The 61,128-nt window shown below is 36.1% G+C and overlaps 3 protein-coding genes, 1 long non-coding RNA gene and 1 pseudogene across 6 annotated transcripts; 3 read left to right on the top strand and 2 right to left on the bottom strand.

Moving 5' to 3' along the window:
* The first annotated feature begins 504 nt into the window (after positions 1–504).
* Positions 505–8,014, top strand: LOC114383208 (chloride channel protein CLC-e-like). 2 transcript variants are annotated; one of them, XM_028342834.1, is made up of 7 exons: positions 505–900; positions 1,001–1,412; positions 1,491–1,691; positions 3,047–3,225; positions 5,098–5,658; positions 6,079–6,281; positions 7,668–8,014. In XM_028342834.1, exons 1-7 carry the CDS (start codon positions 550–552, stop codon positions 7,696–7,698), a joined length of 1,938 nt encoding a protein of 645 aa, XP_028198635.1. In that variant the 5' UTR covers positions 505–549; the 3' UTR covers positions 7,699–8,014. The 2 variants fall into 2 exon arrangements, with proteins under 2 accessions (XP_028198635.1, XP_028198634.1); XM_028342833.1 differs by having other exon boundaries at positions 2,759–3,225.
* A 562-nt stretch (positions 8,015–8,576) lies between these two features.
* Positions 8,577–25,196, bottom strand: LOC114384389 (protein FAR1-RELATED SEQUENCE 5-like). Its single transcript, XM_028344061.1, has 2 exons — positions 22,762–25,196; positions 8,577–9,004 (listed from the first exon to the last, which is right to left on the bottom strand). The coding sequence occupies exons 1-2, from the start codon at positions 24,919–24,921 to the stop codon at positions 8,831–8,833; spliced, it is 2,334 nt and encodes a 777-aa protein (XP_028199862.1). The 5' UTR covers positions 24,922–25,196; the 3' UTR covers positions 8,577–8,830.
* A 6,279-nt stretch (positions 25,197–31,475) lies between these two features.
* LOC114383249 (brefeldin A-inhibited guanine nucleotide-exchange protein 1-like) lies at positions 31,476–51,665 on the bottom strand. 2 transcript variants are annotated; one of them, XM_028342874.1, is made up of 11 exons: positions 50,310–51,665; positions 46,838–47,155; positions 42,727–43,060; positions 41,330–41,752; positions 40,526–40,818; positions 37,711–37,984; positions 36,908–37,407; positions 34,828–35,149; positions 33,850–34,204; positions 32,730–33,412; positions 31,476–32,499 (listed from the first exon to the last, which is right to left on the bottom strand). In XM_028342874.1, exons 1-11 carry the CDS (start codon positions 51,341–51,343, stop codon positions 31,891–31,893), a joined length of 5,145 nt encoding a protein of 1,714 aa, XP_028198675.1. In that variant the 5' UTR covers positions 51,344–51,665; the 3' UTR covers positions 31,476–31,890. The 2 variants fall into 2 exon arrangements, with proteins under 2 accessions (XP_028198675.1, XP_028198676.1); XM_028342875.1 differs by lacking the exon at positions 50,310–51,665 and having other exon boundaries at positions 42,727–43,070; positions 46,838–47,024.
* Positions 43,178–43,921, top strand: LOC114383250. The gene is made up of 3 exons (XR_003660438.1): positions 43,178–43,272; positions 43,623–43,713; positions 43,798–43,921. It is a non-coding gene; the product is annotated as an uncharacterized LOC114383250 (long non-coding RNA).
* A 6,825-nt stretch (positions 51,666–58,490) lies between the features above and the next one.
* The window catches only part of LOC114383302, a 15,067-nt pseudogene continuing 12,429 nt past the window's right edge, over positions 58,491–61,128 (top strand).

Genomic DNA, 61,128 nt, shown 5'->3' with positions numbered 1-61,128 from the left:
AAACATAAAAGACATTAAAAATTATAATATCTTATTTATAAGTCAATATATAACTAATAGTAGTATAACTCTTTAAATATGTACTATTAAAGATAAATTTACACAACAACTTGATAGCTTATAAATAAATTAATTAGTTACAAAAATTATCTTTACGTAAATATATATTTCTTGAACAGGTTATGAGATAATTTTATAAATATAAAAGGAATAAATATGTAAATGAATAATATTATTAATATAAAAAAAATTATTTATATACGCATAAGTTAAATTTGGACTTATTGGATCGAATAATTTTTTTTTTGTTTGTGAAAAAAAGAGAAATAATAGAGAAAAAACAAGTAATGGATATAATGAATAATATGATAAAAAAAGGTAAGTGTAAAATTTGGATTTTGAAAAAAAATAAGAAATTATTATTATTTAATAAGTCTTCAAATTTTTTTCCTCTATTGTTTATCCATTCCAGCTTTTAAAATTTATTTTCAATTAGAGGGGGGAAAATAAGTTAGTGTGGCGTGGGAAGAAGTTGGAATATCGTGAGAAATGGTTGGCTTAGGATGCATAGCAGGAGTAGGAGTTCACCCCAGCTGGCACCATGATCGAGTTCGAATCCTTGCTTCTAAATCTGAAGAACTAACACTAAAAAGGTGGTGGTCGTGGTCGTTGTTTCCTTCTGCTTCTGCACACGAGACTCATCTGTGTCGAATTAGGGCGAGGCGTCCGCGTTGTGTGCCTGATAATAGAGAAGCTGGGGCTGGAAAGGAAGCGGAAGAAGAACAACAACTAGAGTTAGAATGGAAGCTCCTCACCAGAAGGATTGGCGATTCCGGAATAATATCTTCATGCTTGGTCGGTCTCCTCACCGGCGTCGCTGTCGTGCTCTTCAATTATGCTGTAAGTTGTTATTAATATTATTATGCTATACATAGATTGATAGATAGATACTCTCTATTATCATAATATACTAATATTTAACTTCATGACATGTATTAAGGTTCATGAAATTCGTGATTTGTTCTGGGATGGGATTCCCAATCGAGGCGCCTCATGGCTGAGAGAAGCGCCTATTCAGACAACATGGGCACGTGTAGTACTAGTTCCGGCTTTTGGAGGCGTTATTGTGTCTCTGCTAAACCTCCTTCGTCAACGTTTTGATTCCGCTGTCCTAGAAGATCCTTTCCTCCAAACTCCATCTTCCAACCTCAAGTCTGCTTCCCGCCCTTTCTTAAAGGCCATGGCAGCTTCTGTTACTCTAGGCACCGGCAATTCCTTGGGTCCAGAGGGTCCCAGTGTCGATATTGGTACTTCCATTGCCAAAGGCCTCCGTCCTTTCTTTGACAATGGAAAGAGTTCCGGCAGAATGCTTTCCCTTCTCGCTGCTGGATCTGCTGCTGGCCTCTCTGCCGGTATCTACACTTACACGTTACTTTTATCGCTTTCCTGGGATCCAATTATTTTTTTCTCTAATTTACATTTCTTATCAGGTTTCAATGCTGCCGTTGCTGGTTGTTTTTTCGCTGTCGAGTCTGTCTTGTGGCCATCATCTGCAGATGCATCTTTACCACTTACAAATAATACTTCCATGGTGATACTTAGTGCTGTCATAGCATCTGTAGTTTCTGAGATTGGCCTTGGCTCTCAACCTGCCTTTAAAGTTCCTGAGTATGACTTCCGGTCCCCCGGTGGTAAGTCATCAACACATTTTTCTTTGAGATTATTTATGATTTCACCACTTCATTCTCTTGCTCTTGTTCATTGCTTTGCTCCTTTCTTCCCTGTCAAATTTCAGCAAAGTATATCAATACATGAAGTGTGGCCATTTATGTATATGTGTTAATATGCGTACTGAATTGGTTTAACAACGCACTTGACTAACTGACTGTGCCTATCTTACAAACATACAACTCAGAATGGCTGTACCTGGACATTTCCTTACTAACTTGGTTAAATCTAGTCAAGTATAATAATACATGGAAGCCTCTAGTAAGTTAGTCCCTTTTCTCCTACAATGAAGATTTAAGCAGCCAAATACAAGTAAATTATACCTTTAGGGTGTCATATTGGATATTGAACTACTTGGGCATAAATTCCATTGTATGGCCATTTTACTTTTATCTTTCTGCTTCAATACATAACGGTTCATCATCAACGTGGTCTCTGACTATGCTCATCTTGTCACTATGGTCATCATTATTGACAGTTCTTCTGCTAGGCAAGCCAATACTAAAGCTTTTTCACAGTTCCTCCTTTTTGACTGCTGAAAACTTTCCTTTATTACCAACATTGCTGCTGCAACTGCTGCTATTTTTGTTCTAATTGATTTGCGAATTGTCTGTACTGCTGGCATTCAAAATCTTTGACTGCTTCTAAATCTACAAGAGTCACAGGTGCACAGCATCAGTCCTCATGAATCTCCTGGTTTGACCATCAGAACTTCAGAAGTAGAGCAATAAATTAATGGCATTATCATACTTTTGCGAGATTTTAAACTTCAAAATGAAAAAAAAAACTTCTGCTGTAGTTTAATATGATTTCATTTGTAAAATACTGCTTTCAGAAATTCAGGTTTGATATTGTATATTCTCTATTGTTTTTTTAGTCTCTATGAAACAGAAACTGGTGGGTAATATATTATATTGAACTGCTGATTTTGAAATTCAAGAAAACAAAAGCTGAATTCTTTCTGAACATTTCTTGCTATTCTCAATCTGATGGGTAAGTTTTAAAGTGAGAGTATTCAACTTGATTTCAGAGCTCCCGCTGTATCTATTGCTGGGTATTTTATGTGGTCTGGTGTCATTGGCCCTATCTAGATGTACATCATATATGTTTACTATTGTTGACAATCTGCACAAGGCCACTGGCATTCCACGATCTTCATTCCCTGTATTGGGAGGCTTATCAGTTGGGTTGATAGCATTGATATATCCTGAAATCCTCTACTGGGGTTTTGAGAATGTTGACATTTTATTAGAATCTCGGCCATTTGTTAAAGGCCTTTCCACTGACCTATTGCTTCAGCTAATAGCTGTCAAGATAGTTGCAACTTCTCTATGCAGGGCTTCTGGATTAGTGGGAGGGTATTATGCCCCGTCTCTCTTTATTGGTGGTGCAACTGGGATGGCTTATGGAAAATTAATTAGTTTGGCTGTTGCTGAGTCTAATCCCACAATTAACCTCTCTGTGTTGGAAGTGGCATCACCACAAGCTTATGGCCTGGTACTATTCTTTCCATTTTGGCTATATGGTTTTTACCATTTTGTATTTTATGATTGGCATGGTCAGTTTTTCTTCTCTGAGATGGGGGATCAATTATATCTTTCCAAGATGACTATCATGGGTCTACAAAGAGCCATTTCCAAGAGGAACTCTCTTTCCTGTGTGTACCTAATCATGAGTTTTTAATATTTCAGAATTTTGATTCTAGATAGGGACCATAAGGTTTGCTAACTAGTTTGATGTTAAAGCCCTGTCTCTTCAGTTTTTTCATGTTATCTTAGGAGAATCTCTCAGACATCTGTCCTGTAATCTATTCTCCAGTTCTCCATTCTCTGTAAGTAAAATTCTTTTGTTAAATATCTGATTAAAAGAAGGATGCCATGGGCACAATAAATGTCAAATGCATAGGTTGGCATTTTAGTTTATCAATGTATTAAGTAAAATGAAAGAAGGAAGAGAAATGAAAGGTACTTCTCTTGCTTGGGAGTTTTTTTCAGTAAATAAAAGATAAGTAGTCTACCTCTAACAAATTTTCAATTCCCTGAGAGTGGAGGATAGGTCCATTCCTTGTGTTTCAATAATGCTACTTTGTAAACATCCAATCAAGTGAAAGGAAAGTAATTTTTGTATCTTTTTATTTCTTTTTTTTTCTTTTGCTGCTATTCATTGCATTTTATTTTATTTTTTACATTTCAAGGGTGTTTGGTTTATTCTCTGTTTTATTTTCACTTGATATGTTTTCACTAACAATTTCAAAGACGCTACTTTCTTTTCATTTGGTTTCCTATTTTCAAGATTTTGTGAAGGAAATGGTGTAATGGAAAACAAACCTTACAGCCTCTAGATTTCCAAACAAAGCAGTACCGTCTATTCAAACTTTACTCTGGTGAAATCATAAAACTTATTTTGTGTTCAATTAGCTGGAATGAATTTACATAATTCTTACAAATAGCATTATCCATTGCATTTCCAATTATCAATAGTCATGGTATATAATGATATGGTTTCAGTTTGTTGGTTTCAGAACTGTCATCTATTAACATTGTTGAGATCTCACATTGACTAGAGATATGACCAATATATTCCTTATAAGCTTTGGACAATCCTCCCTGTAGAAGCTGGTTTTGTGGGGTTGATTAGAAGTCTTGAGCCCAAATTCTAAAGATGATATCAGAGTCTATCCTAGATTTGTTATTGGGTTCCCTGTATTTGTGTATGCTCTAGATGTCTATTCCTAGGCATGAGGCGTTGTTGTTATTGGGCCACCTGCATTATCTATGCTCCAAATGTCTAGTCCTAGGCTTGACAAGGTGTGATGAGATCCCACATCGACTAAAGATATAATCAATGTAGTCCTTATAAGCCATGGGCAGTCTTCTCCTTACAAGTTGGTTTTGTGGGGTTTAGTTAGGTCCTATTGTCCTAATCTCAAACTCTAAAACAAAATGAAGGCAATAACTATCAATTTGAAATTCTGAAGGACCGTATAGTGTAAGAAAATGATTCCTTTTATGAGACAATGAAGATATGCTTTTGGATAATTGAAGGGATGAGAACTGCTATAGCCCAAAAATGAGCTTGACCTTGCAATTACGCTTTGCTTCTTGCTTCTCCATGTAGCAAGTTTCCACCCAAGAACATACAATATCCTGAAGTGGACCTTCTATCTATAATGGACCTTGCATAATCTACATTAGTGTATAACTCCATAGTGAGTCTCTCTCTTCTTTAACAGACCAGAGCAGCCTTCTTGGGATTCCTTTCAGATACTGAAGAATTTATTCACTGCCTACAAATGTCTCATGTTGATAATGCATAAATTTGCGAACTACGCTTAGTGCATAGATGACCATATTGAAGTTCCTTTTGCAGGTTGGAATGGCAGCGACTCTTGCAGGAGTTTGTCAAGTACCACTTACTGCAGTTTTGCTTCTGTTTGAATTGACACAGGACTATCGGATTGTTCTACCACTTCTTGGAGCAGTAGGCTTGTCGTCATGGATTTCATCTGTACAGACAAAAAGAGGAGATGATGGAGGGGCAAAAAAAATTGAGTTAGAAAACTCAAATTCTCCTTTACTTCCAGAAACATCTTCTCGTAGTTCAATTGAGTCATCTGCTGGTAATACCTTTGCTGAAGATGTGTCATATTTGAGTGATTTGTGTCAAGTGGAAAGTTCACTTTGTGTAGAGGATGATAATGTTGAAACAACATATTTTGTAAGGAGAACATTTGTTTCAGAAGCCATGAAGACGAGATATGTGGCGGTTTCAATGTGCACACCGCTTATAGAAGTAATAGATCTCATGCTTGCAGAGAAACAATCTTGTGCAGTAATTGTTGATACTGATGATACTTTAATCGGTTTTTTGACGCTTAGAGACATTCAAGAGTATGGTAAATTTGCAAAAGCAAGAAGCACAAAACATAAGGTACAAGAATCCAAGTTTAGTATTAATTGGATGTGAATCTATAAATCCTAAGATAATAGGTGATGGATATGCTATTGAAATTGTATCTTAATTATGAGCTAGCAATTTTATACCATCAATTGGAGTTGGTAGGCACTTATCATAATACATAATTGGTGATACAACACATTTAACCAAACATTGTTTGAAAACCAGCAGTCATTACACAAATGTAGGTTCTATATATTTGGAATGTAACCTGACAGGTCCGAGTTTAAAAAGTGCCTTGTAGATGACTTTCTTGAAGATAATTATATCCCCCCCCCCCCCCCCCCTTTTCTATTTATTGTGTTTCATTTGTAGATATTTGGTAGCAACTGCTGAACTAAACTACTTCGTTGTTGCTTCACAAATCTGATTATTTGGTTCTTCCTCTTACAGGAGCTTTTAGTTTCTGAATTTTGCCTTTTAAATGGAGAAATATGCAGCGTGCCATGGACAGCTACACCTGATATGGAACTTCATTATGCTCAAATGATTATGAAGGAGCGCAGATTCAATCATGTTCCTGTTGTGAGGAATATCTATGAAAGAACATATCCAGTTGGCATTATAGACCCAGAGAGTATCAGTCTAACATGCAGGTTCTATTCCTTTTTTTCCAATGACTTATTTGTATCCCTTTTTAATAAATTGTTTTGTCTTCCAGGAGCACAAATCTTTTTTCAAATATACAATGTGTATTTTAATTCATATTTATTTCTTATTTTGAAAGGATTAATTAAAACAGTACAGGAAAGATAATATGCTAATACACATGGACATATACACCTTGTTATATCAGGGTTTTGTTTAAACATGAAGTGTCAGTGGAATATGTAGAATAGTCAGATTCTTACAAAGATGTCAGTTGCCACAAGACAGGAAGATTCAACTAGATTTTTGATAGGCTCGAAAGAGCTACTACTATACTCCTATCAATCTACCATTAAAACTATAGAAAAGTTACAGAGCTAATAAAATAAAGACTCAAATATTTCTTCATTGATACTCAGCCAAATGAGGGATACAATTTATAACCTAAAATGGTTGTGAATAACAACCGTACAAGTATCCTCATCTAATTTTAGAGAATTTAAAATAAAATCGAATAATATTAAAAAGATAATATTTAAATTATTTAGTATTTAAGTCACCTATTTTGGCCTCTCTAGGTCTATTCTATCAATTTTCCTCATAGGTTTGATGATTAGGAGTGCATTTGGAATTTGTGATTTGAATTTTGAATATCTTGGGAGGTTGAAGGGTAAATTTCATTGCATTTGCTGAACTTTGCTTCATGGCATTGACATGGAATGCTAAGCAAATGTACGGCAGACAGAATAGTCCTAAAATGTGGCATGCAGACTGGAAAATCACGAATTCAGATGTGGAATGCAGAGATGCAAATTCCTTAATAAAAAAACCAGATATACTAAAATGAGTGGATCTAAAAGGAAAATCTAGGATGGCCAGGGATGAAACTTAAAGGACGGAATAGGAATAGGAATCATTCTTCATTTCAATCATTTTGGGGTTAAAAAGGTCAGTGGACAAGAGATGGCAGGTCCTTTGGGTAGCTCTATCTATGACTATTTGGAAGCATAGAAACTCTTTGGTATTCAACAACCAGATTTTCTGCTCCGAAAAAGTCATGGATGAAGCTCTATTCCACACTTGGTCTTGGTTAAATGGAATGGAGACAGACTTCCATCTTCATTTTAATCAGTGGTCTACTAGACTTAAGGAAGAAATGTCTTAGGGATCTTTGTTGTATGGGTTCTCATCTTATGAGATATTTTTTGCAGTTGGGGTAGGCAGATTATGCCTTTGTAATTATATACTATTTTCAGTGCACCTAGTACTGAAGCTTTATTAATACAAATATCAGATTTTTGCAGTGCAAAAAAAAAAAGGATATTACTTAATTCTCTTCCATTTTTGTATGTATGTTATGCCTTTACGTAATTATTTGTTTTTGTCAAGTGCAGTGCTTTGGCCACCAGACAGTCCCTCAGCTAATATTTCACACTGACTTAATCACCGTTAGGAGGCTGAAGACTCTTTCTTGGCACTATAATATCTGCCTTTAACACGTCAAGTTAAATCCTGTCACGTTGGTTTCGTGGGTGTACGTAAAAAAAGGTTCAGTGGAGTTCATGTGTATAGTTATGTTCGATGAAAGTAAATGTAGTTCCCCAAGAGAGAACCCTTGTAATTTGATATAGCACGTATTGTCTGATATTTAATTTGCAGTGATCAATTTGGTACTGCAATATAATAGTAATACCACCATGACTTTGCAATTTTCAATATAATTTCAATTTTCAATATAAAATGATTTTTTTTTCTGTGACTTTCTCACTAGACATGGCAACCACCATCTAACTGGCTATGTGATCATAAATTTAAATTTAAACTTGATTTTTGTAATTTGAATCTCAAAAATTAATCAAAGTCAGAATAAACCTTAACGTTGATAGAAATACTTACATATTTTCTACCAACAAAATTCTCGCATCAACAAAAGAAATTAAATCTAAGTCTTTGTGATATATGAATTCATTCTATACCAACTAGATCGATTTTTATTGACTAAATACACCCAAGCTTTGATGATTAATGGAAAAGAATATTCTATATTCTCTTGCAAAATATTTCTATTAATCTTCTTACTAGGTAAAAAAAAAAGTATTGAATACATTTTAATTTCCAAAACATTAAATATGTTTATTTTTCATTTAATATTTTCTTCATATGGTATTAAAAAATCATAAACAGTTGTTCAAACACTTGGACTTTAGGCAAATCAAATAGTTCAGTTTGTGAGTTAAAAACTATGTAAGCAATTCCTTAAAAAAGAAAAAACTATGTAAGCAATTATTAAACTCAGAAAAATATTAATACGATGACGTATATGTGCTAAATTATTATTTTCTTAAAGAAAACTTGGACTATAAAAGTTGACATCAATATAATAAATTTAGTACTGAACAAAAAAATAATACAGTGCAAACCAACTTTATACATCACAAGAGGGCTACAAGACAATTGTGGGGCGGCGGGTTGTCATGGGATCATTATTGATGCGCGACTGGATTGCCAAAATAGAATTTGTTTTCCTATCAGTTTCAATGTTAATTCTCCATAGTCTTTAGATGCCATCTTTCATGCTTATCTTGATGTTTTCCACCTTAACTGATAACTCTAGCTTGTGATCCTCAACAGCTTTCAAAACAGAAAGCAGGTTGGACCGATAAATTTCACACTTCCGATTTGCACACTCAAGCTCATTCATAAGTTTTCTAATATTCTTATCCAAATCATCCTGCAGGACATAAAGCAATGAAACTAAAATAAACAAAAGCATACTTAAGCATGAATGATTATATATTTAAAACCAATGATATTAAAAAATTTGTTACACAATAAATGTTTTCTTTCTTCAGAAAGAATATAATATTTGAAAGAAATGAGAACGTACATCTAGGGGAAGAATAATATATAAATCCCCCTAAATAGAAGAAAATGAAAAGACACGCAAAGCAAAACAGTAACGAAGTTTTCATATATCTTTCCACATCATTAATATTTAACCTTCCCCAACCAAATGCATGCATGCAAGAATAAAATGGATTTATGGACCTGAAAGCACTTTTGACAAATTTCACAAGGACACAAATATGCACATGCTTCTGTTCCATCAAATAGCAGAAGCTAGACAGGTAAGTTAACAAAATCTTAAGCTAAAGTGGATATCAGACAATATCCAGTCAATAGGTTGGTAATTATGATATCTAAGTAAATGCATCCTGAAGAAGGAATACTCTATCATCATAATACCACCAAACATAACCTCATAATACTAACATTCACAATGTACATCATCTACAGGCCAATGTCATTAACATTAGTTTCTTAAAACCCACAACTAAGATCATACACCATATCTTAATTAAAGATTTTAATTATGAGATGATATGTGGTGCAAGTATTTTTAAAATTAGCATTGAGGATAAAAAAAACATTACAGAGGAAAACTAGGTTCAGCACAATATGCATACTTGATTAACCCAGTCATAATTAAGACAATTCTCTTAAATAAGGGTGAAAAATGCACATCAGACAACCGAGTGCATTAATCAGACTGGCAAAATACCAATCCAAGAGGAACAAGGAAAACTGATCATTATATTCATATGTGAACTCAGAATTGCAAGGATGAAATCACCAAACAAAACATAAAGAGCTTGGTTAGACAAGAGGCCAAATAAGGAAAACACTCAAGGGATTTATCTGTTGAAGGGCCAACTTTGTTCAATCGTGATTCGTTATTAAGATATTCCTTTTCCTCTCTAAATATATTAATTATTAAACTACCAATTTGCTTTTTAAAAGATAAGTTACCAGAATTTGATCTTCAAAAGATAAGTCCATAATTGACTCAATAAGTCATAATTGATGTACTTATAGCCAAGTGATGTAAATATTCTATGGAAAGTAAATTTGTCCAAAATCATTTATTCAGGGAGAAAATAGGCAGTTTAGTGCAGAAAATCTACCATAAGTAGTTAACTTCCCTATAGGAGTTGTTGAATATTCTGGGAAACATTAGTCACATGATGGGAGGCACCTGAGTTAGGGTACCAACTTGCTGAACCTTGAGGTTAGTGCTGGTAAGCATAGCTTGAGGAGTGGGGTGCAAAAAATTATTTGAGAAATTAGGGTTTATGAAGGGAGCCTGCGGTGGTATAGCATGAAGCGCAACAGAAACATGTCCTTGAGGCATGAATAAATAGGAACCAGAAAAAGGAAATTGAGAGGGAACCCTAGGTGGAGGATACCTTGATGTAGTGGAGGATTGACTGAAGAAGGATTCAGAGACATAGTAGGCACAGTTTTCATCAAAATGATGATAGCAAACAGAAGCATCATGTCCAAATTTGCGACAAACTTGACATTGAACACTTGAATATCTGCCATGGCCTCCATGACCACCATTACGGCCACTGCAGGTCTGCAGCCACCTCTGCCAGTGGGACAAGCAACACAGCGATTACCACCATTAGAGTCAAAGAACTGAGATAAACCTTGCTCAGTCAGATTCTGCAGAGGAAGTTGTGGTGAGGCATTAGAAGTAGATCAATTTGTTCATATTTGCTACTGATAAGAGAGTAGAACTTGCTACTATATTCGCTCCAGCACCCCTTCCAGAATAATATCAATTTGTTCTTTAGAAGAAACAAAGTCTCCAATCGCCATTAGAGTACCAACTAAGGCCCGAATACGAAGCAAGAATTCAGATATGTTGCTATTCTCAAGTGTAGTGCTGCGTAGCTCAGTGCGATCGCATTAGTGTGCAAATGAAAATGTGAATCTTCTCCCAAAGTTGCCACAAAGATTTGCAACCAATAACACAGCCAAGCATTTAGCATGAAATAGACGATTGAAGCCATGATAAGAGAAGTTGGTCTTGCTGCTCCCAAGCAAGATAAGAAGCAGAGACTCAGCCAGTGTCATGATCTTCAACAGTGAGGAATTTGAGGATTGACAAGAAAAATTTGCAATCGGTGGTGGCATTTAATCACAGGATGTTGATACCAGAAGAGATAGTTTTTCGTATATAATTTCTCTGAAATAGAGTGAGAAAGTAACAGCAGCCACCAAATGACAGCAGCAGAAAGGTAGAAATAGGTTCCACATTGAATGGAAGTGTCAGAGGTGGAGGAGGATTTTGATCAGAAGCCATAGATCTAGGTTAAGAATCTAACTGTGCTCTGGATACCATATTAGAATTTATGAACAGAACTGTAATTTGTACTATTGAAATTCTGAGAATTGTTGGTTTACAACAAAGGAGAAGATAGCTATTTATAGCTGTGCAATACAAAACAGAAAACCTAACTAACTCTCAGTGTGACAGCTGTCCCCTATCTAAAAAGCAAAAGAAAAGACACTGAGTAAGTATACTGTAATATCACTAATCCAAAATGATGTATGAGGACCACGCTGAATAAAGAACATAACAGGCTCTATATGGCCTGTCATGTTCATTAATACCACCAAACAGAAGATGCCTTTATTAAAGCTCTTCCAAGATCAAACTATGACAATGTAAGTGTATATGAGTAACTAACTCTGGTTAGTTTTATAACTGTAGTCAGTTGACAGTTAGCTCTAGTTAGATTTCAGTTACAACTGAATCTCAGCAGTATAAATACTGCTCTTGTAAGAGATCTCAGTGGCTTTGTAATATTTTCTAAATGCAATATACAAATCCCTTTTCTCTTCTTTAGAGTTTCTACACAACCTAAGATCCAAACTGAGTATGGTTGGCATCTATCACCCAGCTGAAGGGGGAATGTTTAATGTTGACAGATTTGAAAATAGTAATCAGTCATAATTGAAGGTTATAAGATTAGATACCTAGCTACACGCGAGAGAGAGAGGGCGAGAGAGAGAAAGAGAACAAGAGAGACAGTCAGAGCTAGCGAGCGAGAGGGAGAGAGAGAGGAAGAGAGAGTGGGAGAGAGAGAGGAAGAGATAGACGAAAGGAGACAACGAGGGAGAGAGGCCGTAGTAGGGAAAGAGACAACCAAAGAGTGAAAGTAAACAGTCCACACTCACAAAGATGGCGCGAATATGGAACAAGGAGAGAAGATTTCGAAGCAAATACTACCTACAAATTAGAAGAAGAGCAGCGCGGGATTCAAACCAACCAACACCAGGGCTCATGGACTCAAGTGAAGGGTAGGAGAAAGGCTCAAACGAAACCCCAATCGGCACATGGAAAAGATATAGCTGGTCAACACGACAATTACCAGACAACCACACGTGGAAGGGGATCATCATCATCGTGGAGGGACATACCAGACATCACCTCTTTCTATTTCTCCCATTTTCCTGATTATGTCCGCGAAAAAGATCTCTGGAAGATTTTTCAGGAGTGGGGAAAAGTATGGGAGGTGTTTATACCTACGAAGAGGAATAAACAAGGCCATAGGTATGGTTTCGTAAGGTTCAAGGGGGTAGAAGACGGAGATCGACTGGAGAGAATACTCGATACAATTTATATATAAAGGGGATGAAGCTGTTCGTCAATAAACCAAAATTTCAGAGAGGAGGCCACAGGGTAGACAACACTCAACCGGGGACTCAAGGTAGAGCAGGAGTTAAACTCATGGAGTATGTAGTAAATGAGCAGACGAAACACCATAACATTTTACCGCCAAAGCTAAAATCATATGCGGAAGTGGTGAGACACAATCGCACGCAGGAAGGAAAGGAGCTACATGGCACGCCGGAAGGAAACGAGCTACAGGGGCTCATGACGGGGAACGTTGCAGAGTCCATTATTATCCAAACGAAAAAGGAGAAAACAAAATGGCTTGACAATGTTTGGGTGGGTCGTTTAAAAAACAAAGGAATGTTCGAAAAGGTGGAGGAGGAGATGCAGGGGATGTTTGGAATGGACGTGAAACCCGCATATTAGGGAGAAGATATGGTCATCTTCCATGAAATGGATGACGACACGGCTGACAAAATCAACCAACAGGAACTCGGTAAAGGAGGGACTCCTTTCTCTTCTATTCAGAAGTGGACGCCGGAGTTGATGCCGTCATATCGCCTAACCTGGCTTCTCATTTGGGGCGTTCCTCTGCAAGCTTGGGAAACAGAACACTTCGCAACCATAGTGGAGACATGTGGGGAACTTGTGGAGCTAGATGCGGCAACGGAGGATAAGGTGAGGATGGACATCGCGCGGGTCTTGGTACGCACGAAGGAGAAACCATCGATAGCTCTTTCGGTGAACGTTGTAGTGGACAGAAGTCGGCACTGTCTGGAGATTCGTGAGGACATGGCCTCTGGGTGGAGTCGGACGGCACGTTTCAAACCTGAGGAGGGCTTTCCGCCGTCTCCTTTCTCTACGGAAATGGATGCCTCGGATGCAGAGCCAAACAACCTGGTCCCTTGTGGAGTTCCTCCCGAACGTAGTTCCGGTGACTACTTCGGAGACTCCCCCACCCAGTGGCCCTCGCCTGGTATGGTGGAAACGGGTCGGAGATGCTGGGACCATGGTTCCCGTCGGTGGCGGAATCACGGTGACCCCAAGACTGGTGATGACGTGTCGACATGCAGATGGTACAAGTCAGCTCATGGTCCTGTGAAGCTGACACCTAGGAGAGAGGACCAACAGCATTGCAACGGCCATTTCCCTGTGGATTTACATGGTAAAGGAATGCCAGACCTTAGGCTTTCCTGCACTAGCCAAAATCAGATGCCATTTGCGGAAATTGTAGCTGCTGAAAAGGTCAAAGACGTTTCAGAGGAGGGAAGTATCCATCGGGTTTTGGAGGAATATCCTGTGGTCATGAATTCCGAGGAATATCCAGCAGTCAACCACGATTCAAAATTGCCGGGATTGACTGAAACGGACAATAGTTCCCAAGACTTGCAGGGGGAGGGGGTAAAGAAGTTATTGGGCTTGGAAAACAGTGGCCCAGGTACAAATGGTGGTAAAACAAGCTTTGTCTTCAAAGTGTATAGAAGAAAAAAGGAGTGTGGAACAGCAAAATCCACGGCCCAACTAAATCTGAACCCAGTTTTTAATAAGACTGGAGAAGGGGGTGAATCAGAGAAGTTGGGTACAATTAGTAAGACCAAACTTAACAACGAAGGAGGCATTTCTCGGGTTTTAGATACAGCCCCATTGACCCCTACTCAGGAGCGGCCTTCTCATAGCCCCATCTCACCAAGTAGCTTCAACAATGATTATTATGGAGTGGAGGATGATGCCCACTGGGAGATAGCTAGAGACTTGGGATTATCCTTTGCGGAGAACAATACAAATATGGTCCAGAAGAAGAGGGAAGTAGATAGCAGTTGTAACACATCTGCAGTAGCAGCAGAGATGGAAAGCATCACCATGAACCATGAATATTTTGTCCATTCACTCGAGAGGTTTAGGTAGTGGAGCCAAGAGGTCAGCCATTCGGAAGTTCACTCTGGCCAACAAAGTTGATATTCTCTGTATTCAAGAAACTAAAAAGGACTCTGTTGATAAAAAGCTTTGCCAATACCTGTGGGGGGATAGTCATGCCAATTGGGAATGTCTCCCCTCTAGTAATGCAGTTGGTGACCTTTTATGTATTTGGAATAATGAATCCTATGAGGTGGATAAAAGGGTTGTGGGAAATGGTTTTATTTTGTTGGAAGGTAGGTGGATAAAGGAAAATATGAAGGTTATAATCACCAATGGCTATGCCCCCTGTGATATACAAAGGAAGAGAAATCAATGGGAAGAACTTCTGCAGTTGAAATCCTCTTATCATGATGAATTGTGGTGCATCCTAGGTGACTTCAATTCGATAAGATACCATCATGAGAGAGTGAGCTCATCTCAGACAGAGGGCAACTCTTCTAGCATGGTTGAATTCAACTCTTGGATTTCAGACATGGCCTTAGAGGAGGTCAGATCTATTGGCAGAAACTTCACCTGGTACAGACCTAATGGGAGTGCTATGAGCAAGCTGGACAGGTTTTTCTTATCTGACAATTGGCTGGATCAATGGCCTGATACCACTCAGTTTGTGCTGGATAGAGATTTTTCAGATCATTGCCCTATCCTCTTGAGATCCAAAATCATTGATTGGGGGCCCAAGCCTTTCAAGATTATGGACTGGTGGATACAGGACAAGGGATTCCAGGATATGGTGGCTCTCAAGTGGAATAATTATCATCCTAATGGCTGGGGAGGATATGCACTCAAGCAAAAGGTGAAATTCATTAAAGACTGCATTCGATAGTGGAGTTATTCCAATGGAGTTATCACTGCTAAGAAGATTCTGGATCTAAAGAAAGAGCTGAATGCCTTGGAGGCTGCTATTAATGATAGAATTCTGTCTCCAGCTGAAGTGGAACTTAAGAAATCCCTTCAGGAGCAGCTGTGGTATGCAACTAATGCCTACAAATCCATGTTGAGGCAAAAGGCTAGAGTGAAATGGTTAAAAGAAGGGGATAGAAATTCTGCTTATTTTCATAAAATGATCAACCACAGAAGGAGACACAATGCTATCCAAGGACTGACCATAGATGGGATGTGGGTCCAAGAGCCTAGTAGTGTTAAAAATGAAGCTTTTAATCATTTTAAAGAAAGATTTGCTGAGCAGAATTTTAACAGGCCAACCTTGGATGGTGTCCAGCTACCTTCTCTTGCTCAAGGAGAGAAAGAAACCCTTGTGGCCAGATTCACAAAAGCAGAAATTACAGCAGCTGTGTGGGATTGTGGTGGAGACAAAAGTCCTGGCCCGGATGGCCTTAACTTCAACTTTATCAAGCACTTTTGGAAGATCTTGAAGCCTGATTTTATGCGGTTCCTAGATGAGTTTTATATCAATGGTTCTTTCCCAAAAGGAAGCAATGCCTCCTTTATAGCTCTTATCCCCAAGCGAAATGATCCCCAATCTCTCAATGATTATAGACCAATCTCTCTCATAGGTTGTGTCTATAAAGTTGTATCCAAGCATTTGGCTAATAGGTTGACCCTCGTTCTACCTCATCTCATTGATTAAAGACAAACAGCCTTCATCAAAGGAAGACATATTCTGCATGGAGTGATGACAGCTAATGAGGTCATAGCTGAAGCTAAAACAAAAAATAAACCCTGCATGTTCTTCAAGGTCGACTTTGAAAAAGCTTATGACTCGGTCTCTTGGGGTTTTCTTAATTATATGATGATGAGGATGGGTTTCTGTGAAAGGTGGAGAAAGTGGATCCATGGCTGTCTCTCTAGTGCATCAGTATCCATTTTAATCAATGGCAGTCCCACTAGGGAGTTTGTCCCCGAGAGAGGACTAAGGCAGGGGGATCCCCTTGCCCCTTTACTCTTCAATTTGGTAGCAGAAGGCCTCACAGGACTAATGAGGACAGCTATATCTAAGAATTTATTCACCAGTTATCAAGTGGGAAGCATGAAGGAGGATGTCAATATTCTGCAGTATGCAGATGACACTTTGTTTTTTGGAGCTGCAAATTCAGCCAATGTTAGAGTCTTAAAGTCTGTTTTGAGATGCTATGAGCTGGCTTCAGGTCTCAAGATCAACTACACTAAAAGTCAGTTTGGTTGCTTGGATAAATCAGAGGCATGGTGTAGAGATGCAGCTCACTTTCTTAACTGCAGTCAGATGGGCATTCCTTTCTCCTACCTGGGGATTCCAGTGGGGTCAAGTCCTAAAAGCAGGAGTGTTTGACAACCAATCATCAACAAGTTTGAGTCCAAACTGGCCTCTTGGAAGCACAAGTGTCTATCGATGGGGGGCAGAATAACTCTAATCAATTCTGTTTTGACAGCACTGCCTATCTACTTGCTGTCTTTTTACAGAATCCCCAAAAATGTAGTTCATAAGATTGTTTCTATTCAGAGAAACTTTCTTTGGGGAGGTGATAATGATACAACCAAGATACCATGGGTCAAATGGGACATAGTCTGCCTCCCTAAGAGCAGAGGGGGGTTAGGAATTAAAGATTTGAACAAGTTTAATGTAGCCTTGCTTGGTAAATGGGGCTGGAACTTGGCGAATAATCAGCATCAGCTTTGGGCAAGAATCTTATTGTCCAAATACGGAGGATGGCACTCCTTACTATATGGTAGAAACAGTGCACACATCTCTCCTTGGTGGAGGGACTTAAAATCTGTATCCCAGCAGCAACACCATAATATTTTAACCAGTAACTTGAGGTGGAAGGTGGGTAATGGGGCCAAGGTTAAGTTTTGGTTGGACAAGTGGAGGGGGGATGACTTCAACCTCAAAGGCAAGTATCCAGCTATGTATCAAATTAGTCTCCACCACGACTCTACTATCAATCTAATGGGCCAAGTTGCTGATAACAGGTGGGAATGGAGATTCCAATGGAGGAGAAATTTCTTTGACCATGAGATCGATATGATGACAACTTTCATGGAGTACATTGCTGATGTTCAGATCCATCCATCTACAATGGACTGTCTTAATTGGAGGGCTGATAATACCGGGTCTTATTCCACAAAGTCAGCATACAATCTTTTGATGGTTGATAGCACCTCTGCTGCTGAAGACACTGTTTCCAGGAGTATGTGGAAGCTGAAAATTCCTCCAAGAGCGAGTGCATTCTCTTGGAGACTCTTCAAAAACAGATTGCCAACTAAGGCTAACCTGAGAAGGAGGCAGGTGGCTCTATTATCTTATAGATGCCCTTTATGTGATGTAGAGGAGGAAACAGTTGGTCATATCATGTTTTCCTGCACATCAACTAGGAGCCTTTGGTGGGAGGTTTTGAGTTGGGTTAGTAGAGTGGGCCCTTTCCCCATTGACCCTAAAAATCATTTTATACAATTCTCTCATTGGAATAGCAAAAGATATCTAGACAAGAGATGGGAAGTGCTTTGGATAGCTCTATCCATGACTATTTGGAAGCATAGAAATTCAGTGGTTTTCAATAACCAGATTTTCAGCCCCGAAAAAGTCATGGACGAAGCTTTATTCCACACTTGGTCATGGCTAAAATGCATGGACAAAGATTTTCATACGCACTTCAACCAATGGTCTACTAACTTGAAGGAGGAGTTGTCTTAGGGGGCTATTTCAATTTTGTATTGGCTAATGTGATCATGAAACTGTTGGATGGGTTAGGCAAATATGCCTTGTATATTATTATCCTATTTCCAGTACACCTAGTACTGATTTATATATAATACTATCTGATTTTTGCTGTGCGAAAAAAATAATTGACTGATTCTATTTTTCCCCAGGTTCTCTTTTTTTTCTTTATCAGCAAAGATAAATATATTTATATATATGAGAAATAAGTACCAGAGGTACTTGAAATACATATAATTGGATGGCCATAATCAGGTTCCAAGTCAGACTAAAATAGAGTCTGGATAGGAACCAAAAAGGCTGCACCCTGCCATGAATTAAAATGCTAATACAAAAAGCCTTGTCTGATATTACTGGACCACTGATTAAAATAGAGTCTAACTACCTTCCTTAAAGGGATTATTTGTATATAAAATCCCTCCTGATTCTAATCTGTTCAGATTATTTCATTGTTAGGTTTAGCTGTTTCCAATTTAGACTCCTAAATTAGTGTACAGTCTTCATTATTACTTTGGCTTGTAATTGATATTTGAATCAAGGAAAGGAAACAGAGCTTTGTTTAAAATACCACAAATGACTATATATCAGGACTTAAATAGAGTAAATCTACAAAAGCACTCATAATAACTAAAGGTGATTGAAGGATTCTGAGTAAAAAGTAACTAGCCTTACCTTGAGGGCTAAAAAGGGTGTGCCAACAACCAACTTTCTTAAAATCTTATGCGGTTAGATGAAGGTTAAAGACTTGTTATATATCTCTAACCCCCTCACACCAATTCCTTAGGGCTTGAGACAAGGCCATTGCACAGGTTTTCTCTATCGTGACAGAATTGAACTTTATTTATAAGAATGAAAGTGGCAGGGATCAAACTTCTAACTACATGGTCATAGCAGCTCGAGTACGTTTTCAAGATTGGTTTTAGGTGAAGTCGGGAAGGTTTATATCATAATGCCTTGGATATGTGCTAAAAGAAAAAATTAAAGCACTCAAAGGCAAGCTCAGGTTGTGGAACAGAGAGCAATTTGGGGATACCTTCAAGAAGTATCAGAAGATCGAGGAAGAATTGAATAAGTTAGAAGAGGATACAGCTGACAGACAACTAAACCAGCATGAGGTGATGACCAGGAAGCGCCTTCAGGAGGATCTATGGGTAGCAAAACAATCACACGAGTCACTATTAAGACAGAAGGCGAGGTCTAGGTGGATCAAAGAAGGTGACTGCAATTCCAGATATTTCCATCTGATGATTAATGCCACTCGCAAAAATAATTGTTTGAAAGGACTGATGATTAACGGAGCATGGATTGAAGAGCCGGCAACAGTTAAGGAGGCAGTCAGGGCATTCTTCTCCCAACGGTTCCAGGAAACTATTGGGATTAGAGATTGGATGGGCTGTGCTTTCAGACTATTGAAAGTCACCAAAATGAGATGCTTGTGGGGCGCTTTCAGGAAGACGAGGTAAAAAGGGCTGTGTGGAATTGTGGGAGTGATAAAAGTCCGGGTCTAGAAGGCATTAATTTCAAATTCATCAAGCAATTCTGGCAAACTATCAAACCTGATTTCCTGAGATTCCTGGATGAATTCTATGTGAATGGAATTTTTCCTCGAGGCTCTAATGCATCTTTCATAGCCTTAATCCCTAAGGTGCTGAATGATTATAGACCTATCTCATTGATAAGGTGCACGTACAAGATAGTTGCGAAGATCCTGGCTAACAGGCTGAAGAAGGTCATGCCCCATATCATCCATGAAACACAATCCGCATTTATAGAAGGAAGACACATGTTACATAGTGTGGTGGTTGCAAATAAGGCAGTTGAAGAAGCCAAAAGATGCCAAAAGCCATGTGTTGTCTTCAAGGTTGACTATGAAAAGGCGTATGATTCTGTATCCTGGGATTTTCTTATCTATATGCTCAGAAGGATGGGTTTCTGTTTTAAATGGATTCAATGGATAAAGGGTTGTCTAAGATCAGCATCTGTATCAGTTATGGTAAACAGTAGTCCTACAGATAAGTTCATTCCTCAGAAGGGACTGAGGCAAAGGGATCCATTTTTTATTTTTTATTTTTATTTTTTGATCAACAAAGATAATTATATTCATATATATGAGAAAAGTACCAGAGGTACTTGAGATACATATAATTGGATGGCCATAATCTGGTTCCAAATCAGACTAAAATAGAGTCTGGATAGGAACCAAAAAGGCACCCTGCCATGAATTAAAATGCTAATACAAAAAGCCTTGTCTGATATTAGTAGACCACTGATTAAAGTGTACTGCAAAGCCTTTCTCCAGATTTGATAACCATGTCCACAAAAGAAAGGAAGCATCATCAATCATTTTGTTGCTGTCAAAGGATTCATTGGTGAAGATGATCTTATTTCTCTTTTGCCAAATTGTCCAAATTGGCAAAGGGATCCATTATCACCCCTTCTTTTTAATATTGTTGCTGAGGCACTTAATGAAATTATGTCGCAAGCTACGACGAAGGGGCTATTCCGGGGATTCTTAATTGGTTCAGACAAGGTGGAAGTTAGCATCCTCCAGTATGCGGATGATACAATCTTCTTTGGTGAGGCAACTATGGAGAATGTAAGAGCAATCAAGACAATCCTGAGAGTCTTCGAGATGGTATCGGGACTCAAAATTAATTTTGCTAAAAGTGATTTTGGTGCTTTTCGGGTGTCGGTACGGTGAAAAACTGAAGCAGCAGATTACCTCAACTGTAGCTTACTGTCCTTCCCGTTCGTATACCTCGACGTTCCTATCGGAGCAGATCCGAGAAGATATCAGACATGGGACCCTATTATTAGAAAGTGTGAGAGAAAATTAGAGAAATGGAAGCAAAGACACTTATCATTAGGGGGGCGAGTGACTCTCATTAAGACAGTGCTAACATCCATTCCTATCTATTTTTTCTCTTTTTTCAGGGTTCCTAAGAAGGTGGAGGACAAACTTGTGAGTTTACAGAGAAGGTTTCTATGGGGTGGAGATTATGAACAAAACAAAATAGTCTAGATTAAATGGGAGACAGTATGCCTTCCAAAAGATGATGGCGGCTTGGGAGTCAAAGATAGCAACTCATTTAATTTATCATTGTTGGGCAAATGGAAGTGGGACTTATTCCAGCAGCAGGGGGAATTGTGGGCTAGTGTACTTGAATCAAAGTATGGTGGCTGGAGGGCGTTAAATGAAGCAACTAGAGACAATACCAGATCTATATGGTGGAGGGACCTAAAGAAGGTAGCTCAACATCCGCAACATGAGGCCGTAATGAAGAACACAACATTATGGAAGGTAGGGTGTGGGGATAAATTTAGATTTAGGAAGGATAAGTGGATAGGGGAAGAGGATTCGCTATTAGCAAAATACTCTAGGATGTACAGTATCTCCGTTCAACAAGACAAAAATATACAGCATATGGGGGCTTTCAAAGACACAAGCTGGGAGTGGGATTTCAGGTGGAGGAGATCATTGTTCGATAGTGAAATAGATATGGCGGTAGCATTCCTAAAAGATGTTGAGTTTCACAGAATCCAGCCGCAGATTAGCGATCAATGGGTGTGGAAGGCAGCTCCAAGTGGTCAATATTCGGCTAAAACTGCATACCAAATGCTTAGGGAGGACATCTCACAGGAGAATCAGGATGGGGCTTTCGAGGAGCTACGGAAACTCAAGGTTCCATAAAAAATTGCTGCATTTGCATGGAGGCTACTCAAAGACAGGCTACCAACCAGAATAAATCTGCGAAAGCGACAAATAGAGGTGGCAGAATCCAGCTGTCCATTTGTAGTTTGGTGGAGGAGAGTGCAGGTCACCTATTTTTTCATTGCAGCAAGATAATCCAGCTTTGGTGGGAATCGTTGTCTTGGGTGAACTTGGTGGGAGTTTTCCCACTCCATCCTAGACAACATTTTCTCCAACACATTCATGGGGTGACACGGGGAATGAGAGCTAATAGATGGAAATGGTGGTGGCTAGCATTGACATGGACCACTTGGAAGCACAGAAATGACATCATCTTTGCAAATGGTACATTTAATGCAAACAAATTGATGGACGATGCAGTCTTCTTACTAGGGTCATGGCTAACAAATTTGGAGAAGGACTTCAACACACACTATAATCATTGGTCTACCAATCTTAGTGCAGGATTTTTAAATATACCATGATATGTGTCTTATTTCTGTATTCACACTCTATCTATGGTCAGAATTAGGTCTATCAAGAAACCAATCTGATCTGTAAAGTGTATTTTATCCAGTACCTCTGGTACTCATTAATATATATATTTTATCTTTGCTGATAAAAAAAAATATCATAATGCCTTAAGCTATTAGGTGAAGGTTCAGGATTGGTTTCATATAACGGTGGATGAAAGAGTAAAATGCACTCAAACAGATATCATAAATGAGGTTAAAAACATTTTTCAAACGGAAATCAGACCTTAGACATATGCTGGCTCAAGCTTTCTTCCTGGCACCCACTTGTGTAATTAGCATGACTTTCATCATTCAGCACGTGACTCCTTACCTTTCCATTATTGATAGGAATTTTTCCCTCATTTTGCATTCCCTGAGAAACTCTTTTTGCAGCTTCTTGTAAAGCATCCATTGCAACATCATAAGTTTCAGCAGACCGCGCACCTTCATCAACAAATTTAAAAGCCTCATGCCGGAGGGTGTTATATCTAACTATATGAGATTCCAAATAGTAAGTATATACATCACAAGCATGTTCTTCTAATATTACATTGCTTTTGGCATTTCTTGTCCAACGTTTCAGAATATAATGAGATGGGAGAGTAAGCACATTGGTAACTCTAAAGACTGCCAAAACGTGCCTACAAAGAAGGCCTGAAAACTCAAACATTTGGCAACTGCAAGTCGCTTTCATCTCCAGAACATTGAATTTAACACAATACCCTTTATGGTCCTCTCCATACTTAGCTACATGATATGTAATGACCTCCCCATCATCATCAGCTTTGGATGCCATTAATGTAAGTGTCCCAACTAACTCCTCCTGGAACCTCATGAAAATTTTTCTCGTGTAAAGCTCAGATGCTTGCTTCTCCATTGGAGATGGGGTTCTCAATACCGGCAAAGTATTCATTGTGTCATAATCAGCTCTCACTTCTTTCTCATTGCGACTTTCAAGTGCTTTCTCATAGAGCTTAAAGAACTGACTTAAATTGGTGGAAGCATTTATATACCCATCGAAGTAAGAGTTCATGCTATCACTTCGCTGAGTGATGGACATTTCTGCAAAGAATGTGTCTCGCAAATATACAGGTACCCACTGCCTACAAGAAGAATATATTGCTTGAAGCCATTCATGGTCCCTGAGATCATATTTATCTACAAGTGTTGACCAGCAAGACTCAAATTCCTCAGTCGACTCAGTCAAGTTAACACATTTGTGAAATTCTGCTTCAAAATTTGGATATTGGAGGAAAATATGAGATAACTTTTCCTGACATTTTTTAAAGATGTGCCACTTGCAGAAACGGTGGCGGGTCTCAGGGAAAACTTGTATTATGGCTGACCGAATTACAGAATCATGATCAGTTGTTATTGACACTGGGGGACGTCCAGACATGGCCATAAGCCATGTCTTGAAAAGCCACACAAATGATGCTTCAGATTCGTTAATTAGGAAAGCACAACCAAAGAGAACAGGTTGCCCATGATGGTTTACACCAGTAAAGGGAGCAAATGGTAACCGATACCTATTAGATCGGTATGTGGTGTCAAAGGTTACAGTATCACCAAAAAATGTATAATTCATCCTAGCCTTGGGATCAGCCCAGAAAACATTGGTTATGGACTGATCCTCATCTCCTTGCACAGCATAGAAGAAATTAGGGTTTTCGGCATGCATCTGTCTCAAATAATCAAGAACAAGTTGAATGTCACCTTCTAAACTTCTTAGCCTATTATTCCTCATGTAATTCCTACAGTCCACCTCTGTGAAGCCGACTTTGCTAATCCCACCATACTCTTTAATTAGTGCAGACATAATTCTACGAGGACCCATCCCAGCAGCCTGTAAAGTATCGATGAGCGTCTTGGCAGCTCCTGAAATTTGCCTGTGAGAGCGAAGGCAATGCACCTGGTCTGGTGGAACGAGTTCGTGATTATGTTCTCTAACAAAGCCAGAGACGATCCACTTGCCAGAGTCTTGCATTTTGACAGAAAGAGAGGCTTTACAACCGACTCGGGTAATTGTTCGAGGGCGCTTGATCTCTCTATCCTTTGTGCGTTTCTCATTCAAATTTCGGAAACCCTCCTTTGCGCAAACAAATTGCCTCTGTATTATAGCTCCATCGCGCCTGGAACGACGGGATGAGCTGACGCGAGTACTAAAACCAACACGACGGGCATAGGAATTGTAGAAGGCCTTGGCAGCCTCTTCAGATTCGAATTCCATGCCCTCGCAAGGTTCAAGATCTAAGAGGTCCCCCTCAGGAAGATATATTTCCCCACCTCCAGTGGCTACACCCAATTCCTCCTCATCAATTCCTCCTCCGTCGTCATCGTCATATTCTCCCTCTCCTCCTCCCAGCCCAATATCAAATTCTAGCACCTCCACCTCGTTATCCATCACTAATTTATTTATATCCCAAATACTAATACTATTTCTGCGATCAGGATTCAGGATATACACTACAACGAAACGAAAGCAAAGCCACGAGATATGGAAAAGAAAACAACTGACAGTCGTCGAGGTCGAGTGACAGTAAGAAGTCCGCGCCTGACAACCAAGAAATTATACAACTCCTCAAACCAAACTGCAGGATGAGGAAATGTTCATATTTTTCTCTCTCACCATAGACATATTGCTCTCCTCTCAAAACAAAACATAAAGATATTTAACCAATTTTTTTTTCTTATAAAAAATCATATCATTCAAATATTGACAAGTGATAATGGAATTTAAATGCTAGATCCCCTCCTCTTTGAAGTTTTTTTTATTTATACTTACGGTTGTTTGATAGGTACGTATTTTACTATTTTAATTCTTTATTCACATAATTTTAAATATTTGTTATTACCTATTATTATAATAATTGAAAAAAAAAATTAACACTTTGAAATCGAAAAAAGAATTCAATATCTGTGATCTATAAAAAAAAATTACACAAATTATAATTGTAAAATGGAAAAAGAATTTGACTAACATGAATGAAGCATCCGATCACGCTTTCCTCCTTTATGTTCATGAATGAATATATTTTGATCATTAAGATAGGATAGGACTTATTTTAAAATAATTAATTTAAAAATGTCACAATTTTTTTATTAAAATTTTAAAAGTTATAAACTTAATCACTCATGATTAGTATAAGAGTCATCAAAGTATTAACGCAAATAAAATTCATTAAATGTAAGAAATTTTAGTGATTTTTATTCTTAAACATTTTAAATCACCAACGTAAAAGAAAACATTTTAAATCGTCATAATGCACATAAATATAAGTCATTATCAATAATATATGAGTTCAAGAATTTTTAAATCATTAAAAAGACCAAATATACATGTTTATGTTAGAACAATAACATATTCACACACGAGATATGAAAAAAAAATGAAAGAATTGAAATTCTATTATTCAAAATCAATACTCAATGATGAAAGAGTCAAAGGTTATTTATACGGTATATCTATTAAAACTAGCTTATTCACTTTCTAATAACAACCCACAATTCACTTTCTAATCGCTAGCTATTTTAATCACATTCTAACACCCCCTTTGATTCAAAAGCTTAGAAACAAACTATATTCAAGGACCCTCTCAACTTCTTAAACCTTTCAATCTTCAATGACTTAGTCATTATATCCGCCAATTGCACTTCTATCCTGCAATGCTTCAATTTGACCTTGCCCTTGTTCACTTGATCCCTAAGGAAATGAAACTTGGTGTCTATGTGCTTGCTTCTACCGTGAGATACTGGATTCTTGGCCAAGGCTATAGTTGATTTATTGTCCACAAGCAAGTCAACAACATTACCAACAGACACCTTCAATTCATTAAGCAAGGAAGTTAACCATAGTGCCTGACAAGCAGTTGAACACGTTGCAATGTATTCTGCTTTGCCAGTTGATAGTGTCACTACCGTTTGCTTCTTTAAGCTCCAAGATATAGGAGATCCAGACAACAAGAAGATTTGTCCTATAGTGCTTCTCCTATCAACCAAATCGTCAGACCAATCAGAATCAGAATAGGCTTCAAGATGTAGACTCTCATCCTCCGTGATTTAATCGGAAAAAATGATTCCATATCCAAGAGTTCCCTTTAGATATCTCAAGATTGTCTTAGCAGCTAACAAATGTTGTTGTCTAGGATCACTCGTGAACCTACTCACAAGTCCAACACGGAAGGCAATTTTTGGTCTACTATGACAAATAATGAAACGCACCGTTTCACTTAGATAATAATATAATATTAAATAACAAAACCCACCCCCCCCACCCCCCCCCCCCCTCAACTAAAACTCCTAAGACCTTTCTCCCCCTTTCCCGAAACTTCTTCTTCTTGCAGCAACCACCCCTTTCAACCCTATCTCTTTTCCCCCCACATCTCATCTCTCAATCTTTCACTCATCTCATTCCATTATTCCAAAATTTTCAAGTTTTTTTTTATCCTTGTGTCTTTCCGCACACAAGGAGGTGGCTGGAGAAAACGGAAAACCCTACGCATTTCCTTGGTTTTTCTATTTGATCTCTTTAAGGTAAATGTTTATGACCCATTATGTTAGATGAGTATGTTATAGCACTGATTAGTCATGGACTGTGAGAAAAAGAGTTAGAAACTAAGTATTAGATATTATTGTGATTTTCTCAAAACCCTAGGTTTGCTAAAATTGAGGATTTTGTCTGATCCCTTGTTCTATTATTTAAATGTTTAGAGATTATTGAAATGTTTAGGTCCTAGTACTTAACGATGTTTTTAAAGTTCATCTTGGAGAAGCAAGTTTACGTCAGAATATATATATATATATATATATATATATATATATATATATATATATATATATATATATATATATATATGAGGATGAATGTTGAACTCTTTGTTTAATTTTTATTTATGATGAGTTCACGAATGACATTTCCTTTTGCTACAACGAAGAGATAATGTAACCTATGAGTTAAATTCTCATAGTATAATTATATATGTCATTTGCTATAGCGAAGAGATAATGTAGCCTATGAGTTGAATTCTCATAGTATAATGATATTTCCATTTGCTACAACGAAGAAATAATGTAGCCTATGAGTTAAATTCTCATAGTATAATTATATATATTCTATTTGTTACAACGAAGAGATAATGTAGCCTATGAGTTAAATTCTCATAGTATAATTATATATGTCGTTTGCTACAACGAAGAGATAATGTAGCCTATGGGTCAATTACTCATAGTATATTTATATGTTCTGTTCGCTGCAACGAAGAGATAATGCAGCCTACGAGCTAAATGTCGTAGTTATATAATTACCGTTCATCACAACGAAGAGATAATGTGGTCTATGTGCACATAATAGAATAAATGCTCGATTTTAAAGTAATCATTTTGGATACCAGGTTATGAGAAGTTCTGAAATGTATATTCTCTGCGTACATGGATTTCTAAAAGCAAGTGTATTTTTGTTCATTATTTATTTAAATGTCATTTTAATATCTTTTGGAATGGAAAGATTCATGTTAAATGGTACTCTCCTTCTTGTCCGTTTTGTATATTATGCTCTCACTAAGTCCTTGTGACTTACTCCTTATTTTATTTCTTTTCTCAGATACTCAGTAGTGGAGTAACCGATTTCCTGGGATTTGCTGACACACCTAGGAATTTGATTATCTTTTTGGTAGGTCCCCATTGTGTCTGATGGATATTGTTGATTGTAACTCCAGTGTATAATGCAGCTATAGGGGTCAGGGTAGTAAGAGATTTAGAGAGAATTATTGTATTTTGAAATTTAAATGATTCTCTCTTATAGACATGATGAAGATGTGCTTGTGATGTTTGGAGACACTTGATGATTAGTAATTATAATCAACTTTGTTATTAAGTGGATGGAATGAGATATATGTATATGGATTTGTCTATATATATATATATATATATATATATATATATATATATATATATATATATATATATATATATATATATATATATATATAGTGTGTGTGTGTGTGTATGTGTGTGTGTTCTGTTATAGATTGTTGTGTACAGGATAGGCTGGCCAGACTAGGAAAGCTATAGTCTGTGTGCCGGTCATGTCCCAAGGGTGGGTCGTGACAAATAAACCTCAGGCTACCAACAATCTGCTTGAACAAGGTTCCATAAACTAAAGTCTCATTCTCACTTCTTACAAGCTTCACATTTAACTCAGTTGGAGTTTCTGCAGGATTACACTCCATCTTATTGAACTTCTTTAGTACCTCTGAAATATACTTCTTCTGGTGCATAAAGATTCACTTTTCAGTATAAGCAAACTTTAATCTCAAAAAATACGATAGGATTCCCAAGTCTATCATTTCAAATTCCTTCTTTAAGCTTTGCTTGAGTGACTCAATACTAGCTGAACTACTACCAGTAATCGATAGGTTATCCACATATAAGCAAATAAGAAGAATATCAGTGGAACTTACAGCCTTAGACTCCATGATCTACTGAACATTTCTGAAAACCAACACTATGAAGGAAAGTATCAATGCTTTTGTTCCAATCCCTAGGTGCTTGTTTCAGGCCATATAAAGCCTTCCTTAACTTCAAAACCTTCTATTCATTCCCTTTACTTATGAAACCAGGACGTTGTATAGTGAACACTTTCTCATCAAGTGGTCCATTGAGAAAAGCTGATTTAACATCCAGCTGTCATAACTTCCAATTCCTCCAATTAGCCAAAGCAACAATCAGCCTCACAGTTTCCAATCTAACTACAGGAGCAAACACCTCTAAGTAATTTATCCCTTTCTCTGTATGAAACCTTTAGCTACCAGTCTAGCCTTATGCTTAGCAACTAAGCCATCTGGTTTAAGTTTAGCTTTAAAAACCCATTTGACATCAATAGGAATCTTGTTCCAAGGTAATTCTACCATTTCTCAGGTATGATTCTTCTCAATGCTCCTCAATTCTTCTTCCATAGCTAATTTCCATACTTTGCTTGTGATGGCTTCATCAATACTAATGGGTTCCACATCATCCATAAGTGATAGGTGCTGAACTAGATCACCATCATCTAAGATAGCATTATTAGGATAAACTTGATAATCAGAAAGTCTTGATGGAAGACTTTTATTTCTTGTAGGTCTGTTATTCACTACCTAAGACTCAACATTCATTGTCTCTTGAGTGGTTTCTCCTACTGAGTTGTTTTCTTCCAATCAAACTGCAATTTTGGAACTATTTCAGTTATAGTTTGTGTCTCACCCCATGAATTAGATTCATCAAAATAAACATCTCTACTGAAGAGAACTTGTTTTGTCTTGGGATTATACAACTTGTAGGAACATGTAGAGTTGTAACCTATAAAGATCATTGGTTCACTTTTGTCATCAAGCTTTTTTCTCCTTTGATCTGGAATATGTCTATAGCATAATGAACCTAAGATTTTAAAATGCTTGACATAAGGCTTGCTACCAGACCATGCTTCTTCTAGGACTATTGAGTCAAGCCTTTTGGTAGGGCATCTATTCAGGACATGAGCAGCAATCATGGCTGCTTCACCCCAAAAGCTATGAGGAAGACTTTTTTTTGCTTGAGCATGCTTCTTAACATATTTAATATGGTCCTGTTTCTTCTTTCTGCAATCTCATTGTGTTGGGGAGTGTAGGGAGCAGTTATTTCATGTATTATTCCATGCTCCTTGCAGAAGCCTTCTAGCTCACCAGACGTGAATTCTCCTCCTCCATTTGTCCTCAGAATCTTAATAACTTCCCGGACTACTTTTCTACTAGAGCCTTGAATCCCTTAAAGATGTTGAACACTTCACTCTTAGCCTTAATCAAATGTAGCCACAATTTTTCTACTAAGATCATCCACAAATGATACAAATTATCTATTTCCCCTACTAATGGAGCATCAAATGGCCCACAAACATATGAGTAGACAACATGTAGAACATCACTAGCTTTAGACATAGTGTTTGAACTGAAAGAGGTTGTGGGTTGCTTGCTAATCAAGCAGTTGTCACATATTTTCTTTGGAATCACAATTGAGGGTGACTAGATACCATATCTTTTGAACTCAATAGACTTAAATCCTTGAAATTTAAGTGGCCTAACCTTAGGTGCCATAACCATGAGTCATATGATAATGTAGCAATAGAAAAGCATTGAGATTCAATGGTGTTTAGGTTTACCTTGAAGGTCTTGTTTCTGGCCAAAGGGGCTTTCATGATCATTCTCTTTGTTGTGTCATAGATCTCCAAAAAAACATTAATCATATTCATTGGGAATCCCTTCTCCAAGAGCTGACCATACTGATTAAGTTGCTCTTCATTCCAAGAACATAAAGCACATATGAGATCCCTGCTTGTCTTCCATCTTGACTTGTGACTAACACATTCCCAACACCCTCAGCCTGAATAACTATATTGTCTGCAAACCTTACTATGCTCTTTTTCTTTGCATCAAAATTAATCGATAGTTATTTTAATCACATTCTAACAATTTACACTCAAAAGCATTTTGCCAATACATAAGAAAAAGAAAGGTAAGTTTCCTTACCTTAAGATAACAAACTTGGAAGCCTTTTGGTTCCAAGTGATACACTTCTAAATATAAATGAAAATAAAAATAAAAAATAATTTTTGATTTCTTAATCATTGCCTAAAGGTAACAGTTAAGCAAATAATAATATATTCAAATAGGTCATTCTATTTAATTTAAAAGGATTTTAAATTAGTATCCTTTTTGACTAATACTACCCTTTTACAAGTGTCAATTTTATTAAGAAAACTTTTTGTTCATTTTTATCTCATTTTAAAAGTTCAAAACTTTCCTTACTCTTTTATTAATTATATCCTTATATTTATCTATTTTTTAAAATTATCTTACCCATTTATCATGGAATTAAATAGATCAATAAAAAAATAAATTATACATAATTAATCAATAAGATAAATAAATAATATAATAAGAAATCATGTAACAATCTAAAAAAAGAATATTAATTATATATCTTAATTCCTATGTCACAACCTTAAACAACATCTGAAAAGGAACAAGACTATTGTTTCGGTTCCTTAGGAGAGAGTATCTCCTTCCACTAGGACTCAGTCTCCATTGGTGAAAAGGGACAAGTTAGGCCAAGTCGTAGACTGCCAGCGGCTGCCTAACTTAGTTTCTTCGCTATCTATCTGTGGTACTTTAGTATTCTGCTTGAAATAAATTTATCATTTACATTAATAGCACATACAATCACAAAAAACCAAGAGTAACACTACACAACAATGGTGAGTAAATCAAGATATGACCATGTAATGGCTCGTTCTTTAGCTTATAAGGAAAATGCTGATTGATATTCAGCAACGTCCAAAACCAAAGTATGCCAAAACTAAAACTCAATCCATTATAATTTGGCCAACAGATGAACGGAACATATTACTCAGGGCATGTTGAACTTCTCCAGAGGTGTGTTCACTCCTCACGAGATCTACCAGTAAGTGAAAGAACCGTGGAATATACCTCCTGAATGAATCCTTTTTCAGACCAGCCAATCCTTGCAATGCTGAGATGACTAAAGATGTCCTAGCAGCTATCTCTTCCTTCTTTGCTGAGCTCAGAGGGAGTTTTCGATGAGGCGCTGGCATGGTATCAGACTTGTGAAAAGTGGAAATGGAACCAGCACAATTTAGGTATATGTCCAATACGGTTTCACACACAGCAACTAACTCTTGATCTAGCTCTATCTCATCATGCATAAAATTATCATGGAGACGTATATTTTGTAGAAAGTTGAGGTGATTCTGGAAGGACTCATTTTCAAAATGAACCATGGGAGGGCCAGATATTTCCAGGATGGAGCAAGTTTTCTGCAACTTCCTCAGTAGGATTGACTCTCTGTTCATCGCACGAGCATGTAAAGCAATAGATGAATATAATTCAATAAGGACTTTGATGCTGGCTGCACATAAGGATTGCTGGTGCTTTTTGTACAGATCAGTTGCAACCTACAAATAGAACACAGAAAGATATCATCAAGATGAACTCATTCAGAGGTGAAATTTATATCAAGCAGTACTACATGTCTTTAAATATGTTTTCATGAAAAAACTAATAAAACAAAATCAGTGGATTACGATTTAAATTCAGTAGATGCATATAAATTGAATACTAGGAAATTTAGTGCTTATGTTTTAATTGTTAACTTATGCACATACAAAACGAGCAAGAAATAAACCTGTACAATAAGTAGTTGCATAGCAATATGGTTCTTCATTCTTGACACAACATATGTGGCCGTTTGCAGATTGTCATCATCAAATTCATCATTGTTCAAGTCATGATCAGAAGAACTTTCTAAGTCAGCAGAAGACTGTGAAATGTGAGGCACCTCAATATTATTCATGGTTCTCAAGACCTTCATGAATCCTGGCACTGTTGACATAGCTGCATCTTTCAAGCATAGAAAAATCTCTTTCCATTCTTCTGCTGAAAGCCTGTTACCAAGGTCACCTGTGAGACGCACTAATCCAGCAACTCCAGTACTAGCTGGACCCTGAACAGGACTTCTAATGAACCCTGTCAGTACTGACACCACGCCAGGTAGCTGAGACCTCACCACATCAAAGAAGGTGACAAATAAATCTATTAAACATTCTGCTGCTACTGAATAAGTCTCAGAATCCCATGTGCTTCCTTCAGTATGCACAGATACTGAAGAAGGTGGACAATGGACCTCTTGTAGATTCATCTCTCTCTTTCCAGATACTGAGTTATATACAGGGAAAATAACAGAACAGAAAATGCTATTCCAAAATGTGTGGGAGAATAGATGACCATGATCCTTCAAAATGTTAAAAAGCATCTCCAAAGAACTCTTTCTGATAGCTGATCTTGGATCAGAAGTTAGTTTTGATAACCCTGCAATGAAAATATAAAAATATTAACTTAAAGCAGAAAGAACAGACAAGAGTTATGGAATTTATGTTATCTCACTGCTGCACAAAATGTGGTTAAATCACTATTTCGTTTTCCTTTTTGACACTAACTAGGAGCTAAAGGTACCACTTATTTGCTACATCTAATAAGAGAAGTGCAAGCAATTCTGTTGACAAAATGCAGCAATCATCGCTCAAGATTTTAACGCAAAAACTTAATACAAAGCTTAACATAATGTATATAAAGGGCCAAGTCAACAGGAGTGTGAGCAATAGACATTTGAGATTTATGCAATCAATCAAACAGAATACATACATTTATTGGACAAGATTCACAAGAATAAGTTTTTTGGTTCACCGTGATGGTAGGTTGGCCACTGTACCAAATAACTTAGGGCATATCATCTAAATGCATATTACCTGATAGCAAAGGATTCCAAAAGGAGACATGATCACCGTTATCAGTATGAGCTTGTAAATCTGAAATACCATTTGCTACAACAAGTGATGGGCCATCAACACTGCTCTTATTGCAAACAAGTCCTCCATCAGCAAGTCTGACTGCACAGAAACGAAGAAACGCAATTGCATTGAGACTAACGTCACTGTTGAATCGGCTATTTGTAAATGTCAAAAGGCATCGGACACAATCAGTGAAGGTCATTGTCTCTGTCTCAGTAATATAAGGAAAAAATTGACGCACTATTTTCTCCATGGTCTCAAATGCTAATAATACAATATTCTTCCGCTCATCAGCTGCAGCAGCTGTAAAAACCTGAGAGCCAAAAACACTGCATGATAAGTAAAGATTGTTCCATTATCTCAAGTCACAAATGCTAACAAATGACATGTGCATTTTCTTCTTGCTTGGGAAGGAAGCAGGGACATTAATGAAGCCCGTATCTGAACATGGATAGTAAATGTCATTATTTTTTTTTTTATCAGCTAGTAAATGTCATTATATTAACAATTTGCTGGTACACTAAACTTGTGTATTGCATTTAGATCGTTGAAAACCCTCAATAGTTTGACTAGATATGTATCCTTGATGTCCCTTTTCTTTTCTTTTTATTTGTATTTATTTCCTTTTTAACAAGCCGTTTTAGAGGTATTAAAATTTGACCATGAATATTCATTCCTGAAAGATTGTTTAGACTTCAGACTATCTAAATTGCCAACAAATGTGTGTATGCAAGTAATCAAATGTAACTTTTTCTTGAAAAGAATAGTAAACAATCACAAATGTGCCTTCTAAATTTGTTTCGCTTTCTTCAATAAAAACAATTGGGCAACATTTGACAGTTTCAGTTTTTGTTGTTTATCAAATGGTCTGAAACCATGTCTAGGGAGAGAGGAGGGAACAGGGGGATGGGAGAATCAAGCAAACTTCAACATTACCATAAAAACACTTTTCCAGCCAGATTTCACATTACTGACACGGCTAAGGACCATCTGTGAAATACAACGAACTATTAATTCTCTAATTTCTGTGGTGTTGCTTTTCTGCATAACAATCACAAATGGTCTCAGAAATTCACTCTGGAAGTTATAATTAGCAAGCTCCTCACGCTCCAAAAATTTCATTGCAAGTTGTCGCAGTGAGTCCATTGCAAAGATTGCAACTGACAAGTTTTCTGACAATCCAACCGACACAAAGAAATCTGAGAGAACATTCCATATGCGAGACCATACTAATCTGATGCGGTTCATATTATAATGCCTGCAAATGCAACCATGTTCTAGTCTTAAGTAGATTGAATGATCATTAGAATTTTAATCATAAATGTGCATGAGAAGAGAATAACTTGGAATCACCAATTACAAGCTACAAAGAACATGACCGAGAGAAAAATCACTATCCCTTTCTTAAGGTCTACTAAAATCAACAAAGGATCCCCTTTCAGGCAAGTAACATTTCCCTCATTCTAAAAGATATAACAATTAACATAAATATGTTAGAGTTAGAGATATAAAGCCATTCTTGATCCACCATGTAACAGTTTAATCTTTTTGGATAGTTGTTCCTTGACATGATATTAGAGCTTCCAGGACCAATCAGTTAGGAGTTCAATCCTTGTAAGCTCCCACTTATAAATGAAGTTGAATTTCAGCAAAAGGAAAAAGTGGCTTGTGCATTTTTTGTGCTTTAACCTCAAATGATTCTTGGGAAATGTTGGAGGTATAAAACCATTCTCAAGATGTATTATATGTTTTTCAAAATTAAAAGATGATTTTATCTAAATTGATTCCTTACCGGTTCTACAATAGATACATTCTTAGAAAGTGGGTTATGGGCCTAACTCAACCCTACAAAACTGACTTGTAAGGTGAGGATTGCTCCCTATTTATATACTATATCTCAACACTATCTCTAGTCAATGTGGGACTTCAACTCACCCCTCTTTTCCCATGGCTACCAAACACCACAACTAAGGTGGGCTAGGGGTGACCCCAATTAAGGTGGCTTTCCAACATACATGATATCTTAACATATCTAATAAATACCCAAGATATTCTAACACTCCCCTCCAGCTGGTGTGTATATATCATATGTGCCAAGCTTGTTCCATATGTATCTGCAAAAGTCCTAAAACACCCTACCTTGCTAGTTCTTAAGAGCTTTGCCTGCCAAGTAGCTGATGGTCACAAAAAATTCCTTTCTTTTGAATGACCATTTTGTTATATAAAATATAACAGCATAAAAAGATCACAACACTCAAACACGGTTACATGGGACCAAGGAGATTGAACATACCTAAACCTTCAATCTGCCAGGTTACTTAGCATCCAAGTTACATCCATATAATTCCTTATGAGTTATGACAATAGTTGAGCTTATCTTAAAATTCTTACTTTTTCCATCTCTAACAGCCACTTTCTTAAGATAAATATCAAAAGCAATAGGTTTTATGTATCAGGGCAAGGCATTAACATTATTTCGTGCTTGGCATATTTTTTTATGCATGACCAGTCATTTCAGATGCCGCAACATTGGACTAAATGCCTAAAACATATGACAATGTCAACACCATATTCAATATGAGGAAGAGAAAATTTTGCTGGGGTCATGTATTCATTTTTTTTGAACGGCCAAAAATAATATTATATATATAAGAAGCATAGTACCAGAGGTACTACAGGAAAACAAAGGGTAACATCCCCTAAAACACAGAAAAATAACCAACAGCCACCAAAATCAACAAAACCCATCCCTACAAATGACACATTAGATGAATGACAAAGACATATAAGAGGATGTATTCATAATTTCATATACTAGGATATTTCATATTCATACCAAAACACACTATAAAAAGTACAAATAAGGAATATAAAACAAAATGGGCAATGTCTGAGTGTAAATTACATGGTTTATATTCACTGTACAAGCTCCATATGTCAAGAAAATTATTACTTAAGAAATCTGAATGAATTGCACAAAGAGAACATCTATCATAAAAAGGACAAAGAAACTTACGCAATTTCTACTATTTTAGTGAGGCCAAATACACGGGGGTCTGTTGGAGACTGTAACTCTGAAATGGAAACTTTACAAAGTGCTTTAACAAATGCTACTATTGCTTCTCCATTCAACCGTTGACTATGAGCAAACACATGGTTCAGTTCAAAGTTCCCAATCTGGTCCAGTAGATTCAAGTTTGAAATGAAATTATTTATCTGTTCTGTTGTTAATATTGCAGAAGCATTGACCCCAATACTTGTACTGTCATATGAACTACCACGAACAACAGCCACCATGGCTGGATTCTGGAGTGTTCCTTTCTTAAAAGAAGAGAAACCTAATGTTTTCAGTGCTTTCTCCTCCATTTCAAGATTAGTTGAAGTGAAGAAGGTTGCATCACTTGGGGCACCCTCACCTAACAGTTGCAAATGCTCAATTCGGGAGAGGCAAGTTAATATGTGTTCCCATGCTTCATACAGATGATCTCCATCTTCAATCGCAATTGATATTATTGCCTGCACAAAAATAAGATTTAAAAGATATTAAAATGACATATACATGAAATCAAGTGGCTCATTCACATGATAAACTCAAAAAAATGTACCAATCACATTCTATTTTCATGCGAAGGATTAAGCAAATAAAATAAAAGTGAAACCATTCATCACTGCTTTCTTGGTATAAGTACAATATGGCTAGAATGACATTAATATATGGTGTGCAATAAGCAGTTATCATTATAAATGCAAAAGGAGAATAAAGGTGTGAGTGATTTGATTTGAGTAATGTCAATGGCAGCCAAATTAAGATTCACTTACCTTGACAGCATCAACATTTTTCTGTTTCATATCTCCAGCACAGTGCAGATAAGTAAATTTGGCAACAGATGTAACAAAAGCATCCCTTTGAGTCTGCATACCCATCACTGCAGTAACATGCACAGCATGTCGAAATCCTTGTAAGCATTGAGAAGTTGCTACCCTGTCATCACTCTGATCAAGTGTTACACTGAAAGCAGCCAGCATAGGCCCCCAACAAACTTCCACCATAAACCTCAGTATAGCCACATCAGTGACAACATGATACACAGATCTGCAATAACAGGTAAATAGAATGTCTAAACTCTAAACTATGAAATGCGTTGAAAGATTAACATCCCTTATGTAATCTATAATCCAGCAGATAGCTAAGCCTTAAAGGAAAAGGAAAATGCACATATGAAAAGGATGTAAGATGCAGAGCCAGTACACAACCATAAATATATAAACAATAAACAACAACAGTTGTAGCATTTTCCCACTGGGTGGGGCTGGCTACATGAATCAAAAGGTAAAATCCTCTCATATATCATATCAATACACAAACTATTTAAATCTAAATCTTTCTTAACGGTTTTCCCAAAGACTTTTCTTAGTTTTTCTCTACCTCTAACTATTGGGACTTATATAGGTCTTCTCAACAAATGCTCAAACCACCTAAAGCAAGAATCTACCATCTTTTCTTTTCAACAATAGGTACTACCCCAATGTTCTCTAGAATGCATTCATTCACAAACTTGTCTGTATGTCATCGTAACATTCTCATCTCTACAATATTGAGCTTTTCTCCTTGTTGGATTTCATTGCCCAACATCACAAGCCTTATAGTTATGTAGTGAGATTTTCCCTTAAGCTTGAGTGGTACTTTTCTATCACAAATAACACCTAAAGTACTCCTTGATTTCATCCATCCCACTTGAATTCTATAGTTTACATTTCCCCATCATTTTGTATGATGACCAAGATACTTGAACTATAGAACCTATGACTTGTGGTATGTTATAGTCTCCAAATTTCATGTCCATACTAGAATTAGTGCGCCTCTAGCTAAACTTACATTTGATATACTTCATTTCCCTTCTACTTAATCAAAAGTCAAGCTTCCAAAGTTTGTCTCCTCCTCTATTGCTTCTCATTTATTTCTTCTCTCAACTACCCAACCAGGGCATATCATCAACAAAATGCAGGCATTATGGCATCTGCCTCATGGATATGTTCAGTAAGAAATAAGAACATCCAAGACCAAGTTAAAAAGATAGGGGTTTGAAGCTCACTCTTGGTGCAGTCGAATAGTTATAGGAAAGTCCTTTGTGAGCCTCACCTTATGTTCACACTCTAATTTGAAACCAGCTTACATATCTTTGTTTGCCCAACTACAAGCAGGACGAACTCCTTTCATTTCCTAAGCCTTCCACAATACCTCTCTTCGTACCCCACCATATGGTTTTTCCAAATTGATGAATTGTCCTTTTAATTCCTCTAATGTCTCTCCATTAATTCCTCCAATGTCTCTCCATTAATCTTTGTAGGAAGTATATTTGCTTTCATGGGTAACCTCCCTGACATAAAACAAAATTCATTTTCTATAATGACTACTTGATTACCCTCTCTTGTAGCTTCATAATATAGCTCATGAGCTTAATATTTCTATAATTAGACCAGTTTTAGAAGTCACTCTTGTTTTCATACTCATACATAGAGAATAAGGCACTTCTCTACTCATTTAGCATTATATCCAATCTCATAATCTTGTTAAACAACTCAATGAGCCATTTATGCTCCTACACCCTTTTCATACCTCATGGTATATAATTTGACCGACGTCCCCCTAAAACCCCTCCATAAACACTTCTTTCAAAACTCCTTTTTTTCCCTTCAATTGCTACCATTTTATCCTTGAAATCCTATCTTAACCATTTCTCTTTACTATCCTCTTGAGTTATATATCCATAACCAAGATCATATGCTGGGTAGACAAGTATTCTCCTAGTAAGTATGACTTTGCAATCCATGCAAAAGTTTCTATCTGATTTCCTAATTAGGAAAAAAAAATTAGAAGCATGTCGCCTTACTTTAGTATGTGATAGGATGTTCTTCCCATTACCTAAAACAAGTGTTAGCTAAAGCAAAATCTAGAAATGATTTTACCCTCCACTATACTCTAGACAATCATTCATGTGACCAACTAGATCACCTCAAAGGAAAATCTTTACTTGTTTCAAAATTCCTTTAACTAAACCTTCTGAATACTCTCAAAAATGTATTAGATAAAAAATATTAAAAAAAAAATCCATTGAAAGATATCAAGTAGCAGAGCCAGCCAAATCAAAGCCTATATACAAAACATTGTGGAAAAGAAAGAGCTTAGCAGGTCTAGTTTTGCAACCAAATACACTTCCAAAAAAATTAATGATAAAAAATTAATGCTTAAATATTTTTTTGATTCCTCAAATTGGAGCCAAGTTTCTTTTCCTTTTGGTTTCTCAAATTAAAAATGATTATTTTTGTTCCCTACTTTGAAAATAGCCCTCTTTTGGTCCTAAAGGTTATTTTTTGCAATCATTTTAGTCTCCCTAATAAGGACCAAAAGGGGCTATTTCCAAATTAGGGGAATGAAAAAAACACTTTTAAATTTGGGGAACCAAAGGAAATTAGACCCAAATTTAAGGTACCAAAAAAATTTTTTTTTTTTTATCAGCAAAGGTAATCTATATATTAATTGGAGTACCAGAGGTACTTAATAGTACATAAAGGTACCAAAATTATATTTAAGCCTAAAATAAAAATCCAAACATTGAGCAATGTCTTGGCTTACTCTGATTTTCGTGAATTAGTTTTAAATTGCTCCTGAATGTGCCGAATGAGAAGCCCATTTGCACCCACTGCTTTTTCCTCACTCTGCTTCCAGTTCACAAGATTGAGTATACCTTCTAATCCCAGCAATCTATTGAAGCTATTTGCTTGTTTATTCTGAGGTGCAGAAGAATCAGCATTCATTTTAATTTCATTTTTAACAATTTGGTCATAAAGTGCCCCAAGATATTCCTCTGGTAAATCCTTTCCATCATCTATTCCTCGGTTGTTTCGAACAAAATCAGCCTTTGTCATCTGGAAAGCCATTAACATAGAATATGCACCACAAATTCAGATCAAACCTATATTCAGCATTGTAAGATATTCTGAATTTACAATCTCAATTTTGTAAAACAATACAAGAAATATAAGCAATCAAATGATATCCAAGTCATTTACAAAATGATATTACATGTTATAGCTAATGGTGTTCACTGTGTTTCCCTGACACAAAGCTATAATTTACCATAACTACCACCACCTACATAAGAAGATAAAAGAAATGGAAAGAGAAAGTAATTGATATTTTCAAAGCTGTATTCAGAATAATACGTATAAATCACATTGCCTTTATAGGATAATTTTCTATGATTAAAATTATCAAATTCAAATTTCACCAGTAAAATATGATGTACCAACTATTAAAATTCAATTAAGCCTAATAGAAACGAAACTACAACTAGATTGGACATCAAGTAATGTCACAAAGCTGGTACTCTAACTGTTGAGCCTAAGACATCATATAAAAGATTCAGCAAGGTCAAACCTTATCTTTCACCATATTATTATGAGCATCTGTATTAAGCATTATCACAGAGTAAGCAAGAACGTAGGCAGTATCTGCACTGCTAAAAGAACTAGGGTTGCATTTACAATAGCGCTCAGCAAACTTCTCCATGATACGATCAATTTTTTGTGCCTCACCAGGCAACCTGAAGCCCTGAAGAAAAAATCGAATAGCTTCACCAAAATCCATCCCTTTGAAGTTAAAGGAATCTACATAAGCATGCATAACTTTTAGAGAAAACTCCTCCCTTTCTCCCAAATAGTCACCAATCTTGGTTTCATCAAGGCCAGCAGTGTTCTTCAGGAACAGTGCCACTTGTTCTGGAGAACAACCAATTTTTTTGTTGCTTATCAAAAATTCAATACCTTTTGGAGGTTTTCGATTAAAAAGTGATATGCCTTTCTGCATTTAACCCAGAAAAAAAAAAGCATCAGCATAGAATATGAAAATTTGCAGCTGAGGAAGACGAAATTATGTATAAATGCAATTCATGGGAGCAGAAGGAGAGATACAGAAGAGAATTGTACAGACACAATCCAGGTTTTTGGGTAGGTAAAATCAACCAATTAGAACTCAATGTTATGCTAGTATAAGAGGAGTTTAATATTAGGGAAAATTAAGATTTTGGTTCCTCTAAAATTTTAAGAGTTTGGTTTTAGTCCCTCTAATTTTTTTTGTCTATTTTTGGTCCTTCTAATTTTGAAATGCACCACTTCTGGTCCTCCAAGTGGTTTAGATGACGCTTTATAGAGAGATGAAAGGTGATGTAGATAGCACTTTTTTTTTTTTGAAAAGCCAAAGATAATATATATATATTAATCATAATGAACACAGCAGCACCAGAGGTACTGCTGGTGATTGGTACATAGGTGTAGCACACAGATAAAAACAAACCCCTTCAATACAAAACTGAGAAAATCAGTTACAACCCCCTCCCGTACAAAACTGAGGAAATCAGTTATCCAAAATATAGCACTTGGAGGACCAAAAGTGGTGCATTTCAAAATTAGAGGGACCAAACACAGACAAAAATTTAGAGGGACTTAAACCGAACTTTAAAAATTTTAGAGGGACCAAAAACATATTTTACCCTTAACATTATGACAATATAACAATTAGTACCAGTGGTCTACTAATATTACAGCAGCTTTTTCTATTAGTGATGTATAGACTTTTTGCTTAAGCAAATATGTAGTTTTTTAATCTTTCTCAGTTGGTGGTTCAGAGCATTTTTAGTCTCGAGCCTAAAACTGAGCAGTATCTTGTACCTTTTTAGGACCCCTGGTACTCAATTAATACATATAATATATTTGCTGATAAAAAAAAAATTATGACAATATAACAATTTGTAGTCCTCTGATCCAAGTAATACATACCTGAAGTTCGATTTTATATGCCCGACGTTGCTCTAACGTGGCAGCATCTGAAAATTCAGAATTTACATCAGAATGTAGCTCATGATCAGAAGCATTTCCTTCTTCTACATTTAGTATTAGATGATTCTCTGCTGCACTACTGCTTTCAGGGCTCTTTGCTAGATCTAAATCTCCTATCCTTATCTGCTGGTCCATCCATGCTCCCATAGACTTAATAATGCTGACCAAGCATTTCACAGATTCATGTCGGAAAGTAATATCCTGTGCTGGAGACAAAGCAGTGGTTGACCCTGTAGGTGGTCCCAAAGCGGTTTTCAGAAGACCATTGACAATCCTGCAAATATCTGATGGAATTATAAGAGTTTAAATACTAAAACAAGATGCAAAATCAAACAAACATAAGTAAATAAAAAATCTGTCACTAGATATGTACTGCAGACCTTGAATAAGCGTTAACTCTTGGAAGCAGACAGTGCTCCAAGTACACCATATAAGCAAACGACTCAATAAAGAAGCAAGGAAACAGTTATGACCCTAAAACCCAAGGTATGGCCTCCAACATGACGTTCTACTCCAAATAACTAAATCTTTTATCAGAACTAGTTACAAACTAACAATTCCAAAAGCTTAAGCTGTTAAGGTTTAGACAAATAAATAGTTTTATATTACACCTCTAAGACACCGCCTTGCACAAAAACCTTTTAAAGCTTTAGATCATGTTTTACTCAGTTTTTCTTATCTCATTTCTAGTATTTTGATACCATGTCCAATTTTCTGCATTATTGCACCCATGTAAAGTTTTAAAGCAAACTCTTTTGTTTCTTACCTAGTCTTGAAAACTTTCATTCTGCCACCAGCATTCTTTATCTTGGTCCAAAACCTTTTAATTCACTCAGGACTACTCAGGCAAGTGATAGCAGCTCTGGGCTTCGAGGGCCAGAATCCTCCGAAGAATTCAAGAGAAGAGGGAAACAATTGAGAGAAAAGGTAATTTCATTCATGTCTTGCCTTATTACATTCATCATATATATAGTGGTATGAAGAATAACAGAATTTGTCATCTTCTGCTAGCATAATCCTAACAGAAAGGAATCTACGGCACTAATGGCAGACAAAGCTAAGGGAATGGCCAGCTCAGCGCATCACACGAAATCCTTTAGGTATGCTGGTGCTATGTTTTTCCTTTTGGGCATGTTTACTATATGCACCTCCTTCTTGCTATCAGCAAGCTTCCAAATCTTCTTAGACGTCTCATTCCAAATTAATAGAGTTGAGAGAATATGAGAAAAGAGAAGAGAATGAGATTGAGAAATCAAATGTTATTCAACCCAAGTCACAACTGATTACAGTTATAGATTACATAGATGATCTAACAACTAACAACCTAACCGTCAACTAACCTAAGTTAGTTGATACAACAGTCACCAGCTGTTACACACTAATAACCTCTAATCACAAACTAACTACTAACCATAGTAGTTAGACTAACAGCTTACTGAAATAAAGCAAAAATACATTGAGTAATGTAATACTCTTATACCCCCCTGCAAGCTCACCAGGGATTGGAAGAAATTCTTTGAACTACTCTGAGCTTGGATCTGAATGAAACAAATGAAGCAGGAGAGAGGGCCTTGGTCAGAATATCAGCAAGTTGATGTGCTGCAGGCACATGAAAAACATCAATCTGTTTGGTGATGACCTTCTTCCCAACAAAGAACAGATCAAGCTCCATATGTTTAGTTCGAGAATGAAGAACAGGGTTGTGAGCAAGAGAGACAGTGCTGGTATTATCACAGAGAATGAGAGGAGTGGTATGAGCAACTTATAAGTCGTAGAGAAATCAAAAATAGTTTGTCCTTCCTCATTTAGTCCTCCAAAACCAAAACCAATATGAGCTCCTGAAAATTGACTTGACTCACGACCAACATATCCACTTAGATCCTTGCCTAAGAAAATCTTTTCCTCTTATGGAAGGCCTTGTACCAACCCCTCCATATCTTCCCAAGACTTTTCTTTCACGAGTACCTCCAATCCTACTTGTGGTGTATAAGCACTGATGATATTGATGATCTCTTATGCCACAACTAATTTTACGGCTAAGATTTTGTCCCCAATTCTTTTTAAATCCACCACGCTATCATTGAAATCCTTGTCTACAATAATAGCCTTCCATTTATTCCTCTAATTTTTCTCATGTATTAAAGTTTAAATCCTGTGGTATCTAGCTCCTTAGCTTCTTTTTTTTTTTTTCTCTAACCCATTTGATCTCTTGTAGGTACATATTGTGTTTTTTTTTTTTGCACAGCAAAAATCTATATTGTATTATAAATAAAACATAGGCAATGAAAAGCCAAACCCAACTATAAAAGATAAATACAATACAGCTGACAAGATAGGTCAAATCCCTCTAAGAGAGTTCATCTTTCAAGTTAGTTGACCAAATGTTAAAATGAGTTTGGAAGCCCTTCTCCAAACACTTTAACCAGGACCAAGTATGGATAAGGCTTCATCCATGACTTTGTCAGGGTTGAAAATCTGGTTATTGAAAACCAAGTTGTTTCTATGATTCCAAATAGTCAAGGACAAAGTTATCCATAAAACCTCCCATCTCTTGTCTGTGCTTTGCCTATTCCAGTGAGAGAATTGGAGAAAGTGATTCTTTGGCTCTATGGGGAGAGGACTCACTCTATTAACCCATCTCATAGCCTCCCACCAAAGAATCGTAGTTTTGGTGCAAGTGAACATAACATGGCTGGCAGTTTCCTCTTCCGATTCACATAAAGGACAGCTATAGGAAGGCATCCACCTGTCTCCTTCTCAGATTAGCCCTAGTAGGTAACCTGTTTTTGAATAATCTCCATGAGAAAGCAATTGCTCTTGGAGGAATTTTCAGATTCCAAATGATCTTCGATGCACTGTCCTCAATAGCATAACTATCAGCTTCCTGCAAGAGTTTATAAGCTGACTTTGTGGAATAAATACCACTAGGGTCAGCCTTCCATATTAGAAAATCCCTGCTGGACTGTTGGATGTGGATATTCTCAATCTCAGCCAAGAAAGCTGCTACCATGTCAATTTCATGGTCAAAAAAGTTTCTCCTCCAGTTTAGCTTCCATTCCCATCTATCCTCAACAAATTCCCAATTAAGTTGATTGTAGAAGTCTGTTGTCTACTCATTTGATACAGAGTCAGATATTTGTCTTGGAGAGTTAAATTATCCCTCAACCACTTGTCCTTCCAAAACCTGATTTTGACACCACAACCCACCCTCCACTTCAGGTTATTACTAATGCTATTGTTGTCCTGCTGCTGAAAGACAACCTTTAGATCTTTCCACCAATGAGAGAAAATACTGTTGTTTCTTCCAGAGATCAAATCCTTCCATCCACCATATTTAGACAATAAAATTCTTGCCCAAGGCTGGTTCTGATTATTAGCCAGCTCCCACCCCCATTTGCCAAGCAAAGCCTCATTAAATTTGATCAAGTCTTTAATCCCTAACCCCCCTTTATGGTATCCAATATCCAGGAAACCTAACCAAGCACCTCTAAACTAGCTTCTTCACACACACTCATCCAGGAAAATGTGAGGACTCTTACTCATTTAACACTACATTCAGGCATCAATGCAACGACTATACCTCATTTGACACTATACTCGAGTCACACAGTGTGATATTTCCAATTGACTAACTTTATGTTAGTTGTCGAGGGCCTAGCACAAGTGCACAACCCTCCTCCTTTATACTTTATTACTAACAGAACTAATTCTAATCTTCCAAATCCTTAACAAAGTATTTCAACAATCCTAATTTGGCACCAACACACCCAAAACCTCCGCAACAAAAGCCAAATCTAAATCTAAATTTCATACAATTCCAGGATAAAGTTAGTCAACCACTATCCACCACCCTAGAAGGCATCCTTTTTTTCTATCAATAAATGAAAAAAAAAATCCAATGATTTTGCATTAACAAGGTTATTCATCATTTTTTTTTGGCAAACAAGTTTATTTATCACCTTTGCTTTTTAAAATATTAGCCCATGTTTGTTCTTGAAAACTGACCACTACCAAGGTATAAAAGCAACAGAATATTACAAAAGCAAGATACCTTTCAAATATGTTTGAAGCATCCACATCACAATCATAGTTGACAAAAATGTCAATAATAATCTGAGGATCTTGAGATATTTTGTCCAATAAATTAAGGACGGTCATTTTTTGCAGAAAACTAGGCTGAAGAACATTCTCGAGAACTCGAAGGATAAGCATCGGAAAGAACATGCCAATTTCTTTTTTCAAGCCTGATCTAAATTTTGATAACAGGTTCATGAAAATGGAACACTGAAGTTGAAAAATGGCCATCGCGGACAGGGCACTGTTCTTCAATAATGACAAGCAAAGATATTGCTTGATGGCATTGAGAAACCTGCACCATGTAAAAGCAATATAGGTGTCATGATAAATTATTAACAATAAAATGGAAAATAAAGATCTTAGGGAAAGAACCTTTATACATATGTGTAAGTCAATGTCATTGAATGCAAAGAGAGAAGTAAATTCTATAAGCTACTATTTTTACACTCCACCTCAAGTTAGATCATATAAATCATATGAACCAAGCTATTAGAAAATGTAGCAAATCCAAGGACCCTCAAGAGAATTAACAAACACATCTATTACTTATTTTGTGAGAAAATGAGAAAGGAAATTTTCTGAATGTGTTTGAGATTGAGTCTTTTCTCCGGCCAACAGAATGGACTTATTTATATTCAAGAAAAGTTAATTAATGCAAAAACAATTTACAAGAGAATAATTAAAGTACCACTATGGCACTACTTTCTAAGATGCAATGAACCTAGCTACACCAAGTTTTTTTTTTTATCAGCAAAAATACTAATATATTAATAGAGTACCAGAGGTACTGAAAATACAATAGTCACCTCAGGATTGGTCCCTATACAATAAGTGAACCAAAGCTGAGGAAAAAAGATAATACAAAGTTTGCCTTAGGATGCTATCCTATACTATTAGAAAATCCTGCTCTGATATTTGAGGATCATTGATTGAAATGTATAGTGAAATCCTTCTCCAAGTGTGTGAGCCATGTCCATAACAAAAAAAGTGCATCATCTAATAATCTGTTAGCGTTGAATGTCCCATTGGAGAATATGATGTCATTTCTTTGCTTCCAAATGGTCCAAGTCAGCGCAAGCCACCACCATTTCCATCTACTAGCCCTCTTTCCTTCTAACGCTCCGTGAATGTGGTAGAGAAAATGATGCCTTGGGTGCTTTGGGAAAGCCCCCAGCAAATTCACCCACGACCATGATTCCCACCAAACTGGAGATATCCTATTGCAATGAAAGAATAAATGAGATGCATTTTCCTCCTCGGATCTGCAGAAAGGGCACGTTGGATCATCTACCTCAATTTGCCTCCTCCGCAAATTGGACCTTGTCGGTAGCCTATCTCTTATGAGTCTCCTAGCTACACCAAGTAGCTAGGCTACTTGGAAAAATTAACATTAAAGAAGCTCTTATCTCCTAATATACTCCTATTTCCAACATGTTAATTCAAATTTTCAAGGCTAGTAGTGCCATAAAACTAGACAAAATCCTGCATGAAGTGGAAGTCCACCTTTATGTGTTTTGTTCCTTCATGTAAAACTGTATTGGATGGAATTTAAAGGTTGTTTGACTTCACATATTAGTCAAATTGCATATGCTTTATTTCTCCAAAACTCAATTCTTGAAACAATTATTTCAACCATATGAGTGCAAAGCTAACCAATGTCATGGGTCAATACTATGCTTCTAGACTTAACCAGGGGAAACATCCTGCTTGTCACAGTATTACATCAGGAAAACGAAGAGAGATGGTAAGCAAAATGGGATTTTAGCCCATTGTTAGTGTGATGGACTAATGGTTGATACGACCACAAAGCATGCTTGATCTTATCTTGAATTGTCGCTCCATGAAAACACTCTGACAGGCTAACCATAATTATCAGCTTCCATGATGCTATGCATCAACATGCTAGCATGATTATATAACACTATCAACAACTATATGTAGAGGAAAAATATGGTTTGGCAATTGGCCATGAGCGAAGAAAACCAATAAAAGGCCTACTAAGAAGAGTTCATCAGATGAAGGATAGCAAGTAGAGGAAGGCAAAGTAAAAAAAGCAAAACAACTAGAAAGAACTTGGATCTAAATGACCTCTCTAAAGACTAGGATTTTGAGAAAATACAATGGTGTTGTTTGATCCATGTAACAGAACCTAGTGGTTAAAGCCTTTTTTATAGTTGTTGATTCTGATGAATTGTGTGGTTAATGAAATGCCTTTGTTTTGAGACCATATACAATCATCCATCTTATGTCTATACATAAAAAAAGATCTTTTTTATGTATCAAAAGGGATATCAATTGAAAACATTGATGGGTCATAAATTGAGAATTCTCTAACTCCGATAACTAGTATACAACCCCACCAAAAAATCAAAGGATCATCTATTTATTTCTTGAAATAAAAAGAGCAGATAAACAAAGAAGCAATATGAAGAACATGATATACAAGAAATATTCTTTAAAACACCACACGTAGCAAAGAGGCCATCATATAGAGATTTATAAAATCAGTAGCTGAAACAAGTTACATCCAAAACTTCTTCAACTTAAATTGAACCAACAAATAAATAAAAAAAATTATGGGCAGGCTAGCAGGTAGATTTGTGTATTATCACATTATATGTTTAATTAACTTGTCACCTTCTTATAATAAAAAAAATGTTGCATATTAGCTATTTAACTCCTAAAAACAGTATAGAATTATTATTTTATTGAAAAAGCAATTTTATTTGAGAAAAAGGAGATTATAACTAGGGTAGGATAAGATACCCCCTCAACAGAAAGTTCTTGACACAACAAGGAAGATAAAAAAAAACTGTAGCAAGGCTGAGCTGTTTCTCTTTACAGAAGAAATTGCAGTTCTCTTGAAGCAGATATGAGTAAACAAAAACGATAAATATAAGCCCATCATCTTACAAGTTCCAGGGCAAAGAGATTTCCTAAGAGATATGAGCATTCCACTACAACCAAACACACCAAAGGACTATCCAAATGACATCCTAAACCAAACTTTAAGGTCTTATTTTAATTTACCTAATTTGTTCCAAAGTAGAGGACACACCAAGCATTCTCCAAGAAGCTCAGAAACACTGTTTCAAAGAAAAAATAGTGACCTTACAGTTTAAGGGCTGCAATTTTGCATGAAATTGTTTGCCTTGATCCTGTTAACTAAAGAAGGGAATGGTGGACACATAAATAACTGTTTGACTTCTAAACGGGTTTGAGTGGAAGCATCTACAACAAAACAAACCAGGAGTTCAAAGTTCAAAACTCAACGAAAAATGCAAGTAATTGAAATTCACTAGTTTCTCTATCCTCATATCTCTACAGAATTGAAAGTCTCACTTCAAAAAGCCCTTGAATAGAATAAAAGTTCATAATGCGTGAATTATTACATTACATTCTACAAATAGTGGTTGTACAGGAATAGTAAGTATGATACTACTTGCCTCTCATTCACGCGCCATATTGAACCACCAGTATCCATGACTACCTTAAGGAGCTCCAAGGACAAAATTTTCCCTCTCAAGAGGATACGATCGTCAGGGTGCTGTTGAGATGAGAATTTCATGGACAATTTGCACAAATTCTTAAAAAGTAGAAACCCATCCTCCCTTATTTTACTTCCTTCAGCTCCAGCTTCACTATCGAACTTGTCGGTACCTGTTTCATCCGCTGTTTTGGGCGAAGGTGTGTGGACATTCTGCACTTCCAGAGGAGGTGATATAGACGATGGTTTGAGAGGAAGACCCTCACTGGCCTCCATTATCTCGTTGATAAAATTTTGGCAAAAGTGTATGGAATTGCCCTCGTTCAAATTCTTATCCGTGAATTCCAAAAGTTCACTGACAGAAACCCGTTTAACACAGACATCCATGGAGTCTTCCTCGACTCTGGTGAAGACAATGGTCATGATCTGAGCAAGAACCGATTTAGCACAGATCTGATTAGTGCCATTGACCCCCCCGAGGTACACATTATAACAAGTTCTCACAATTTGAATGAGACAATCTGCCCGGATCAAAATGCAGGGGGATCTTACAGCTGAGAGCAAGACTCTGAGCACGCCCAGCTCAATTGCCTCCTCCCCAAGGCCACCCGACTTACAGATAGCATCAATCATATTGAAGACAATGCCGGACCGATTGATCTCCCCGCAGACAAGGCCGAGAGAGAATAATTTAAAGGTACATTCAAGAGCAGGCTCAACAACCTTGGGGTAGGCAGAGTCAAGCGCAAGAAAGAGAGGTTGAAGGACACAGTCGGCATCTGAGGAGGAAAGACCTGGAATAGGGGATTGGGTGTCGCCTGGAGACGTTCCGGAGGACTCAGAGAGGGATTCAAGCTTGTCAAGGGTGGATTTGCAGGCGGAGACAAGGTGAGAGTGCTTACGCCAGGCGGCGTTCTTGATTATTTTATCCAGTGATGGACCGACAACTCTGCCGCAGCGGGAAGGACCTCCAAGAGATTGCGATGCGGACATTTTCTTCTCGGCGATGAAGATAAAAAAACAAGATCATAAAAATTACTCGCATAATAATATCACTGATCGAGGAAAATAACTGAAATCTCGTCCGTTCACAGATTCATTGTCCTAACGGCTGGAGATTTGGGAATTAGCGTGCATGAAGCGCTATATAAGCATAACTCCGTCATTTGCTGGTTGAGAGCCTCTGCCTCCTGAACCTACGTTTGCGTAATAAGGAATTGTAAGCTAACCAGGCAACATGTACCACATGGTAACCACACAGGTACCCGGCCGTATGGTTTAGGTCCTTTAGATCCGACCCAACCTAGACTCGATCTGAAATTATGGTTTTTACAATGTGTGCTTGTCTGATCCATTTATTTTATTAAAATAAGCACTTATAATAAATAAATTTAAACAAATAAACTCGTAATAGTTGTGTTTAAAATAAATAAAGAAATTTTAAAAAAATATTAGTGATAAATACAAACTCCATGCATTCACCACTAAAATATCAAAGAAATATTTTCTAACTTTACTAATATTTCCATCATAAAAACCAGCCAACCATATCATTTGGTAATAGAATGAAATTAGACAATGCAATTCAAATTGTCATTTGTCAATCATGTTTTACATGGTCATGCAAGAAAAGCAGTTAAGTATTGTTAACTCATTCAAGTGCACCAATTCTTCCAAGTAATAATTTAAAATGATAAAATCAAGTGTCTAAATATAGAATATAAAATTTGACATAAATGAAGATAATTAAGTAGAGCACATTAAAGAGATAGAATACAAACAGTAAGGGGATGAATTGTCAGTTGAGGTAGAATTACGGAACATGTTGAGACTCAACCTACCAAAACTACTCTTAATACAACATTAAGGGTTTTTCACTATTTAATGTTATTTCAATTTTTATCTTCATCCACTAACATACCCTAACCATGATCCCTTATGTGAAAAAGCCTAAATTACCTAATTTCGCTCCTAATCCCTTAAGAGCTATATCAAATATTTTGCTTTAAAAATAAAGATACATAAATAAAACTAAATAATATCATTCTACCCCTAGACATGGATTACCTAGATGCTCTTTTCAAGTTCTTAGGAGATAAACATTTTCCAATGGATAAACCCTATAACACTATATGAGCATGGGTGATCAAGCCATAAACGTGATATTATGCACAGAAAAAAGACAATAATATCAAAATAACATTAAATAGATAGTTAGAATTATTACATCAAGAGTGTTTGGTTGTTGAGCTCCCAATAATAGGTGATTTAGCCTCTCATTATCATGAGAGACTTATTAATACAAAAAGAAAACAAGAGGTGCAGAAGAAAACGGAGGAAAAGATCCCCAAGTGAATGAGTTATCTCTTCTCTCGTGCCCTAGCTTCTTAAAGCAAATTATTCAAAGAAGAATGGGTAAAGGATACCAAAAATCCTCTTAACGAGTAAATAAGGTACAATTAGGGATGAGCAAAGAAGATATTTCAAAATTTTCAATATCCAAATACTATTTGCTTTGGTGTAGCGGTTGCTTTGTTATACCATTATAGTATATTGAGTACTTTAGTTTTGAGCATGTTATATAGAAACTATTTGTTTTGGTGTAGCGGCTGCTTTGTTGTACCATTATAGCATATAGGGGTCAGGTACTGCACTATAATGTGGGGTTATTTGACTACTTTGACTACACGACCAAGGTATTTAACTTTTACTCTTTATAGTATTTGAAAATACAATCAAGCATTCAAGCTTTTGCTTTTGGATAAATTTACTTGTTCAAGTACAAATCAATTAGAAATCCTTCAATATAAAAATTATTGTCTTCTCAACATTTTTGCTTGCATTTTGACTTTCTTTTTTCTAAAGCTAATAACTTTAAAGATTTTTGGCATTTGGCTTATGACCAAGTAATGTGATTTATTCTTTTGTTGTTATATAGATATAGATGTTCTATTTATGTTTGCAAAAAATAAAAAATAGTGGGTTGTGTAACTTGATGAAAATTGGTTTTGATTGTTAGTATGTTCAAAAGGACAATGCCAAGATTGCCAATATTTAATAATAAGCTATATTTTATTTTTGTGTGACGCATATTATATGTTAATTTTAAACCATTGTTGATGAGATACCAATCAACATCCAACTTATATGATAAGGATTTTAATTTAGCAAAGGTGTTAATGAAAACTGAAAAGTCAGTATGCCTTATTAGTACTCATTCTTTGATATGCAAAAAGATATGTTACTTTCAGTAAAGTAATATGGATTTGACTAAGTATTTTTCCCTCTCTTATTTTGCCAAGCATGGCGGAAACATTACTGTACAAATAAAAATATAATTGGCAAAGAGAACATCTATGACGAATGGTTGCTTTTACCTTGACATTTTTTACTTTATGATAATCTTTCTTTTTTTTCCTTTGATAAAATGTTTTCATCTTACAATCTTCATACTGATAATTTTCATAAAATGTTCTCAGTAAACTATTATTGAAAGATCATGCAACAGGGTGTCCAGAATTCAAGTGAGTGTATGCCTATTTGCTCATGCTTCCTATATATTTTTCATATCACTCTTCCTGAGGTAAATTAAATGATAAACTTACAATCTATGCAGAAATGCTCATAAAGTCAAAGGTCATCTTTCCCTTCAGAAAGGAGGATGCAATGAGGTGCATGACATAGAAGATCTTGTAAAAGTTGGACAATTGGTAAAAGGTTTGGCATTTTGTTGTTATTCTTTGTTTCTTATTTTTTTGTTTAAAAGTTTGTTCTAAGTTTTGTAAAGTACAAGTCTTATGTTGTCTCCACTTTCAGGTTGTTGTTATTATGGTGCTCGTTTTATGTCAAATGATGCACAATTAGTATTTTGTTCATGTAACTACATCAATAATCCATTCATTTGAGCACCAATGAAAGTGGATATTAAAGAAGGCATAGTCATTCTTGACGAAGCTCAGTGAACTGCTATTCTCTTTCTATTTAGTTGCCAAGTCAATGAAACAGTTCTAAAAGTCCAGTTAAATTGAACTTGCTTTGTTTTATTTTTTTAGATAATATATGGATTCCGGATGTCTTTCACAAACCATCAATTGTATGCTATCCAATGTAGAACTGAATGACAAAAATGAAGTATGCAGTTACAACTGTTTCATATTTTTAGCATATGTTCTTCAAATGTTGCCCACTTGTTTTGGCTGTTCACTAGATTTTTGGGTCTTCAGTGGGTGTGATGAATTTGTTATTACATAGAAATATAGCTAATGTATTACTTAAAAAAATTGCAGTTTATCATATGCACCCTTCGTTTATAATTATAATAACTTGTAACTTCCTCTCCTCTTGTGCTGGGTGAAATTATTTTGGTATTATATCTATGTAAATTATGATATCCCAAATGAAAATAAGTTAACTAGTTAATATGTTTTTCCTGCTTGATTAAATGTTGATAAATAATACTCCATTCTTGTTTTTTTAACAATCAATGATAGACTTCGTCAGCAGTGGCAAAAGTTTGTAGAAGATCCAGAGTTGTTTCACCTGACAAGCCTGGCTCAAGTAATATTAAACATGGATCTGAAAAGAAAAAGGTAAATCTTTGTAATTAAATGCATATGTACTATTATTCCTATTTTGGATGTGTAATCACTTGAGTCATTCTCATAAAGCTTTGATTTCATTTTCATAAAAACTGTAATAATTCTGTCCATAAAAGAAAGCCAAGAGCCAAGATAAACAATATTGTTATTGGCTTATTGCCTCCTAATCTGCCCTTGTTAGCTTTCTAATGTTCAGTAATAATATTAATCTACTGAGTGGCCGAGCAAAGGATTTGATGGAAACTTATTGATGCCTAAAACCAATCTGTTTGTGAACTAAATAATCAAGCTTATAGAAATAATTAAATACTTGTATGGGCATACATGTAGTTATCTATGTACTTTTATTAGTACCTGTTCAACTTTTTATCACAAGGATAGAACTGTAAAAAAAAAAAAAAAAACTCATAACTCTCATAGTTATTACTATTGGCTTGTAGTGGTGCTGTCATGATGAATGCTCTCAATTGCTCCTCAAAAGCTAGTTGTATTTCATGTAAGTTTGTGGTTGGCTAAATTGGCATCTAAATTGCAGCATCACATTCTGGATAGCTGGAATGACTGCTATGCTCTAACTAACTGATCTTTATGAGGCAAGCAAGACTAATATTTCCATGATGGACATATATTAGACAAACCTATTTGCTTCAAAATAAAGTTAATTTCACACAAAATCATGGAATTCATGATGGCATTGCCAACCGACAATTTCAAGTAACACAAAACCACATCATCCTATTCAAAAGAAACAGTAAAACATTAATTCAAAATATAGTTGATCTTAATTGATAAATAAACAATTCAGGAGAGAATACTTTTGCAATAACATGCATGTGCCAAAGGTGATACTCGGAGATTGATCCCTCCTTCACGCTCCATTTGTGCCAACGTACAAGCTATTTTGAGCTCCCTGGTAGCCGCACAAATATCATTAATTAGAATGCTCCATCCATTTGTGTTCCAAAGAAATTTCAAGAAATAAAAATAAACATTGTCACTTTAATGTTTCTCCACCAAGAATTGCTGCTTAAAAAAAGCTATCACGCTTTAATGCCAATCTAGACTCCAAAACATAAAAATAAAAAATTAGATAACAATAAGTAGACTTAATTATGTTTTAGGTCTGTTTGGATCCCTAATAAATTTCACCGTTGCATTGGATCTCTGACATATCAAAACCTATGTTTTAAGTCCTTATCATCAATTAAGTGATGGTGTGATACCATCTCAGTCCCTGATTATATTGGGAAAAGATGTCCATAAGGTGTTAGATCATTACTTAACTAATGACAGAGACTCAAAACAAAAGTTTTGATATATTAGGGATCCAATGCATCAATTTTTTTATTAGGGACCTTATTGCAACGTGGGCCACGACAAAATAAAATATTCAGATAAATAAATAAATTATTTTCCAAAAAATGGAAAACTTAAGGAGTCGCTACTAACGTTTATTTAAGGAAAATGTTGGGAAAAATAAAAAAGGATAAGAAATGATCTAGAGTTTAAGAAAAAGGATTCGAGAAAACCCACAAACCCCAATTTCTCAAGTAACCCTAATTAGGGGTATTTGAAAATTTAGGATTCATGGGTTACTTGAGAAATTGGGGTTTGTGGGTGTTTAACTAATTAAGGTTATGAATATTTGACTAATTAGGGTTTAGTGTTATTTGACCAATTATGGTTTAGGGTTGTTTTATAAATTAGGGTTTTGGTTTACATGACTAATTAGGGTTTAGTAGTATTTGAAATATCAGGGTTTAGGTTTACTATACTAGTTTGGGTTTAAGGGCATTTGACAAATTAGGGTTTATGAATATTTCACTAATTAGGGTTATGTGTACTTGACTAATTATGGTTTATTTTTAGTTGACCAATTAGGGTTTATGGTTATTTTAAGAACTTAGAGTTTACAGACACTTCACTAATTATGGTTTATGGGTATTTGACAGCTTAATGTTTAGGATTTAGGGGTATTTGACTAATGAGTGTTTATGGGTAGTTGAGTAATTAGGGTTTAGTGTTACTTGAATTAGGATTCAAAGTAAAATGTGAAACTCTTAAATTGTTGGATATCCCTTTATCACCTATTAAATTAGAAGAATAGAATTACTCATTTTTATATTTTTTTAATTACTGATAGTTAACTTTGTTAGTTCACTCAACTACCGTAAGATAAGTTGATAGTTACTAATATTAGTTGTAATAATTGTCTATTTTTCGTATAAATACTAGAGATGTATTTGCTTATGATGTTGGGTTTAAGGATTTGGGGTTTATCAATTTAGGGGTTTTGGGGTTTGGGAGTAGTGTGTATGGTTAGGGTTGTATGGCTTATGATATATGGATTAGGGTTTATGATGTTTGGGATTTTAGGTGTTCATGGTTTAGGGTTTGAGATTTAGGGGACTTAGGATTTGGGGTGTTAAAGGTTTCGGGTTGTGATGACTTAGGATTTTGGATTTTTAGTGTTTAGGTTTCAAGGTTTGGGGATTAGGGTTTTGTGGATTTAGGGTTTATGATTTAGTATTCAATACAAAAAGGTATATAATAATTTATTTATTATTCATATTTGACTCTTGTTTGAAGGCTTGGTCATGATATTCATTGCATTGCTTTTTTTCTTTATCACACATTAGTAGAATATTTAAGTTTATTTTGTATCACATAATTGATTATGCTAGATAATATCTAACATGAACTATATTTTTTTATTACATAACTCGACTTATGGTTCGAAATATTCAATAAGAAAAATAAAAATTTGTCTAATAAAAACGCACGATCGTATATCTTTCAAATATTTATATATGTTAACACTTATAATATAAAAAAAATATTAAATTATAAAAAATAAATTTAAATTAATAAATATAAAACTTTCACAAAGGAAAAACAATGAGAAAAAAACTAAGTTATGTATGAAAAAATAATATAACATGGTTTTAATAAAAATACTAAATTTTAAATAATAAAAAATAATCGACATATTCATCTCACATTTTTAAATAATAATAATAGGTAGGTAACATAAAGAATAAGAGAATTGTCACCAATTAAAATAATTACGTACAATATAATGAATAGAAAACATAATTATGTAACATAATTGTATGTATTTTTATTTTAGTATTTAAATGGATTGATTGATTCAATAAAATTTTATTTTAACAGAATCATAAATAAATCCTAACATTTTTTATTTTATTATTTTGAATTTAAACTACTTCAAATTAACTAATTAAAGTAAAATCAATGATATTTAATAAATATTGAATGAATAAGAAGTTATTATATGATATTTTTTTATTCATGAAATCTTCATTTATATATACAATAGAATAATAAATTATTTTCATAAAGATTTTTTTTAACTGTTTAAGAGAGTTTATGAAAATTATTATAATTTATTTATTCATAAATGATTTGAAACTTATTTCAATAAGCTTTTTAAAATAACTTATCAAAATATTTTACTGTTATTTGTAAATTGAAAACAATCCCGCTTTCATTTTGGCCACTCCCTCCAACGGCAAGACCTAGTACAATATACCTGGATCTAAAAATAATCTCGTTCTCCCTCACCAGTCACCATGCAACACCCCGTCATTCCCTTCACTGCGCCAACCGTGGTTCTCAGCAGCATCGCCATCCGTTCTCCCCCCTCAGCACGTCATGAATCCACAAATCCGAACCTTGGTTGCCATCGCGTTTGTCGTTGCAGGTTCACACGCAGGAGACGAGGCTCTCGTTGTGGGTTCCCGTGATAACTGTCACTGGTTAGCGTGAACATCCATGGTAAGAAATTTGTCCTCTTTCATTTTTCTTCAACTCACACTCACACTCTTCCACATCCATAGGTTTCTCGTACGGGCGCTCTCTGTCCGCTTCTTCACTGGCGGCTCCGTGCCCCTCCGCATCTTCTGCTCTCATATCCTTTCTTGTTTCCTTGAACTTATTCACTGCTTAGTCAGAAACTCATGTCTTCCGGCGAAGACAACATGGCGGCGATAGAGTGGAAGTGATAGCAACAGAGATCAGAACATACCTGAGGCCCAAGCTATGGATGAAGACAGACCCGAGACCCACGATGGAAGGCCCAAGAGAAGTACCAAGCCACCTGCGTATCTGGACAATTACGCATAACAGTTATTGGGGAAGAATTAAAGGAGTTATTTACAACTGTTTTTCCATTTCAGAATTCTGTTAGAAAAGCTGCTAGGAACCCGTTATTGCAATCATGCTTTGTAAATTTTATTACACAGAATCACCCCACGAAATGTATTTAAATAAGATTGCAATGAATTAAATGGTAAGAAGAATTCCATTAACTTTGCTCATGTGGAAGCAGAAAGCACTGAGAATGGTATCGATATTGTGAAGCGTATGGGTCGTTACAGTGGTAAGTATCATTTACATTATGGTAGTTTACAATTTTAGTCAGTTGGTATAGAGTCCAGGATTTGAATAATCTGGGTAGGAAAAAGATTTACGTTTTGTTTGTATTATGGGTACTTCATAAATTTCAGTTTTTATTACTTAAGCTACACAAGAAAATTGGTCTATGTGAGGAAAGTGGTAATTTGAAGTTAATTTATATAATAAAGCTTACTTTCTATTTTTTACACCCTTAGAATTCTGATGGGAGAATGTTAGGAGGGACAAAACAAACCAGCAAAAGCACCACTACGGGCACAAACCCTTGGTGGATTCCCTTTAACAGAATCTGTTAGAAGGTGCTGAGCTGTCAGGAGGATATTGGTTCATAGGAAGTATGTTGTTGGCATGTTGCTTCCCATCGTGCAGCACTGCATTGTCGTCATTTTCCACTTTTCTGTTATTTTCTTCTCACATTCACCTTCTGTTTTCATAGTGGCACCCTTGGCTAGTGCCTCTATATAAGGGATGCTTAGTATGTAATAGAGGACAGCAGAAAAATAATACAATTTTTCTTCCTTATCCTTCTCTCTTATGGAGGTTCCTAGCCCTCGTAGACTGTTCTCTTCCGTGCTTCTGTGCATGACAGAGAAGGTTGCCAATGTTAGATAAACTAAACCAAAATAATTGGGAACCTCTTAGCTTTTTAACAGTCTTGACTTACTTGCCAGTTTTAAGAAAAATTGCATCGAATTTTCCAGAATAGTGTTTTTTTTGCCTTTTTTGTTGTTGTTTGGTGAGTCCAATTAAGTTAAAGAGTTTTTTGTTGAGCTGAAAAAGAAATTTGATTACTAGTTTCCAGCTTTGGAAGAAGCTTGCTCCAGTGTGGAATCACAGTGATAGATCATGATCTTTTCATTTTGTAGAACATCCAACCCCTGATGTTGATATGGTTTCCAAAATAGAATGTATAAGGAGTTTTGTTTCAAGTTTTTTTTGGTATTTTATTATTATCTCCCCCTTTTGTTTCAGTTTTATGTCATTTAAAGTTTGGGAAAATGGTGGGTATGAAGCATATTTATGCTAAAGGGTGTTGTTTGTTTGTGTTTTTTTTGTATGGCTTCTCCTTTATTTTGAACTCCAACCTAAGAAGTATTTGAAGCAAATGAATGATTTTTAATTTTACGATTTTTTTTCATAATTATTTAGCCAAGTGTGGATTGTTTTTAATTTTTTTTAAACTATACTAATTTACTAATTTCTTTTTATTTTGCTTTTTTATTATTTTTATGTGTCTCATCTCTTGTTAGGAGGCAAGTTTTTGGTTCTTGTGTTTGAAACTAAGTACCCAATTTTCAGAGATGAGAAAAAAGACCAAAAACTTTTTTTTTTTATCAGCAAAGACTAAAAAACTTAACTTTGATAGAAAATAAATGCATTTGTTGTTATGATTCTATTCTCTTAACCCGAAGTGTTGAAATCTTTTATAAATTTTTCCCCCATTGTATAGCTAAGTTCCGTTAGGGATCTCTGCTGATAAAGTGAAACAACTTGTAATCTAAAGTCTGCATCTCTGCTGATGGGATTTCATTGTGCTTTTGTTACATGCTGTAGAAGGTTTGAAGTCGTTGATGGTTTTGCTGATAGCTAAACTTTTTTTTAAATGAATTATGGTCTAGTAATCCATTTGCTTGCTAATTGTTCTTCATTATATTTTGGGGTTGTAGGTGTTGGTTTTGTGACATATGTTTGGTAGTGAAATTTAAATATTTGCATGGAAGCCAAAGAATGTATTAGATCCGG

This window comes from Glycine soja, chromosome 14 (assembly GCF_004193775.1).
Source record: "Glycine soja cultivar W05 chromosome 14, ASM419377v2, whole genome shotgun sequence".
NCBI lineage: Eukaryota > Viridiplantae > Streptophyta > Magnoliopsida > Fabales > Fabaceae > Glycine > Glycine soja.
The sequence above is the reverse complement of the archived record's forward strand: the minus strand, read 5'-3'. Positions and strand labels throughout refer to the sequence as shown.

Coding starts and splice junctions, on each gene's coding strand:
- LOC114383208 (XM_028342833.1), top strand. CDS start 550: ATGGTTGGCTTAGGATGCATAGCAGGAGTAGGAGTTCACCCCAGCTGG. Junction 5,659..6,078: donor CAAGAAGCACAAAACATAAG/GTACAAGAATCC, acceptor TTCCTCTTACAG/GAGCTTTTAGTTTCTGAATT. Junction 6,282..7,667: donor AGTATCAGTCTAACATGCAG/GTTCTATTCCTT, acceptor TGTCAAGTGCAG/TGCTTTGGCCACCAGACAGT.
- LOC114384389 (XM_028344061.1), bottom strand. CDS start 24,921: ATGGATAACGAGGTGGAGGTGCTAGAATTTGATATTGGGCTGGGAGGA. Junction 9,005..22,761: donor TGAGCCAGCATATGTCTAAG/GTCTGATTTCCG, acceptor TATGTCCTGCAG/GATGATTTGGATAAGAATAT.
- LOC114383249 (XM_028342874.1), bottom strand. CDS start 51,343: ATGTCCGCATCGCAATCTCTTGGAGGTCCTTCCCGCTGCGGCAGAGTT. Junction 37,985..40,525: donor ACTAATTCACGAAAATCAGA/GTAAGCCAAGAC, acceptor CTGTTATTGCAG/ATCTGTGTATCATGTTGTCA. Junction 33,413..33,849: donor TTGGAATCCTTTGCTATCAG/GTAATATGCATT, acceptor TTTTCATTGCAG/GGTTATCAAAACTAACTTCT.